The sequence below is a fragment of the Oncorhynchus clarkii genome, chromosome 19 (assembly GCF_045791955.1).
Source record: "Oncorhynchus clarkii lewisi isolate Uvic-CL-2024 chromosome 19, UVic_Ocla_1.0, whole genome shotgun sequence".
In the NCBI taxonomy this organism is placed as follows: Eukaryota; Metazoa; Chordata; class Actinopteri; order Salmoniformes; family Salmonidae; genus Oncorhynchus; species Oncorhynchus clarkii.
In genome coordinates this window covers 15,616,717-15,688,382 of record NC_092165.1, presented here as the reverse complement: position 1 = coordinate 15,688,382, position 71,666 = coordinate 15,616,717, and the positions used below count along the sequence as shown (strand labels likewise).

The 71,666-nt window shown below is 42.7% G+C and overlaps 4 protein-coding genes across 4 annotated transcripts; 1 reads left to right on the top strand and 3 right to left on the bottom strand.

The window, feature by feature from the left end:
* The first annotated feature begins 5,587 nt into the window (after nucleotides 1-5,587).
* Nucleotides 5,588-13,844, top strand: LOC139374825 (uncharacterized). The gene is made up of 6 exons (XM_071115968.1): nucleotides 5,588-6,094; nucleotides 6,487-6,617; nucleotides 6,820-6,993; nucleotides 11,446-11,637; nucleotides 12,012-12,123; nucleotides 12,486-13,844. Exons 1-6 carry the CDS (start codon nucleotides 5,806-5,808, stop codon nucleotides 13,436-13,438), a joined length of 1,851 nt encoding a protein of 616 aa, XP_070972069.1. The 5' UTR covers nucleotides 5,588-5,805; the 3' UTR covers nucleotides 13,439-13,844.
* Nucleotides 13,845-37,154: 23,310 nt separating this feature from the next.
* On the bottom strand, nucleotides 37,155-40,747 carry LOC139374803 (uncharacterized). The gene is made up of 3 exons (XM_071115947.1): nucleotides 40,252-40,747; nucleotides 39,748-39,878; nucleotides 37,155-39,541 (listed from the first exon to the last, which is right to left on the bottom strand). The coding sequence occupies exons 1-3, from the start codon at nucleotides 40,526-40,528 to the stop codon at nucleotides 38,414-38,416; spliced, it is 1,536 nt and encodes a 511-aa protein (XP_070972048.1). The 5' UTR covers nucleotides 40,529-40,747; the 3' UTR covers nucleotides 37,155-38,413.
* Nucleotides 40,748-43,692: 2,945 nt separating this feature from the next.
* LOC139374805 (uncharacterized) lies at nucleotides 43,693-47,854 on the bottom strand. The gene is made up of 3 exons (XM_071115948.1): nucleotides 47,365-47,854; nucleotides 46,225-46,355; nucleotides 43,693-46,051 (listed from the first exon to the last, which is right to left on the bottom strand). The coding sequence occupies exons 1-3, from the start codon at nucleotides 47,639-47,641 to the stop codon at nucleotides 44,927-44,929; spliced, it is 1,533 nt and encodes a 510-aa protein (XP_070972049.1). The 5' UTR covers nucleotides 47,642-47,854; the 3' UTR covers nucleotides 43,693-44,926.
* Nucleotides 47,855-52,798: 4,944 nt separating this feature from the next.
* On the bottom strand, nucleotides 52,799-68,862 carry LOC139374774 (uncharacterized). Its single transcript, XM_071115909.1, has 6 exons — nucleotides 68,354-68,862; nucleotides 67,824-67,954; nucleotides 62,064-62,237; nucleotides 59,712-59,873; nucleotides 59,278-59,389; nucleotides 52,799-54,143 (listed from the first exon to the last, which is right to left on the bottom strand). Exons 1-6 carry the CDS (start codon nucleotides 68,634-68,636, stop codon nucleotides 53,185-53,187), a joined length of 1,821 nt encoding a protein of 606 aa, XP_070972010.1. The 5' UTR covers nucleotides 68,637-68,862; the 3' UTR covers nucleotides 52,799-53,184.
* Between the last annotated feature and the right edge of the window lie 2,804 nt (nucleotides 68,863-71,666).

Below are 71,666 nucleotides of genomic sequence, written 5' to 3'. Positions count from 1 at the left end.
TGAGCGTGTTGTTGGTGTCCCTCAGGGGTCAATTCTGGGCCCCATCCTTTTTTCCCTGTATATGCTTCCCCTTGGTGACATCACCCGCAATCATAACATTCAGTTTCACTACTATGCGGATGACACGCAGCTCTATTTACCAATCAGACCCAGTGACCAAGCTAGCGTAGCTACCCTTCACAGGTCTCTTGCTGACATCAAATGTTGGATGTTTGACAATTTTTCTCCGGATTAATGATTTTTTTTTAAATCTGAGGTTGTTGTATTTGACCCCCACCTTGCTAGAACTCCGATTGTAGATATTGGTATTTTATCCACAAATGTAAAGCCTATGGCCTTAAACCTTGAGGTCTTCTTTGGCCCTGACCTAAACCTTGATCTGCATGTAAAAAAAACGTGTCAATTTCTGCTTTTATCATCTAAGAAATATAGCTAAAGTCAAGTCTTTTATCTCAGTCACTGATCTGGAGAAACTTATAAATGCCCTTATTTCCTCAAGACTAGATAATATACAGTACCAGTCAAAAGTTTGCACACAGCTACTCATTCAAGGGGTTTTCTTTATTTGTACTATTTTCTACATTGTAGAATAATAGTGAAGACATCAAAACTATGAAATAACACATTTGGAATCATGTAGTAACCAAAGAAGTGTTAAACAGATCAAAATATATTTTATATTTAAGATTGTTCAAAGTAGCCACTCTTTGCCTTGATGACAAGTGGAAAACGGTTAAAGACCTAGAGAATAAACCCTCCTCCTTAATGTTGATGATTGTTACTGACAAGAAGCACATGGCTGAGCTCTTTAATCACCACTTCATTAAGTCATGATTCCTATTTGACTCAGCCATGCCTCCCTCCCCATCCAACATTTCCCACCCCTTCTAATGCGACTATCCCCAATGCTTCTCCCTTTTTTTCCCCTGCCCCGCTACAAAGTTTCTCCCTGCAGGCAGTCACGGAGTCCGAGGTGCTAAAGGAGCTCCTTGAACTTGACCCCCAAAAAACCTCTGGGTCAGATGGTTTAGACCCTTTCTTCTTTAAGGTTGCTGCCCCTATCATTGCCAAGCCTGTCTCTCCTTTCAGGGGAGGTTCCCATTGCTTGGAATGCAGCCACAGTTCGTCCTTCATTTAAAGGGGGAGATCAAACTGTTATAGGCCTATTTTGATTTTGCCCTGTTTATCAAAAGAGTTGGAAAAACTTGTCAATAATCAACTGACTGGCTTTTTCGATGTATATAGTATTCTTCCGGGTATGCAATCTGGTTTCTGCTCAGGTTATGGATGTGTCACTGCAACCTTAAAAGGTCCTCAAAGATGTTACCATTGCCCTTGATTCTAAGCAATACTGCTATTTTTATTGACTTGGCCAAAGCTTTTGATACGGTAGACCATTCCATTCTTGTGGGCCGGCTAAGGAGTATTGGTGACTCTGAGGGGTCTTTGGCCTGGTTTGCTAACTACCTATCTCAAAGAGTGCAGTGTATAAAGTCAGAAAAACTGCTGTCTCAGCCACTGCCTGTCACGCTCTTCTCAATTTACAACAACATAGTTCAGGCAGTAGGAAGCTCTCTCATTCATTTATATGCAGATGATAGTCTTATACTCAGCTGGCCCCTCCCCAGATTTAGTGTTAAATGGTCTACAACAAAGCTTTCTTAGTGTCCAACACGCTTTCACTACCCTTAACCTTGTTCTGAACATCTCCCCCTTTAAATGTGGTTTGGTAAGAAGAATGTTCCTCTTCCCACAGGTGTTATTACTACCTCTGAGGGTTTAGAGCATGAGGTAGTCACCTCATACAAGTACTTGGGAGTATGGCTAGATGGTGCACTGTCCTTCTCTCAGCACATATCAAAGCTGGAGGCTAAAGTTAAATCTGGACTTGGTTTCCTATATCGTAATCGCTCCTCTTTCAACACAGCTGCCAAACTAACCCTGATTCAGATGACCATCCAACCCATGCTAGATTACGGAGACATAATTTATAGATCGGCAGGTAATCTTTCGGCCATCAGATTTGCCACCAATGCTCCTTATAGGACACATTACTGCACTCTATACTCTTCTGTAAACTGGTCATCTCTGTATATCTGTCGCAAGACTCACTGGTTGATGCTTATTTATAAACTCTCTTAGGCCTCACTCCACCCTATCTGAGATATCTACTGCAGCAAGTCACATTCTGTTAAAGGTCCCCAAAGCACATGCATCCCTGGGTCGGTCCTTCCTCTCTTCAGTTCGATGCAGCTCGCGACTGGAACGAGCTGCAACATACACTCAAACTGGACAGTTTTATCTCAATATCTTCAAAGACTCAATCCTGGACACTCTTACTGACAGTTGTGGCTGCTTTGTGTGATGTATTGTTGTCTCTACCTTCTTGCCCTTTGTGCTGTTGTCTGTGCCCAATAATGTTTGTACCATGTTTTGTGATGCTACCATGTTTTGTGATGCTACCATGTTTTTGTTATGTTGTGTTGCTGCCTTGCTATGTTGTTGTCTTATGTCTCTCTTTATGTAGTGTTGCGTTGTCTCTTGTTGTGATGTGTGTTTTGTCCTATATTTATATTGTATTTATTTAAATTTTTTAATCCCAGGCCCCGTCCCCGCAGGAGGCCTTTTGCCTTTTGGTAGGCCGCCATTGTAAATAAGAATTTGTTCTCAACTGACTTGCCTAGTTAAATAAAGTTTAAATAAAAAAATATTAGAGCCGAATTGTAGAGTGACAGTGAAATGAAGCAATCACCTTTTGACTTGCAATGGGTGGGACCATTTGAAATAAAAGTGACATGTCACTACTGACAGAGCCAATAGCAAGCAGAAGCCTAGTTTTACCATGCTTGAGCTAACTTTTGTTGCAGTGTGTAACAATGGTTGCGGCTGTAGCAGGTGTTATCAGGAGGATCTGGTGGATAATTTGTTAGCATCGCATTTTTCAAGACTAACTTTCAACTATAAGTTAAATATTGGTGCATCTCGTCACTTCCCGTTGAACGCGGAGAGCTCGGTTTGTTGTTTTGGAAAGTTTTCAAAGTCTATTGAAAAAGTTTGGTTGCTAACTACCTTTTGAGTTTGGACCCCGTGACGCGGTTGGCATCCCATGTATATGTACTGACATGTATGTGTAACTGATAGATGCACACACACTACATATGAATGTTTTTAAATGTATGTAAATTATAAAGTATTTAATGTATTTTTTGTTATGTCAGACCCCAGTAAGACTAGCTGTCGCCTTTGGCTAATGGGGATCCTAATAAATCAAATCAAAAACTAGTAAAGAGTTTTGAAAGGTATTTTCAAGTTAACAATTATGAGTGTTATCCGTGGATGACGATGTAAGAAAACCAATAAACTGTACTGCTGGGTTTGTACTCTTCAGTGCTAACAATATGTCAACCTGGGCCAGTACTGGTTTCAAAAGACCTAGACAGTTTTACAAGTCAGCTCTGCATCACCAAAACTCAACTTCACACCACACCTGTGAGCTATGGTGAGTTCAAAAACATTTGGGGACACGAGTAGACCTTCAAAGTATTGGCACAGTGTTACGATGTGGCCGCAGTCATGGCCTCTGGTCTAAACGGAGTACAAGCAAAAGTCAAAGAAACAATATCACAGGCTCAGTTCATGCATTATTATGCCCACACTTTTAACCTGGTTATGTCACAAGGTGCTGTAAAGTTGAAAGACAACGATTTTTTTCAACTCCATCTTTGCGTACTCTTACATTTTATCTTATACATTCAAGGACCACAAAAGGCTCATGTTCCTTGTCCTCCTTGTCCCACAACAGCTCCCCAGATGTAGTAAAACCTTACCCAGTGCTGTATCCTTAAGTCTTTAGGAAAGCTTTGGGCTCAACTATGATCTGTTGCGGCTCAACTGAACTCATAGTAATGTACTCCATGTCTGACTTCGAGGGTAGGATTCCGGCCAATCTTATCCATGTTCTCCGGCAGAAGAGGCTGAAAAAGAGTATGTACCAACTGTATCTGCTTACCTGTCTGGATTTTACCATTCCTGTGTCCACATTCTCCGCCCTGAAACGGATCAAGACCTACTCTAGGAATACCACCGGACCGGCCTGACTGTGAGCTTTGGCTTTGATCTCAATTGAGAAAGTACTTCTCTCAGATTTAAAATTTAAGGACAGCTCTAGACCTTTTCCACATTTTGTTGTTACAAATTGGAATTAAAACAGATTTAATTGTCTTTTTTTCCCAACAATCTGCACAAAATACTCTGTCAAAGTGGAAGAAAAATTCTAACATTTTTGAAAGATGAATGAAAAGTAAAATACGAATCTTGATTAGATACGTTTAATACATGTTAGAATCACCTTTGGCAGCGATTACAGCTGTGGGTCCTTTTGGGTAAGTCTCTAAGAGCTTTGCACACCTGGATTGCACAATATTTGCCCATTATTTAATTCTTCAAGCTCTGTCATGTTGGTTGTTGATCATTGCTAGACAGCCATTTTCAAGTCTTGCCATTGATGTTCAAGCTGATTTAAGTCAAAACTGTAACTAGGCCACTTAGGAACATTCAATGTTGTCTTGGTAAGTAATTCCAGTGTATATTTGGCCTTGTGTTTTAGGTTATTGTCCTGCTGAAAGGTTAATTTGTCTCCCACTGTCTGGTGGAAAGCAGACTGAACCATGTTTTCCTCTAGGATTTTGCCTGTGCTCTATTCTGTTTATTTTTATAAAAAGTCCTTGCCGATGACAAGCATACCCAGCATACCTGTTTTATTTGCTGTCCATGGTCCTGAATCAATAGTTAGGCGTATGTGTGGCTGAATTTATTCCACCTCTGTGCGAGTGTGTCTTATGGAACTGTTTCTGTGAAATGATGTATGGCTTTTAGGCCGTATATATCACATGGAGAATTAACGTAGCAGGTTAAGAGAACTAGGTTAAGTTTAGGACAAGGATTAGGGTTAGCTAAAATGCATTAAAAAATATATACTTTATGGGGCGCAGTAGATTTTAGGCGGGTATTCCCTGGAAAATATGCAATTTTTAAATGTATTTCTTGAAGTTCTACACAGTTTGACTTATATTGCCTCTATTGAGGGATGTTTTGCTGTATGCTGTTTTATATCTACTCTCATGCTATTCTTCACATTTTGCCATGATGATGAGAGATTTTTCCTGCTACCAAGACCAAAGTAGGCACATTTGCTATTTAATGTGGCAAAACTATGGTAGAGTTGAAAAATGCAATAGAAACACATTTAACATTAAATTTAGCTTTCTGTAAATGAAAAATTAAGGGAAAAAGTAATCATGCACTGATTTTTATCCACAAGTCAGTTTGGTGGAAACACAATGCTGGTGGGAAAAATGGGCATATTTTCTTTATGCAGATTTTTGAATTTTCGCATGAAAATCTGTCGCCAATTTTTTGGGAAATCTAGCTACAAAGTGTAATTAATTCACACTCCAGAACAGTAGGCGACAATTAGTTGGAAATCTAGCTACAAAGTGTAATGAATTCACGCTCCAGAACAGTGGGCGAACGCAGCAGGCGGTGGCATACCACCCCTAACGATTTTTTTGCGGACCGCCATAATACCATAGAAGAAGAAGTAAACGGAAGTGAACGGTGACCAAGAATCATTTCCACGTTAGGGTTTTGTTATTTCAAAGTTTTTTTTAACACCCTGGAACTCAATATGACAAATTTCACTACACAGCATCACATACCTACCCTAGGTAGTGTTTAGTTCGCGTTGGAGACCAGACTTGGTTGATAGATGTTATCTAGGTAACTCTAGCCAGCTAGTTGCTAACAATGGCTAACTCTAACGGTATGGTTTTTCACACTCAAATAGCCTCCATCATGGAGGTGCTAGCAAATGCAGCCGTGGCAGAGATCTGTAAAGTCGTAGACGACGACTATGCAGTGTTTCGTTTGGAAATTTCTCAAAGCCAGAAAGAAAATAGGGGATTGCGGAGGAAACTACAGCTACTAGAACTGAAGGTGGCACGGGAGCGCACAGAGAGGACAATGCGAGAGCGCGTTTTCGCCAGTCGTCCCAGTACTTTCAACATCCTAGACCGATACAGAGGAATGGCAAGAGGTACATTTTGCAAAGGCGTGGGTGCGCGGCCTGTCGCCGTTCTATAGCTATAGAACAGTGCCTGTCGCCTAGTTCCCCTCTGCACGTGTGACTTGTGTTAACGAGAATTGGGTGTTGGATAGTATTCTATAATTCCTCTGATTGCTGAGCTATCTTGCACAAAGATACAATATCGTATTCTAACCAGATTCTTGATTTACTGTATTTCCTATTTACTAATTGAAAACAATGATGCATGGAACATAATCAACCTATAAATAGTATATCAAGAAGTTGAGAAGTGTTACCTTACATCCTGGCCAATTCTAGACAGTATCAATAGTATACAATATACTGTTGAGCATTGACAGTTGCTAACCTAACCACTTTTTTTCCCCCAATCGCTCTCTCAGGTGAAGGACATCTGACTGGAGGCCACAGGAGCTTTGTGAAGCCAGCGGGACACAATAAATGGAGAGAAGACCAAACAATCATTGTTGATGAGAGGAGTGGAACCTCAACCCAGCATGTTGTTGTGATAGAGGTCAGTGCAATATTGTCACATTAAAATTACAGTACATCAAATGTGGCCAGTTCATTTCAGAAAGGCTCCCCTCAGCTATTCACTTGCTTACATGTACGTCCTCATTTATCTTCCATAGAGGAGCTTGTGAGACTTCACTACAACATTGTTATCCAATAAAACTCATGTACCGGTAATAACCTCCTCCCTTTTCTTGTGTCAGTCTGAGGGTGCAGAGGCTACAGGTCCTGGGTTGAAGCAGGAGATGACTGAAGTAGTGGAGGACCCACGGCACAGCGGAGACGTCCAGACTGGAGCGGCAGGGGAGCCCCCTGTAGCCACAGAGAACCCCACCACCACCCCAGCGCAGTCCAGGACCCAACGCAGCATCATGGAGGTTAGTGGAACACCGAACGCCGTCCTCAAGTTAGAGACCGACACCAAGACTTTAACTGTAACACACAGGCTCTTACATACAGGATCTGACCACAGATCAGACCCAGAGAGACTGGGGCTGGGGAAGCTAAGCTGTCATCCAGAGCCAAAGGACAATTCATCAATCAATGGCAATATATTTGGAGTCTATTTAGTGACAAAAAAAGGGGTTAAATACATGTAGAAAATTACAAATGTTTCCTAATCTTTTTTATATCTCTCAGATATAGGACAGACACTTCAGAACGAACTTACTTTAGATTTTCTTTGGAGGGTCTATCTGTTGTACATTGTAGTGAATCTCATATTCATTGCGTTTGTGTGGGCTAATAGCAGTAAGGTCCAACATTTTATTTTTTTCAAAAACATTTTTTTTTGGGGGGGGATACTTCAAGGGGTCTTAAAATTCAAAATCAAATAGTAAAATTATCCTTGGTATGGCCTTCTTAAAACAATTCCATATAGTTTAGTAGAATCCCTCCCACCCTGGCTTAGACTGTTATGGGTTAAACTGACAGGCTTTTCTTTAGAGGAATGGGGTGGAAACTACCACTTCTTAGAAGCCTGTTTCAAACTGTGGGCTTCCTGTATAGATCGGTGATGAGTGTGTCATTTTCTTTAGTGATCTGAATGCCAAGGAAGCTGACACTATTGTAATCAAAGTCCACTGTGAAATGAAATGATCATTTGATTTATTAAGAAACTCATTGAACATCAAGCTCAGTGAGAGTCCCATCAAATAATACCAATATATCATCTATATAACATTGATATAGTTTGATCATGGATTAAAAAAAGGGATTCTGATCAGGGTTGGGAATGTGATCATGCTCTAAGCCAGTAGTTCCCAACCTTTTTCGGTTGTTGTACCACCAACTGAATTTTGCTCTGCCCGGAGTACCCCTGAAGTGTCACCTCGTGTGCATTTTACCAGTAAGTCTATGGTCTCATGAGTCTTCTCAAGTACCCCCTGGGGTCCTAGTAACCCTGGTTGGGAACCACTGCTCTAATTGTCCCATATAAAGATTACCATAATCGGGTGCCATCGTACTCCCCATAGTGGTTCCATTTGTTTGTTAGAAAAAGTCACTTCTAAACGTGAAACAGTTAGTGTGGCAAAAAAGTATTTAGTCAGCCACCAATTGTGCAAGTTCTCCCACTTAAAAAGATGAGAGGCCTGTAATTTTCATCATAGGTACACTTCAACTATGACAGACAAAATGAGGGGAAAGAAATCCAGAAAATCACATTGTAGGATTTTTTATGAATTTATTTGCAAATTATGGTGGGAAATAAGTATTTGGTCATTAACAAAAGTTTACCTCAATACTTTGTTATATACCCTTTGTTGGCAATGACAGAGGTCAATTGTTTTCTGTAAGTCTTCACAAGGTTTGCACACACTGTTGCTGGTATTCTGGCCCATTCCTCAATGCAGATCTCCTCTAGAGCAGTGATGTTTTGCGGCTGTTGCTGGGCAACACAGACTTTCAACTCCCTCCAAAGATTTTCTATGGGGTTGAGATCTGGAGACTGGCTAGGCCACTCCAGGACCTTGAAATGCTTCTTATGAAGCCACTCCTTCGTTGCCCGGGCGGTGTGTTTGGAATCATTGTCATGCTGAAAGACCCAGCCACGTTTCATCTTCAATGCACATGCTGATGGAAGGAGGTTTTCACTCAAAATCTCACGATACATGGCCCCATTCATTCTTTCCTTTACACGGATCAGTCGTCCTGGTCCCTTTGCAGAAAAACAGCCCCAAAGCACGATGTTTCCACCCCCATGCTTCACAGTAGGTATGGTGTTCTTTGGATGCAACTCAGCATTCTTTGTCCTCCAAACACGACGAGTTGAGTTTTACCAAAAAGTTCTATTTTGGTTTCATCTGACCATATGACATTCTCCCAATCTTCTTCTGGATCATCCAAATGCTCTCTAGCAAACTTCAGACGGGCCTGGACATGTACTGGCTTAAGCAGGGGGACACGTCTGGCACTGCAGGATTTGAGTCCCTGGCGGCGTAGTGTGTTACTGATGGTAGGCTTTGTTACTTTGGTCCCAGCTCTCTGCAGGTCATTCACTAGGTCCCCCCGTGTGGTTTTGGGATTTTTGCTCACCGTTCTTGTGATCATTTTGACCCCACGGGGTGAGATCTTGCATGGAGCCCCAGATCGAGGGAGATTATCAGTGGTCTTGTATGTCTTCCATTTCCTAATAATTGCTCCCACAGTTGATTTCTACAAACCAAGCTGCTTACCTATTGCAGATTCAGTCTTCCCAGCTTGGTGCAGGTCTACAATTTTGTTTCTGGTGTCCATTGACAGCTCTTTGGTCTTGTTTGGAGTTTGGAGTGTGACTGTTTGAGGTTGTGGACAGGTGTCTTTTATACTGATAACAAGTTCAAACAGGTGCCATTAATACAGGTAACGAGTGGAGGACAGAGGAGCCTTTTATTATTATTTATTTTATTTTATTTTTAGCCCTTTTTCTCCCTTATTTCGTGGTATCCAATTGTTGTAGTAGCTACTATCTTGTCTCATCGCTACAACTCCCGTACGGGCTCGGGAGAGACGAAGGTTGAAAGTCATGCGTGATACACAACCCAACCAAGCCGCACTGCTTCTTAACACAGCGCGCATCCAACCCGGAAGCCAGCCGCACCAATGTGTCGGAGGAAACACCGTGCACCTGGCAACCTTGGTTAGTGCGCACTGCGCCCGGCCCGCCACAGGAGTCGCTGGTGCGCGATGAGACAAGGACATCCCTACCGACCAATCCCTCCCTAACCCGGACGACGCTAGGTCAATTGTGCGTCGCCCCACGGACTTCCCGGTCGCGGCCGGTTACGACAGAGCCTGGGCGCGAATCCAGGGACTCTGATGGCACAGCTGGCGCTGCAGTAGAGCGCCCTTAACCACTGCGCCACCCGGGAGGCCCAGAGGAGCCTCTTAAAGAAGAAGTTACAGGTCTGTGAGAGCCAGAAATCTTGCTTGTTTGTAGGTGACCAAATACTTATTTTCCACCATAATTTGCAAATAAATTCATAAAAAATTCTACAATGTGATTTTCTGGATTTCTTTTCTCATTTTGACTGTCATAGTTGAAGTGTACCTATGATGAAAATTACAGGCCTCATCTTTTTAAGTGGGAGAACTTGCACAATTGGTGGCTGACTAAATACTTTTTTGCCCCATTGTATTTGTGAGTAACAGCTCTGCTAGGTCTCTGGTACATGAGGAGCTAGGCCAAGATTCTATAGGGCGTTTTTCAAAAAAGAAGCTAGTGGCCTCTTGTCCAATTTAGTGGGGTATTTATGTGTATAGGCTTTCAAACATCAAAACGGGCCACTGATATTAGCATTTTTCATGCATCATGTCCAAATCATCCAAAAGTATCTCAAATTGATTGTGAAGCTCAACAAAGTCACATCTTTCCAATGTCTTGAACGGGATTTGTACCACAAATGCTAAAACGTTAGCATTTTGAGACTCGGAGGTTGTGACTTGGTTTTGACTCGAATAATAGTGACTTGGTCCCTCCCACCTCTGGTTTAGAGACACAGACTGATCTGTCTATAGGGGACTGGAACCAGTACAGTAGTAGTGTAAACTCAGAAGGGTGTCTAGATAAGAAAGGGGAGGGTCTGGTCGTAGATGAGGTGAAAGTGGAGGGTGACATTCCTCCCACATGGAATCCAGATAGTCACCTAGGAGACGGATACTCACAGGGCAGAGATTTCTTAGATTACAGTGAAAGTTTAGCGACAAATCTAAATGTTGCGACCCACTCCCCTTTACACACATTCAGCAATCGCGACCCAGTGTCCACATCGTTTCTTATTTTTAATCAGGTATTGAACTCAAACGACAGGGCTAGAGCTCAGGTTCAGGGGGGGGGGGCCACATCAGGCAACAGTAAAGAGAAACGGTTCCTCTGCATGTTCTGTAACAAAGGCTTCAGCTGCTCCCAGAAGGTGGAGATCCACCAGAGTGTCCACACAGGGGTGAAACCCTTCAGCTGTACCCAGTGTCACATGTGCTTTACAGAGGCTGGCAGCCTGAAGAGGCACTAGAGGAACCACACAAGGGAGAAATTGTACAGCCGCCCCCAATGTGAGAAGAAGTTCTCCCGCCAGCACCAGCTGAAGATCCTCACTGGAGAAATGCAGTTCGCCTGTACACACTGTGAGAAGAGGTTCTAAATAGCGGACTTATATTTACACACATCATCATATTTATGTCCACCATGATGAGTTTAACAATAATGAAGTCATTCTGTAACTACAGTATAGGACTCAAATGTAGTGGGGAAGCGTAAACACTCCATGTTGAACATGTTTATTATCTGTGTGTGTGTGTGTACGTACCTGAGGGAGTATGTCTGTTTAATCTGTATCACCTTTCTCTTCCAGGATGAGGGTCCAGAGGTGCTGCTGGTGAAGGATGAGGGTCCAGAGGTGCTGCTGGTGAAGGATGAGGGGTGTGAGGAGGGTCTACGGAACCCTGAGGGGACCATGATCATGGAGGACAACCAGACTACACCTCCTCCTGAATCCACAGAGGAACCAGCTGAGTTGCACAGGACCACACTCAGTCTCGCTGAGGTGAGCCCACTGCAAACTACTGTCTGAATGGTATTAGGTCAGGGTCTGTATCCACAAAGCCTCTCATTGCAGGAGTGATGATCTAGGATCAGTTTACCCTTTTAGATCATAATGAATAGGATTATATGGAAAGATCAGCACTTCTACTCTGAGACTCTTTGTGGATACGGGCCCAGTTCTTGATTAATTTTGTCTAAAGTGTGGGACCATGCCTCTGATCAAAGCATTAAATAAAGTGTAATGTAATCAAATCAACTAACATGTTTGCATAGTACTCATAGCAATCCCTTGTTGCCCAATCAGAATATGCTCCATAGCAGGTGCTCATATCAGATTTCTTGATCCAAAATCCTCTCACTCTGTATCTCTTACAGCCAGTAGACATGGAGGATGGGAAGCCTGATCTGCTGCTAGTCAAAGAGGAGACAATAGAAGACGAACCAGAGAGCATTGACCTGCTGAGTGGACTAAAGAAGGGGGAGCAAGGTAAAGGAGAAATACATATAGCCCATTGTCTTACGTCAGCTGACGTCACTCCAACACCACGCTCGTTCCTCCTCATAGTACCGGTTTCAATTCAAGTGCCAATGCCGTTTATCAAACTCCAGGTGGTGCTTTGGCCAGATGACTTGAAAATAGAGCTCTTTGGCGTCGAAAAAATGAAACATGGAAGCATATGCAAAAAAAAGTACCTCATACCTACGGTAAAATATGGTAGTAGAGCTTTGATGTTATGGGGCTATTTTGCTGTTCCTGTTTTTGCTTTATCTTTATCAGCGGTGCCAATAATTTGGGACCCGAGTTCTCTTCCATGTCTGTAAAGTCTATTTTGTAACCTCTTCCTGTAGATGGTTGGCTGGAGGCTAACAGTGGAGACTGGATGGCCATCTTGGATTCCCAAACCCAGACGAGTACAGCCAAGGGCTCCAGGGATAACATCAACAAGCCGGCCTGGACCAGAGGCGACATAGTGGCGGCCAGTGGATGGAACAGCGTCCTTACCTCTGGGCTAGGGAGCATTGTTCAACATAACCAGAAACTGACAGTTGAACACAAAACAACATCTAAACTTAATCTCCATGACAACATACTAGTTGAAACCAGGGCACGGTGTAGATTTAGTCCGCTGGGATGGGGAGGTATCCGTATGAGAACAGACACAGACTCGGCTAGCAATTCTCCGTCCTGCTCCTATAGTTGTGATTCAGAGAGACTGATGGCGCCTCAGGTTAATGCCCTAACAGGTTCTGCCTTCAGCCTGCCTTCTAAAGGATCTATCAACTTGAACATTGACCCTGCGACAACACAGACACTCTCTGGCCTTCGTCCTCCTCACACTCTTCTGTTAAACCAGACCTCAGACAATGCCAATGCCTCAACACTTAATGGCTACACAAGTCCATTGACAATTGACAGTAGTAGTAGTATCGCTATCAGCAGATCCAGTGGCAAAGAGAAGCGCTTCCCATGTTCGTTCTGTGGGAAAGCCTTCAGTTTCCCCAAACAGATGGAGATCCACCAGAGGATGCACACGGGGGAGAAACCATTTGGCTGCCAGCTGTGCCGTGCCAGTTTCTCTCAATCGTCCAACCTGAAGAGGCACCAGAGAGTCCACACAGGGGAGAAACCCTACAGCTGCCCCCAGTGTGAGAAGAGGTTCTCCCGCCAGCACCAGCTGAAGATGCACCTGAAGGTCCATACAGGAGAGCGGCCGTTTGCCTGTACACACTGTGGGAAGAGGTTCTCAGAGAGGAGCTACCTCAGGATACACCAGCAGAAAATGCACACGGCCCATGTATAGAGTATAGAGTGACATGTAATGTAATACTAGTTAGTTTGTAGTTAATTCTGTTGGTTTTGGATGTATCGGGAACTGGATGAGCTGAACTGAGGAAAGAATGAGTATGATGAGGCCGAGTAGATGATATGGTGATGGATGGTGTAAAAATGCTTCACTAATTAAGTGACAAACTTTGTCTTTAGGTGTTTTATAGTGAGATAATGATAGTGCCTTAATTCATGAAGTATTGAAGCTGTGTTTAATATTGAACCATTTCCAAAGTATTCTATAGTTACATCAAAGCGAAGGTACCAGATTTACAGAAAAGGTCAATTGTGAGAAGTTTTTCTACTTGTCATGTATCGTTTTGTGCAATACATGTTATTTGTAATGCTATTTGTTTAAATTAAATACTAAATTGACTCTGCTGACTGACCTGATTATTTTTGTATCATTGCAGAGACTGAGTTTGGACTTTAAAAAAACAACTAAAATTGCTCCATATTGTTATTGCTTGGCAGGAAACTAAGTGATACTGGCAATAAACTTTTCTTTCTCCCTTAACCTGACCTCAACCCCTTTCATCACTAATCCATGGTTCTCTCCCCTGATCAATGCTGCCACGTGATTGTTTTCCCTGCACTCAGTACATTCCAAGCTTGATTGCATTCACCATATACCTTCCTCCTACAGATAACCATTAACCTCTGGTGTAGCCCCTCAGCTATAGCACCCCTCGGGTCTCTATTATAACTAATTATTAACATTTAAAGCTCAGAAATTCATACCCATCATTAGGTACAGGCTTGACTGTGGTTAGCATTTTATAACATGTCATGTTTCTGTGTACAGCAAAGAATGTCTTATAAACCTTTATGCATTTCTGTATAATCTTTGTGGTTTCCAGTCCATGAAGATCTGCTGATATCCGGCGTTACTGGTTGGAGAGACTGGACCTCTGAGGTGGCCCCGGATCAGGAGCAGTTACTCTTCCTTCCTGAGTCAGGACCCAACCAAGAGGGACAGAGACTCAACCACACAGAACACAACCGGTGGACTGAACAACCTCAGTCCTGGTGGTCATCAGAGAGACAGGCTCCAGTCAGGGATCCAGTCTGCAGCCCAGACCCTTCTCTCCACAGTCTCAGTGCAGGGATGGAGCAGGGTCTGGGGCTGATAGAGATAGACCCTCCTGGTCCTGTGATACAAAAGCACAGTACTCCTGTTTAAAAGAGCAAGTCACCCTGGGCTTCAGCCTTCACAGATAGTGGTGGGAGAAACCCCTGGTGGTAGTCTATCAGCAGGTCTGTCTTCTCCTTCAGGGTTTCATCTAATGCCTGGTGACTTGGTTCATAGAAGGTCTGGACCTGGATCTAAGCTTCCTCTGTTACCCCACCAATACAGACAGGGTCAGAATTGGTGTTCATCACAAGAGGTGTCTAGCTTATAACACAGCACACAATTCCATCAACACCCAAACAATGGCTCAAGGATGGAGGTCAGAAAACGTCCTCTGCTGTCATTGGGTCACAAAGTGGGAGGCCGAGTATTAGGACGGATTCAGACAAGCCGGCTCATGCGAACTATGTGAAGAGGCACCAGACTGTTCACACCAAGGAGAGGCCTTTCAAGTGCAAACTATGTTACAAGAGCTTCTCCTTCCTGACTAGCCTTATCAGACATAGGAGTGTCCACCAAGGGGGGAAATCGTAGCAGTGTGGCTTGATATGTATGCAGAGGATGTTTGGGAACTATTCTTTAGCTGAAATATTATAGTTATTTGAAGTGTCTTGGTAAGAGGGTAATTAATACCCCGCATTAACCTTTAGTTAACTTGTCATTTGAAACAGGCTTGAGTAAATACTTGTTTTGAGAGACAGTAAACTTAGGCTAGAACAAGGACAGTTTAATATTGATGATGGAATAAAGTCATTATTTTCTACTCTATTCTTGCTAACAAAGAAGTATATTCAGCTTGAAATACCGTGATCATGAATAGGAGTTTGTAATATGCGGTTAATAATACGGTTTTCAATTAACATACGCTCTTTGAGCTGACGTCAGCCAATAAGATCCTTGCTCTTCAGTAAACGGAAGTAAACAGTGACCACGAACAAGTTCCCCGTTAACGTTTTTATTGTTATTTAGATGTTTCTTAAACAATGGTGCTCAAAATGATTAATTTAACTGCACAGTAGCTTACTTAGTGTTTAATTCGCTTTAGAGACGACTCGATAGGTGTTCTGGTAACGCTAGTTAGCTGCTAACAATGGCTAACTGTTTGGTTTTTCACACTCAAATAGCCTCCATCATGGAGGTGTTAGCGAATACAGCCGTGGCAGAGATCTGTAAACTCGTAGACGACGACTATGCAGTGTTTTGTTTGGAAATAACTCAAAGCCGGGAAGAGAACAGGACATTGCGCAGGAAACTACAGCTACTAGAACTGAAGGTGTCACGGGAGCGCGTCTTTGCCAGACGTCCCAGTAGTGTCAAGATCGTCGACCGATGCTGAGGAATGGAAAGAGGTACATTTGGCAAAAGGTTGAGTCTGAGCGGCTTTCAAATCAAATTGTATTGGTCACATACACATGGTTAGCGGATGTTAATGCGAGTGTAGCGAAATACTTGTGCTTCTAGTTTCATCAGTGCAGTAATACCTAACAAGTAATCTAACAATTCCCCAACAACTACCTAATACACACATCGACAGGGGTGAATGAGAATATGTACATAGAAAAATATGGATGAGCGATGGCTGAGTAGCATTGGCAATATATGGTATAAAATTCATATGAGTAATGTAAGATGTGTAAACATTTATTTAAAGTGGCATTATTTAAAGTGACTAGTGATCCATTTATTAAAGTGGTCAGTGATTGGGTCTCAATGTAGACAGCAGCCTTTTTGCGTTAGTGATTGCTGTTTAACAGTCTGATGGCCTTGAGATAGAAGCTGTTTTTCAGTCTCTCGGTCCCAGCGTTGATGCACCTGTACTGACTGACCTCCTCTTCTGGATGGTAGCGGTGTGAATAGGCAGTGGCTCAGGTGGTTGATGTCCTTGATGATCCTCTTGGCCTTCCTGTGACATCGGGTGCTGTAGGTGTCATGGAGGGCAGGTAGTTTGCCCCCGGTGATGCGTTGTGTGGACTGCACCAACCTCTGGAGAGCCTTGCAGTTGACCCGAGCCACTTCCTGTTCACACCGCTAGAGACACCGAGAGACGAAAAAACAGCTTCTATCTCAAGGCCATCAGACTGCTAAACAGCAATCACTTTCAGATACACTGAGTGTACAAAACATGAATGACCCCTCCCATCAGAACAGCTTCAATTCGTGGGTGCATGGACTTTACAAGGTGTCGAAAGGTTTCCATAGGGATGCTGGCCCATGTTGACTCCAATGCTCCCCAAACTTGTCTAGTTGGCTGGATGTCGTTTAGGTGGTGGACCATTATTGATACACATGGGAAACTGTTGAGCATGAAAAACCCTGCAGCGTTGCAGGCCTTGACACAAACCGGTGCACCTGGCACCTACTACCATACCCCATTCAAAGGCACTTAAATATTTTGTCTTGCCCAATCACCCTCTGAATGCCTCACATACACAATCCATGTCTGTAGGCTTAAAAATAATTATTTAACCTGTCTACTCCCATTCATATACACTAATTGAAGTTGATTCAACAAGTGACATCAATAAGGGATCATAGCTTTCACCTGGTCAGTCTGTCATGGAAAAAGCAAGGTGTTCTTAATGTGTTGTACACTCAGTGTAAATTTACATTAAAAACCAAAGTCTAATTGTTTTTACCCCAAAAAATGAAGGACTTATTAGCCTACTCTGTTTTTGTCATGGAGGGCTCATTGCTTCAAAACATGGTTAAAAAAATAAACGCTGCTCTCATTGAAAGGCATGCTTTGAGCTGTTATTACATTTTTTGTTGCCGATACCATAGAACTACTTTTTAATAGGATCTCTATGGGGGACACTTTATCTCGATAATTTGCAGCTTTTAAGCATGTGTCCATTAGGCCTGTTTTTTTTAAACAGCACAAATTAGATTGAGCAAAAAAAGCCCTGGTCATCTTAAATTAAACTGGTTTTTGACAGTATTAGTGGAGCACAATACCACAGAGGAGTTTACAAGGGAGGAACTCCCTCAAACTTTTATTCCATAGACTGGGATCCGGGTTATGCAGCTGTTACAAGAGCACATTTTTCACTGGCTGTCCATGGGTCTCATAAACAATGATTGATAGGTAGCTTAGCCTACACTTTTCAATTCAACCATTATTGGGGTAAAACACAACTATACATCTGTGAACAGCCATCCACAACCAGCACAGCGGCGGTGCGAATCACATAATGGCTATGTATGTGCTATCCAAATCTACTACTTATATGCATATTCTAGCTTCTGGGCACCTTATTCATCCAAGCTACTCAATACTGCCCCCAGCCATAAGAAGTTAAAGGTGTTACTCACATCGGCTACACAGAGCATGATCACACAGTCGTCCAGAACAACTGGTGCTTTCATGCATGGTTTGTTGGTTTTCCAAATGAAGGAAGAGCTTTGTGTGCATTTGTGTTGTGGAGTAAAGGTGATCTAGAGTTTTCTCCTCTAGTTGCTTAGGTGAAATGGATTTCACTTTCCCTGCCTTAAAATCACTGGCCACTAGAAGCGCCACCTCTGGATGAGCATGTTTGTTTATGGCCGAATACAGCTCATCTAAGTGGGTCTTAGCGTTCTTAGTACCAGTTTCGGTTTGTGGTGGTAAATAAACAGCTACGAATATAGAAACTCTTTTGGTAAATAGTTTGGTCTACAGCTTATCATGAGGTATTTTAACTTGGGCAAGCAGAACCTCAAGACTTCCTTAATATTAAAGATCACGCTCTAGCTGTTGTTAACAAAGACACACCCCTGCCCCTTAACCTTACCCAACGCTGCTGCACGGTCTTGACGATGCATAGAAAAACTATCCTTGTTCAGCCCCGAATCCGAGAAACGTAGGATATTAGTTCTTCAGGTCCCGTTGATAGGATAGTCTCGAACAGAGCGTGTCCAGTTTGTTCTCCAGTGATTGTACGTTCTCACAAGAACGGAGAGTGATGGCAGATTATTTATCTCTTAAGAAGTCTTTACAGAGTCTTAGGGATTAGGGCCTGTTCCGAGGTTAGCTGCATGTCCTGTGCCGGCGACTCGTTGTTCATCCAAATCAAGCTCTACATAAACCTATTCTTGCACTTTTCCTGTGATCCATCAAACAGATTTGGTGTGTCATCATAGTGGTCAGACTCGCTCAGTATTCCGTAAACATATTTTCAGAATTTAGAAGTAATCCTCTAGTTTTGCAAAAGTAACTGTAATCCGATGACAATATTTTTGCTGGTAAAGTTTTTCTTTTTCTTTATCAGTTACATGTAATCCGTTACTCCCCAACCCTGTGCCCCGATTACTTAGCTATCATGCGCAGATACACGATCATATTCTAACCAGATTCTTTATTTACTGCATTTCCTATTATTTACTTAATGAAAACAATGTGATGCATGGAACATAATACATCAATCAATAAATAGTATATCAAGAAGTTCAAGTGTTACCTTACATCCTTGCCAATTCTAAACCGTGTCAATAAATATACTGTTGAGCACTGACAGTAGCTAACCTGACCACCTCTTTTCCCCCAATCACTCTCTCAGGTGAAGGACATCTCACTGGAGGCCACGGGAGCTTTGTGAAGCCAGCGGGACAGAATGCTTGGAGAGATGACCAACCAATCACTGATGATGAGGGGGAGTGGAACCTCAACCCAGCACATTATCATGATAGAGGTTAGTGTAATAGTGTTGCATAAAAATTGTGTTACTTTGTAAATCAAATGTGGCCAGTTTATTTTCAGGAAGGCTCTCCTCAGCTATTCACTTGCTTACATGAAACCCAGTACAAAAAAGGCTAGGGAATTATGCATATTTTTGAGTAATTATGCATAATTTGGCATCATTTTTGGTGAAAAAAATGTCTAGATGTTATTGTATGTGCACTGTAGAGCCCATTATACTCAGTTGGTACTAAATATGAACAGAGGACATTTATTAACAAGCTCTTATTCAATTTGAAAAAATGATCAAACTGCCATAAACTCAAACTATTTCTGAGATATTTACCTATTAGAAACAATTTGAATATCAAACTCTCAAATTACACACACTTACCATAAAACGTGCTAATTGTGATGGTAGCCATTTTGAAAAACCATAAAGAAAAAATGATGGTGACACACCCACACGTGATATCACTGAAAAGCCCAGAATGTCCTCTCAAAGTTACAACAGGATCTAACACAGTGGCATGTATGGCTTTAGATAAAAAAACAAATGTTCATTAGAAAGGACAAAAATTCATTACTGGGTCTCTGGATATTTCAGGAAGACTCCCCTCAGCTATTCACTTGCTTACATGTACATCCTCATGTATCTGCCATAGGGGAGCTTGTGAGACTTCCCTATGACATTTTTATCCAATTCGACTCATGTACAGGTAATAACCTCCTCTCTTCTTGTCAGTCTGCAGAGGCTGCAGGTCCTGGAGGATCATCTCTGGTGAAGCAGGAGAGGTCTGAAGGAGAGGAAGACTGACGGCACAGCAGAGACATCCAGACTGGAGTAGCAGCTGGAACGCCCCCTGTAGCCACGGATGACCCCACCATTGCCCTAGCGCAGCCCTGGACCCGAAGCAGTGGAACGCTGAACGCCACCCTCAAGTCAGAGACAGACATCAAGACTTTAATTGTAACACAAAGGCTCTTGCACACAGGATCTGACCACAGATCAGACCCAGAGAGACTGGGGCCACTGGGTTGTCCTACTGCTCCCGGCTCAGAGTATTTACCGGTATTTCAACATAGCCAAAGGATGGTTCATTCCCATGGAGATGGTGACACGTTAGCCACTGGCCGTGATGATCTGTCTTGTTCTTACGCTACAGAGATGGCCCCTGGCAACATGCCCTTGGGTTTAGAGACACCGACTGATCTGTCTAGAGGGAAATGGAACCGGTACAGTAGTAGTGTATACTCTGAAGGGTGCCTAGATAAGAAAGGGGAGGGTCTGGTCATAGATGAAGTGACTGTGAAAGTGGAGGGAGATGTTTCTCCCACATGGAATTCAGATAATCACCTGGGAGATGGACACTCACAAGGCAGAGATTTCTTAAATTACAGGGAAAGGTTAGAGACCAATCCAGATGCCTCGACCCACTCCCCTTTACACGGGTTCAGGGATTGCTTCCGAGTGTCCACGTCAATGGGGCCTTCCGATTCACACGGCCGCTTCCTTTTCGACAGGGCTAGACCCCAGGCTCAGGGAGGGAGAGAAACATCAGGCAGTGGTAAGGGAAACCGGTTCCTCTGCATGTTCTGTAACAAAGGCTTCAGCTGCCCCCAGAAGGTGGAGATCCACCAGAGGTTCCACACGGGGGAGAAACCCTTTAGTTGTACTCAGTGTCACATGCACTTTGCCCAGGCTGGTGACCTGAAGAGGCACCAGAGGATCCACTCAGGGGAGAAACCCTACAGCTGTACCCAGTGTGAGAAGAGGTTCTCCCGCCAGGACCACCTGAAGATGCACCTGAAGGTCCACACAGGAGAGAGGCCATTCGCCTGTACGGACTGCGGGAAAAGGTTCTCAGAGAGGAGCTACCTCAGTATACACCAGCAGAAAAACCATTCCACTCTATAACATAGAAAGTAACCATTCCACTCGATGGCTTCTGACATTTTAAATCAAACCCTGCATTAAATAAATTAAAGATTAATTTTCATACTTGTCTGCAGAAAAGAGTGTACAAAACATTAGGAACACCTGCTCTTTCCATGACATAGACTGACCAGGTGAAAACTAGGATACCTTATTGATGTCACTTGCTAAATCCACTTCAATCAGTGTAGAAGGGTTTTTAAGTCTTGAGACAATTGAGACATGGATTGTGTTTGTGTGCCATTCAGAGAGGGAATGGGCAAAACAAATTATTTAAGTGCCTTTAAACGGAGTATGCTAGTAGGTGCCAGACTAACTTTTTTCACGCTCAACAGTTTCCCATGTGTATCTAGAGTGATCCACCACCCAAAGGACATCTAGCCAACTTAGGCCAGCATCCCTGTGGAACGATTTCGACACCTTGTAGAGTCCATGCCCCGATGAATTGAGGCTGTTCTGAGAGCAAAGGGGAGTGCAACTCAATAGTAGGAAGGTGTTCCTAATGTTTTTGGAACTCACTGTATGTTAATGTCATTATTTGTCAACAGTTACATCACACCTATCTGATTTAATTCAAATTAGTTTGTCAATGACATGTTTGTTCTACATTGTATACAGTGAGCTCCAAAAATATTGAGACAGTGACACATTTTGTGTTGTTCTGACTCTGTACTCCAGCACTTTGGATTTGAAATGATGTAATGTCTGAGGTTAAAGTGCAGACTATCAGCTTTAATTTGAGGGTATTTTCATCCATATCGGGTGAACCTTTTAGAAATTACAGCACTTTTTAAAATATTTTTTTTACATATTTTTTACCCCATTTTAGGGTACCAAAGTATTGGGCAAATTCACTTATGTGTATTAAAGTAGTCAAAGGTTTAGTATTTGTTCCCATATTCTTAGCGTTAAATGATTACATCAAGCTTGTGACTCTACAAACTTTTTGGATGTTTGGGTTGCCTTTCAGTTTATTTTCTGCCCAATAGAAATTATTGGTAAATTCATTTTAATTAGATCAGATAGGTATGTTGGAACTGTTGCCATAAAATTACATTAATATAGTTTGCTAAAAATATGAGCGAAGGGTGATTCCCCAAGCAAGTCTTGAACCCAGGCCACAAGCACCAATGACAAATGCCCTAACCACAGTCCCAACAAGGGATATCACTAGAACATGTGCTTATTGGGCCAGTATTGTTACGCACTGTCCTGTCCCGAAGAAACCCTACTCCCTCCTCTCTCAGCACTTGTGAAGAGCTGAAACAACTTGATAGGTGTAAGGGTGAATGCACTTTGAAGTAAATCTCAGCTCTGTTAAAGTACACTCAAGAAAAACTAATTGATCATGGCGATTCAGCAGTATCTTTAAATCGGGTTAACATGCCCCACCAACATTAGACAACTATACTGAAAGCCCTTATATTGCTGAAATAAATACATCTAGTCTGACTAAATGCTACATGACATGGACATTGTGGCGTTGCAGGAAGATCGACGTACCGTGAACCAAGAGATTGTGAGTTCAAATTCCACGTGAGGACTGTTTTTATTATTATTCATGTATAACGGAACATGCATAGTATAATCATGTACGTCAAAGTGTGTCTAAAATATGTAAGTTGAAAACATTGCGTGTAAGTATCCCTGAACAGTCATCGAGCTATGAATGGATAAAAAGGTTATAAGAAGGTTTTTGCTGACATAAATAGAATGTTCCCCTAACAGAAAACTGGACACTCAAACATTAGGGGCACATTGCAGGTAAGATTTTAAAAAATGTCTCTCTCTCCCTAGAATTGTTAGCTGGGTATGGCCTTGTAATCTGTATCACCTCTCTCTTCCAGGAGGGTGCTGCTGGTGAAGGAGGAGGGGTGTGAGAAGGGTCTGGGGAACCCTGAGGGGACCATGGTCATGGAGGACAACCAGACTGCACCTCCAGATGAACCAGCTGAGCAGCACAGGACTTCACACAGTCTCACGAGCCCATAGTAAACTACTGTCTGAATATTATTTGGTCAGGGCCCGTATCCACAAAGCCTCTCAGAGAAGGAGTGCTGATCTAGGATCAGTTTTGTATTTTAGATCATAGGACAGATGGGGACCTGATCCTAGATCAGCATTCTTTACTCTGAGACGCTTTGTGGATACAAGCCCAGGTCTTGATTAATTTAGTCTTAAAGGGCCCCGCCAGAGGAAAATGCTGCCCCTATTTCAATGTAATTCCTGTTCTAGAGTGGAAATGTTCATTTAGGTTCCACCTCTGAAGAATGACACAGTGGTGATTTCCAGACTGAGTGGAGAAACAACAACAGCTGTCAGTGTATAACAAAAAAAATACCTGACCAATTTATAAATGGTATAATTGTGTGATCTGTCATTTGTGACTGAGACTTGTAAACGTGTGCTTTATACAATGTACATTTTGTTGATTGCTAGGCATACAATTAAGAGTATTTATTGATCCATTTGAAACGATGTCTAGTTGTGGCCGCAACTGGACTAGATTGTGAACTACTCTTGGCAGAACGCATTGCTTGACTACCATGAGGGTGATAAGCACATTTGTTCGCAAACTGCAGCCACCCAAATAATTCATTCTCGAGTTTGAGTTTGTTGAGCATAGGCTGTGTATGTTTTGGTTCTACAAAGACGTGTCCATCATAATAATCAATTAATTGCAGTCATTCTTGAACCATGTGATCAGTTACCAGTTCTAAACATGTATTTTTCTTCTTTATGCTCAATCTATTTTCCTGTGTGCATATGACAGGTGGTCGGAGCACATCTCTGGAGCCGCTGAGCCGTAGAACTCATTGCGACCAGCACTAGCAGGCCAAACGAACGACTAAAATGAAAGAGTCACTCAGAAAAACAAACCATGACTCGAGTCAGTAAAAAGAGTTGTTAAAAAAATAACGCATTGTTTGATCTGCACATCACCAGTAGCCATCCTCCAATACTAATTGAAAGAATAAGTAAACAGAGGTGAAAAGTGGCTCTTTGGCATTTCCTTGTTTTTATGTCAGCTGACAAATGAAATCAACATGTGCAAAATAATCAAACTGAACAGCAAGTAACAAGTCCCAATTGGGAGAGGCCAGAGAAAGACAGACTAATAAATTAGGCTAAGGAACAGATATTGGGTATTGGAGAAAGCCCATCATTGCATGTTCTGCAAACAATACAGTGGGTGAAGGCGCAGCATGAGCGTGGTGAACAGAGAGATGTGGTTATAGACAGCCGAGGAAAAAGAAGAGAGGAGTGTAGTGGGACGATGTGTGTTGAGGAAGAATGGCGCGAAGTACAAACCGTACTCTGCCGTCTCTGAACTTGAACCTGACGAGAGTGAGGATGAATTACCTGGGGTGGCAGGTGTGGTGAAGGCCTCCGAGTCCAAGCCTCACCTGATGTTCATGCAAAGAATGATTTTGTCCCAGTTTTGGAGAAAGTGGATCTCTCCGCTTTTTGGCTGACCCATATGTAGTCTCAGGCTGGGTAAAAAAATAATTTGGGTACTGTTAAACCGGTGAAGGTAGCTCAAAGTGGACTTAATGATTTTCAGTGTTTCTTCCTTCCAGAGGAATAGGGTGCTTCGAGGAACACACCTCGGGACAAGACGCATGACTTGCTTTGCTCTCTGGAGCAGGGTGCCTTTGCAAGGAGTGAGTACTGGGTTGGCGTTAAGTGTTGAGGTGGAGCAACTGAAATGGAAGATTCCCTGTGTCTGTGATACCCGTTGTTTGGTGCGACGCAGACACGGCTGTCCCTTTTTGAGTTTTGAAGCAGTCTTTACCTAACAAATTCATGTTAGGATATGTCAGTTATCCCGTGAAAGCTTATGTGCCTAACCCACTAAGGTGTTTCAGATGCCAAGCTTATGGTCATGTTGCAGCAGCAGTGTGTAGGAGGTAGAATTCAAGATGTGAGAAGTGTGTAGGAGGGCATAGGCCGAAGGAATGTTAGTGTCAACTGTGGGGGTGCCCATGTTGCTGGGGATTAGAAGTGCCCAGTGCGAGAGAGGCTGCCAGAGTCAGAGTAGAACAGAAGGTGTCGTACACTGAGGCAGTGAAGAGAGTAGAGGATGATGGGTCAAGTGTGAGTAGTAGGCCTAGGCCAATACATAGTGATACAAATGTGTGCTTCAGTAAGGTTATCAACTGTGCCGCAGAAATGGAATGTAAATCACAGAAAATATATGTTGTGGTGGCAGCTGCAAAGAAGTACTTGGGTGTACAAGGTTTTACTGCAGGCGAGTTACAAGTTGTGTTGAACGAAAGAGTCTGCCTTGTGTAGGATCAGTTAGGGTCAATGTAGTGGACTAGGGTGGTGTCTTTTTTTAATGAAATAGTGGTATATACAGTACCAGTCAAAGGTTTGGACACCCCTACTCATTCCAGGGTTTTTCTTAATTTTTTACCATTTCCTACATTGTAGAATAATAGTGAAGACATCAAAACTATGAAATAACACAATTGGAATCATGTCGTAACCAAAAAAGTGTTAATCAAATCAAAATATATTTTAGATTATTTTTCCTTGATGACAGCTTTGCACACTCTTGGCATTCTCTCAACCAGCTTCATGATGTAGTCACCTGGAATGCATTTCAATTAACAGCTGTGGCCTTGTTAAAAATGAATTTGTGGAATTTCTTTCCTTCATAATGCCTTTGAGCCAATCAGTTGTGTTGTGACAAGGTAGGGGTGGTATACAGAAGATAGCCCTATTTGGTAAAATACCAAGTCCATATTATGGCAAGAACAGCTCAAATAAGCAAAGAGAAACGACAGTCCATCATTGCTTTAAGACATGAAGGTCAGTCAATTTGGAACATTTCAAGAACTTTGAAAGCTTAAGGAGACGGAACTTGGTTGATTCTCGGTAAAGCTAGCTAGCTGCTAACCTAACGATGGCAAACTATATGTTTTTTTACACTCAAATAGCCTCAAGGGTGGAGGTGTTAGCGAATGCAGCCGTGGCAGATATATCAGATATATCATAGTCGTAGACGACTATGCAGTGTTACGTTTGAAAATAACTCAAAGCCGGAAAGAAAACGGGATTGCGGAGGAAAATACAGCTACTGGAAATTAAGGTGGTACGGGAGCGCGTCCTCGCCAGTCGTCTCAAGATTCACGACCGACAGCGGAATGGCAAGAGGTAAATTTTGCAGAAGGCTGAGGCTGCGGGGCTGTCGCACGGTTCTCCTCTGCACACGTGTTCAGATGTGTAACTCAGAATTGTGTCTCAGTTTTTGAATAGTACGCAATACTTACCTATGTCAAAGGCTGATACCTATGGATCTTGGGTCCATGAAATGGGGTAAGGTTGTACATTACATTATGAATGTTCAAAAGGCTGAATAGTGAGATGATTTCCCAAGTTCCCTAATATGAGCTACGATGCGAATATTTGTGTGAACTCTACCTAATTGTAATCTGTTGGCATCACTGAGTAGGCTGATACGCCATTTCATGGACCCAGAATCCATAGGTAAGGCTGTACATTGCAATATGAATGTTAAATACATAGTGGGTTGACCGGTGAGCTTAAAGGGGCTCATTTCAGTGGTTTCAGAGTCCCGCAATAAGAGCTACGATGCTAATATTTGTGAAAACTCTAAACAGTTGTATTCTGTGGTTGTCACAGGGTAGACTGATACCGCATTTCATGTACCCAAGATCCATAGGTAAGGCTGTACATTGCAATATGAATCTTCAATATATTGAATACTGTGGTAATTTCCCACAGTTAAAGTTACCTAATATGAGTTATGATGCTAATATTTGTGTATTCTCTTCAGAATTGTAATCGGTGGGTGTCACCCCATTTCATGGACCCCAGATTCATAGGTAAGGCTGTACATTGCATATACGAATGCCCCCAATGCAATTATGAAGTCCAATAAAGTGCGATTTAAAACATTTGTCAAATTATTGTCTTTTGTTTATTTTTATATAACATTCCGACCATGTTTAGCAATAGCTAGGCCAAATATGGCATGCTTCTTATATATGTATCAGTTACACTTGTATCATCACTTCCAATGGGGGACTTTTATTTTGAAGGGAAACCGCAAATTCCACGATCGTGGCTAATTTTATTGTGGCTAGCTTCACATAGGTGCAATAATTCCCGTTATAACTTTGCTACATATATAAATATATACATTTAAAAAACAATTTTACCAGGCAGGTCAATTAAGAACAAATTCCTCTTGCAAAAAGCCACAGGCATATCACTGTGTTGAGGATCAGCGAAGTGGAGGTGTTGTTTCCTTCCTTCACCACCTGGGGGTGGCCCGCCAGGAAGTCCAGGACCCAGGTGCACAAGGCAGGCTTCAGACCCAGGGCCCGAGCTTAATGATGAGCTTGGAGGATACTATAGTGTTGAATGCTGAGCTATTGTCAATGAACAGCATTCTTACATAGGTATTCCACTTGTCCAGATGGGATAGGGCAGTGTGATGGTGATTGCATCGTATGTGGATCTATTGGGGCAGTAAGCAAATTGAAGTGGGTCTAGGGTCTCAGGTAAGGTAGTGGTGATATGATCCTTAACTAGCCTCTCAAAGCACTTAATGGTGCGAGAAGTGAGCGCTATGGGGCGATAGTCATGTAGTTCAGTTACCTTTGGGTACAGGAACAATGGTGGACATCTTGAAGTGGGGACAGCAGACTGGGATAAGGAGAGATTGAATATGTCCGTAAACACTCCAGCCAGCTGGTCTGCGCATTCTCAGAGGACGTGGCTAGTGATGCCGTCTGGGCCGGCAGCCTTGCAAGGGTTAACCCGCTTAAATATCTTACTCTCATCGGCCACGGAGAAGGAGAGCCCACAGTCCTTGGTAGCGGGCCGCGTTGGTAGCACTGTGTTATCCTCAAAGATGGCAAAGAAAGTGTTGATCTTATCTGGAAGCAAGACGTCGGTGTCCGCGACATGGCTGGTTTTCCCTTTGTAGTCCGTGATTGTCTGTAGACCCTGCCACATACGTCTCGTGTCTGAGCCGTTGAATTGCGACTCTTACTTTGTCTCGGTACTGACGTTTTGCCTGTTTGATTTACTTACGGAGGGAATAACTACACTGTTTATATTCGGCCATATTAACAGCCACCTTGCCATGGTTAAATGCGGTGGTTCGCGCTTTCACTTTTGCGCGAATGCTGCCATCTATCCACGGTTCCTGGTTTGGGTAGGTTTTAATAGTCACAGTGGGTACAACATCTCCTATACACTTCCTGATGAACTCAGTCACCGTATCCGTGTATTTGTCGATGTTATTCCTCAGAGTCTACCCAGAACATATCCCAGTCCGTGTGATCAAAACAATCTTGAAGCATGGATTCTGATTGGTCAGACCAGCATTGAATAGACCTTAGCACAGGTACTTCCTGTTTTGAGTTTCTGTTTATAGGAAGGGGGGAGCAAAATGGAGCCGTGATCAGATTTGCCGAAGGGAGGGCGGGGGAGGGCCTTGTAGGCAATTCGAAAGTTGAGTAGCAGTGGTCCAATGTTTTTCCAGAGAGAGTACTGCAGCCAATGTGTTGGTAGAACTACGGTAGTGTTTTCCTCAAATTTGCTTTGTTAAAATCCCCAGCTACCTATATGTGGTTTCCAGTTTGCATAAAGTCCAGTGTAGTTCTTTGAGGGCCGTTGTGGTATCGGCTTGAGGGGGAATATACACGTCTGTAACTATAACCGAAGAGATTTCTCTTGGGAGGTAATCCGGTCTGCATTTGATTGCGGTTTTCTAGATCAGATAAACAAAAGGACTTGAGTTTCTTTATGTTATCGCAATCATGAAATATACACCCCCGCCTTTCTTCCTTTCTTGAGAGTTATTTTTTCCTGTCTGCGCATTGTACTGAGAACCCAGCTGGCTGTACGGACCGGGGCAGTATATCCCGAGAGAGCCATGTTTCCGTGAAACAGAGTATGTTACAATCCCCGATGTCTCTCTGGAAGGAGATCCTCCCCCTGAGCTTGTCTACTTTATTATCCAGAGACTGAATATGAGTGAGTAATATACTCGGAAGCGGTGGATAGTGTGCACGCCTCCTGAGTCGGACTAGGATACTTCTCTGTATTTTGTTGCTTAGGAGCTAGAAGCAGAGCTACCATATCTGTCGGCGCCATCTGTATATGATGAAGTACAACATTAACCAAAACATGAGAAAAGTAGAGTTGTGAACTTTCTGTAGATAGCTAGACTGCCACATACTTTATCAAACTGTCGTGTTTGCCACTGAATTAAATGTATGGTATTGTCATCAGACCCAGCAACAGTTTGCAAACAAGTAGATAGCTAGAAACTAAGCTAATGTTAAATATGAACTTGTTGCTCAACAGCAAGCAGACAACCTTGTAGGTAATGTTACTGTTCTAACAGTTATAACTTCCAGTCCTATAAATTCAGGTAACTAGCTAAAGGCACGAGAAGGGAGCAACTGCGGCCTGCTATTCGGGTTGTTTCTGCATGTGGGCATTTCTACATCTGCAGGAACCCCTCGTTATACTTCTAGTGGTCCATTTCTAAGCTCCGATATACATGCGGGAGGTGGGGGTGCTCCTGTACAGTAAGTGGCGGTAATTCACCATAACGTTGGATGCCAAGCGCCGATAAACCCCACAGACGAAAAGGCAGGGGCAACAACAGTAACTAGCTAGTACACCGGTAGACAGTGTCCTTTGCTCCCGCCTGTCCAGCGTGGTTTTCTTGCAGTTCTGTTAACGATGGTGAGGGCAGGCGGGAGCGAAATACACTGCATGCTAGCTAGCTAGCTAGCTAGCAAAGAGGACTCCAGTACAAAGAATGTGGCAGGGGCGACACTGTGTGCTAGCTAGACACAGGTGAAACTAGCAAGGAGGACTCCGGTGCACAGGTGGGGGTGACACAGGTAGCTAGCTAGGACACTGGTAGACAGTGTGAAAAAACTCAGATATACCTTTATTTCCCTTTTGACCCACATTTTAATCACAAACAATCAGGGGAAATCCAAAATATCAATGGGATGCTCGATGTGGGGCCTTCATGCAGAAACCAATGGGATGCGCTAAGGGGGTGTTCCTGCAATGCCCACATGCAGGAACGCCCCGAATTGCGGGCCGCAGTCACACACTATTGAAAGGCACGGCAGATCTGTTTTCAAAGATGTAACATTATGAGGAAACATTAGTAATAATGTCAAGGAAAACAAAAACTACTTACATTTGAACACCACCGCAGAAGCTTCGCTATTCCCCCTCTTCCAATGCGTTGTGGCTGTAAAATTCCTGAAATGTGTGCGGCGAATTCTACAAGATGAAGAGCCGAAATGAGTATTACATCCTGACATTTTAAAGCATAGTCGTTTTTTGAAAATGCACATACTATCAAACGTAAAATTTTCACAACACTCAAACGGCCTACTATTTAGGACGCAAGTATGGGGTATTCGGACACGGCATCTGTCAAGAGTGTACAATATAGCGTTGAGCATTAACAGTACCTAACTTAACCACCCCTTTTCCCACCAATCACTCTCAGGTGAAGTACATCTCACTGGAGGCGACAGGAGCTTTGTGAAGCCAGCGGGACAAAACGCGTTGAGAGATCACCAAACCACAGCTATTGAGGCGAGTGGAACTTCAACCCAGCACGTTACCATGATAGAGGTTAGTATCATAGCGTGACATAAAAAATTACAGTACATCAAATGTGGCCAGTTTATTTCAGAAAGACACCGCTCAGCTATTCATTTACTTACATGTACATCCTTATTTATCTGCTATAGGGGAGTTTGTGAGACTTCCCTATGACATTGTTATCCAGGTCAACTCATGTACTGATAATTACCACCTCTCTTCTTGTCAGGCTACAGGTCTTGGAGGATCATCTCTGATCAAGCGGTAGAGGACTGAAGGAGAGGACCCACGACACAGCAGAGACATTCAGACTGGAGCAGCAGCTGGAGTGGCGCCCCCTGTAACCACGAAGGACCTTGCGACTGCTGCCATGCCCCAGCACCAGACCAAACGCAGCATCACGGAGGTCAGTGGTATGCCGAACGCCATCCTCAAGTCAGAGACAGACATTGAGACCTTAACTGTAACACAAAGGCACTTACACACAAGATCTGACCACAGATCAGACTCAGAGAGATTGGTGCAGGGGCCACTGGACTGTCCTGCTTCCAGCTCAGAGTATTTACTTTACGGTAACCCAAGCCCGAGGACTATTCATTCCCATCTGGACTTGGGTGACGCTTCAGACTGTCAATGATTCGTCTTGTTCTTACACTACAGAGATGGACCCTGGCAACATGCGCTTGGGTTTAGAGACACAGACTGATCTGTCTAGAGGGGACTGGAACCAGTACATTAGTAGTGTATACTCTGAAGGCTGCCAAGATAAGAAAGGGGAGGCTATAGTGGTAGAGGTGAAAGTGGAGGGTGACGCTCGTCCCACATGGAATTAAAATTGTCCGTCTCCTAGGTGACTCTCACAGGGCAGAGATTTCTTAGATTACAGGGGAAGCTTAGAGACAAATCTAAATGGCGCCAACCACTCCCCTTTACACGCATTCAGAGATCGCGACCCAGTGTGCACATCGATGTGCACACGGCCACTTCCTTTTCGATCAGAACTGAAATGACCAAAGGGCCAAGGCTCGGGGAGCAACATCGGGCAATAGTAAAGAGAAACGGTTCCTCTGCATGTTCTGTAACAAAGGCTTCAGCTGTACCCAGAAGGTGGAGATTCACCAGTGTCCACACAGGGGTGGAACCCTTCAGTTGTACCCAGTGTCACATGCGCTGTGCCCAGGCTGGTGACCTGAAGAGGCACCAGAAGGTTCACACAGGGGAGAAATTCTACAGTTGTACCCAGTGTCACATGCGCTTCGCCCTGACTGGCAACCTGAAGATGCACCTGATGGTCCACACAGGAGAGAGGCCATTCGCCTATAGGCATTGCGGGAAGAGGTTCTCAGAGAGGAGCTACCTAGGTTTCCATCCCAATTGGTGACAGATTTTCATTGTGAATATTGTAACCGTAAAAGCCTTGGTTTCATGCATGTTAACATCAAAAGCCTCCGTCCTAAGTTTGTTTTATTCACTGCTTTAGCACACTCTGCCAACCCTGATGTCCTAGTCGTGTCTGAATCCTGGCTGAGGAAGGCCAACAAAAATTCTGAAATGTCCATCCCCAACAACAACATTTTCCGTCAAGATAGAACTGCCAAAGGGGGAAGAGTTGCAATCTACTGCAGAGATAGCCTGCAGAGTTCTGTCATACTATCCAGGTCTGTGCCCAAACAGTTCGAGCTTCTACTTTTAAAAATCCACCTTTCCAGAAATGTCTCTCACTGTTGCCACTTGTTATATACCCCCCTCAGCTGTGCCCTGGACACCATATGTGAATTAATTGACCCCCATCACTCTTCAGAATTCGTACTGTTAGGTGACCTAAACTGGCATATGCTTAACTCCACGGCCGTCCCACAATCTAAGCTAGATGCCCTCAATCTCACACAAATTATCAAGGAATCTACCAGGTACAACCCTAAATCACTAAACATGGGCACCCTCATAGATATCATCCTGATCAACTTGCCCTCCAAATACACCTATGCTGTCTTCAACCAGTATCTCAGCGATCACTGCCTCATTGCCTGCGTCCGCGGTCAAACGACCACCCATCATCACTGTCAAACGCTCCCTAAAATACTTCAGAGAGCAGGCCTTTCTAATCGACCTGGCCGGGGTATCCTGGAAGGATATTAACCTCATCCCGTCAGTAGATGATGCCTGGTTGTTCTTTAAAAGTGCTTTCATCACCATCTTAAATAAGCATGCCCCATTCAAAAAATGTAGAACTAAGAACAGATATAGTCCCTGGTTCACTCCTGACTTGACTGCCCTTGACCAGCACAAAAACATCCTGTGGCGTACCGCATTAGCATCGAATAGCCCCTGCGATATACAGCTTTTCATTGAAGTCAGGAACCAATATACACAGCCAGTCAGGAAAACAAAGGCTAGCTTTTTCAAACAGAAATTTGCATCATGTAGCACTAATTTCAAAAAGTTCTGGGACACTATAAAGTCCATGGAGAATAAGAGCACCTCTTCCCAGCTGCCCACTGCACTGAGGCTAGGAAACACTGTCACCACCGATAAATCTACGATAATCAAGAATTTCAATAAGCATTTTTCTACGGCTGGCCATGCTTTCCACCTGGCTACCAACAGCTATGCTCCCCCCGCAGCAACTTGCCCCCCCCCCCCCAAGTACTTGCACTGACTAAGTACTGACTTGTACTGACTTGTACTCCCCGTATATATCCATGTTATTTTTACTCTGTATTGTTATTCACTGTGTATTTATTCCTTGTGTCACTTTCAATTTAAATAAAAAATCTTAACTCTGCATTGTTGGAAAAGAAACAGTAAGTAAGCATTTCACTGTTAGTCTACACCTGTTCTTTACAAAGCATGTGACAAAATTTGATTCCATTTTTTTTTCTCCTCTGTATATGGAAGAGATGCCTCCCCTTAGTGTCTCTATTCCACGGCTCCCGCCATCTCTGCACAAACACCGTCCATATCAGGCCTTTTGCCTCGCTCATTGGAACTGTAACGTCCACATCCCCACTCCTAAAACGCCTGTTTAGCCAGAACATCAGCTGCCTCGTTCCCCTCCACCCCCACATGGGCTGGGACCCAAGTAAATCTTGTCTGTATACCCATCTGTTTCACTCGGCCATGGGTTTGTAGTACCTCATACAGCGGATCTTGTCTGGTGCTGCGTGAGCTAAAGGACTGCAGACTTATCAATACTGATGACATGCGACAGAGCAAACTACTACTCTGTCCGGATTCATATTCTGAGTCCTTGTGCCTGTATGCTATCTAAACTTTCCAGTGATATCCTGGCTGCCGAACCATACGCTATACTGCCAAGGTCTATCGCAGATTGAATCAGTGGTACATACATTGTCCTCAGTGAGGAACGCCCAGCCCCCCACTCCAACCCTGTCAGACAGTGCATCACATTCAGAACCTTCAGAATTTTCCCACCACTCTCTCAATGTATTCTGCCCAGGTCAGCCTAGTGTCAAAGTACACCCCTAGGAACCTGAAGGCTCCCAGCCTCTCCAAGTTTCTCCCATACAACCTCAGGCATACCTCATCTCCAACCTTCCTCATGGTAAAGAACATCGTCTGACTTCTCTACAGATAATCTGAATCCCTACTTTAATGACCACCTCTCCACCTCATCTATATCTTAACTGTGTATGATACATTTCTTCCACTAAGCCCCATCTGCAAATAAAGACCTTCCAATAATCTGGCCTACCTGAGAGTAAACATCATTGATATTGATTGAGAACAAAAGAGGACTAAATCACGCTCCCCTGCGGTGTACCGTTATCCACCAAGTAGCTGCCTGATAGATATTTCCCCACCCTCACCTGGAGAGACCTTCCAAACAGTTGACCGTTCTACACCCATAAGGTCAAGCTTGATTAGCAACCCCTCCTTCAACATCATATCATACGCCTTCCACATCAAAAAAACACCGCCACAACCACCTCTTGTTGACCTGGGCCTTCCTGACCTCTGCTTCTAAGCAGAGCACTGGGTCCATAGTTCCCCTTCCTGAACCCACTCTGATGTGGCGATATTAACTCCCTGTTCTCCAGGAAGTAAGTTAGTCTCTCCGTAATCATACGTTCCATAATCTTACATACATGAGATGTTAGGGCTATTGGCCGATAGCTTGTTGGGTTTCTGGATTGCTACCACTACTGCCTCCTTCCAGCTGGCCGGTAATTTCCCTTCCTCCCATACTCAGCTGGCCGGTAGTTTCCCTTCCTCCCACACTCAGCTGGCCAGTAGTTTCCCTTCCTCCCACACTCAGCTAGCCAGTAGTTTCCCTTCCTCCCACACTCAGCTGGCCAGTAGTTTCCCTTCCTCCCACACTCAGTTGGACGGTAGTTTCCCTTCCTCCCACACTCAGCTAGCCAGTAGTTTCCCTTCCTCCCACACTCAGCTGGCCAGTAGTTTCCCTTTCTCCCACACTCAGCTGGCCGGTAATTTCCCTTCCTCCCACACTCTGTTGTACAGGCCCAATACATTATCCAGCGCCTCATCGCTGAGATGGGCCAATATGACATAGCAAACCTCATCTTTCCCAGGTGAAGTTAACCCAGCCTTGCCTATTGCTGTCTTCATATCTGCCATGGTAAATGGTGCATCATTTACATCCTGTCCATCACTCCAGGTTGCTCCTCTCCCGTTTTCTCTCCCCCTTCTTTGATAAATTAGCTGAGCTCACTTCCTTAAAATACAGTATTCACACCCCTGGATTTTTTCCACATTTTGTTGTGTTACAGCTTGAATTGAAAATGGACTACATTTAGATGTTTTATCACTGGCCTACACACAAAACCCCATAATGTCAAAGTGTTTTCCGAAATGTTTACAAATTCATGAAAAGCTGAAATGTCTTGAGTCAACCCTTTATGACAAGCCTAAATAAGTTCAGGAGTAAAACTGTGCATAGCAAGTCACATAAGTTGCATGGAGTCACTTTGTGTGCAATAATAGGGTTTAACATGTGTGAAGTTATTAATTACACTTTAGATGGTGTATCAATACACCCAGTTACTACGAAGATACAGGCGTCCTTTATAACTCAGTTGCCGGAGAGGGGGAAAAAACGCTCAGGGATTTCACCATGGTGAGTTTAAAACAGTTACATAGTTTTCTCTTATCACAGCCCTTAAACTGAGGATGGATCAACAACATTGTAGTTAGTCCACAATACTAACCTAATTGCAGAGTGAAAAGAAGGAAGCCTGTACAGGTTAGAATATTCCAAAACATGCATCCTGTTTGTAACAAGGCACTGAAGTAATACTGCAAAAAGTATGGCAAAGCAATTCACACACTGTTTTTGTCACATCCGTCGTAAGGAGGAGACCAAGGTGCAGCATGGTATACGTACATTCCTCTTTATTTTAGAATGAACACTGAACAAAATGACCAAACGAAACGCTATACAACTAGTGCAGACAGGCAACTATACATAGACAGAACCCACAAAATACCCAAGGGAATATGGCTACCTAAATATGGTCCCCAATCAGAGACAACGATAAACAGCTGCCTCTGATTGGGAACCAATTCAGGCCACCATAGACATACAAATACCTAGACTTACAAAAAAACCTAGATATACAAAAAAACCTAGACAATACAAAAACTAACATACCCACCCTAGTCACACCCTGACCTAACCAAAATAATAAAGAAAACTAAGATAACTAAGGTCAGGGCGTGACAGTTTTTTAAATTCAAAAGGTATGTTCCTACACTTAAGACAAAATGTATCAAGACCTGACCTAATACCATTCAGACAATAGTTCACAGTGGGCTCACCTCAGTGAGATTGTGTGTTGTCCTGTGCTGCTCAGCCAGTTCCTCTGTGGGTTCAGGAGGAGGTATAGTCTGGTTGTCCTCCATGACCATTGTCCCCTCAGGGTTCCCCAGACCCTCCTCACACCCACCTCCTTCACCCGCATCACCTCTGGACCCCCCTCCTTGAATAGAGAGGTGATACAGATTACGGACACACTCCCTCAGGTATGTACACACAGATAATAAACACACTTTCAACATGGAGTGTTTACCCATCCCCACCACATGAGTCCTGTACTGTAGTTATAGAATGACTTCCTTGTTGTTAAACCCATCATGGTGGACATAAATATGATGTTGTGGGTAAATGAGTCAGCTATGATAAGTCAAAAGTAATCATCAGACAAACCTGACTATACTATATTGACGTGTACAGTAGGTGTTTGCTAGTGTGCCGGTATGCATATAACGTGCAGTCGTGCTTATGCAGAATAGGGTGAGATCAGATGCGATGTATATTAAAGATCATCTCAATGATAATAAAAAAAAGTATTAGAATATTTTTTTGGTTTTTATTAAACAAACTCATTTGAAATACAACATATGAAAACCACCACATGTCTCCACTACAAATCTGCTTGATAAATTGCATTCATTTTATCAATACAAGTGTCTTGGGGGAAAAATTAAATAGTTGTATGGAAGTAATGAAATAGGCATTTAGCCTACAACGTTCAAGCACAATATAGCACCTTATAGAAATTAAGTAGTGCCTTCAGAAAGTATTCACACCACTTGACTTTTTCCACATTTTGCTGTGTTACAAAGTGGGATTAAAATTGATTTAATTGTGTTTTTCTGTGTCAATGATCAACACAAAATACTCAAAGTGGAAGAAAAATTCTAACACTTGACTTTTAAGATTGAAAAAAATAACAGAATATATCTTATCTTTAGATAAGTATTCAAACCCTGAGTCAATACATGTTAAAATCAAACACACTATGTAAGACTTTTTAGGCTTATATATGCCTCATACATTGAGTGTACAAAACAGACACCTTCCTAATATTGAGTTGCGTGCTCACCCCCCCTTTTGCCCTCAGAACAGCCTCAATTTGGGTATAGACTCTACAAGGTGTCGAAAGCATTCCACAGGGATGCTGGCCCATGTTGACTCCAATGCTTCTTATAGTTCTGTCAAGTTGGCTGGATGTCCTTTGGGTTGTGGACCAGTCTTCATACACATCGAAAACTGTTGAGTGTTAAAAATCCAGCAGTGTTGCAGTTCTTGACACAAGCCAGTGCGCCTGGAACCTACTTCCATACCCCTTTCAAAAGCACTTAAATATTTTGTCTTTCCCATTCACCCTCTGAATGGCACACATACACAATCCATTTCTCAATTGTCTTTAACGCTTAAAAATCCTTCTACCGGTCTCCCCCCTTCATCTCCACTGATTGAAGTGGATTTAAGTGATATCAATAAGGGATCATAGCTTTCATCTGATCAGTCTATGCCATGGAAAGAGCAGGTGTTAATGTTTTGTGCACTCAGTATATATCACACAATGTCTGGATGCAATAAACTACCCAGCAATATTCAACACTGAAATCTGTTACTCTCGTTGTGTCAAATGATATTTTCTGATAACAATAATGAAAATTAATTGTTGTCTTTAATGCAGTGTTTGAACTTAACATCAGAAGCTACTGAGATGAATTGTTGCTTTCTATGTTATAGAGCGGAATGTTTTTTCTGCTGGTGGTAGCTCCCGTCTGAGAACCTCTTCCAGGAGAATCTCTTCTCACAATGGGGTCAGCTGTAAGATTTCTCCCCTGTGTGGACCCTCTGGTGTCTCTTCAGGTGACCAGCCTGGGCGAAGCGCATGTGACACTGGGTACAGCCAAAGGGTTTCTCCCCTGTGTGGACCCTCTGGTGCCTCTTCAGGTTGCCAGCCTCAGCGAAGCGCATATGACACTGCGTACAGCTGTAGGGTTTCTCCCCTGTGTGGACCCTCTGGTGGATCTCCACCTTCTGGAGGCAGCTGAAGCCTTTGTTACAGAACATGCAGAGGAACCGTTTCTCTTTACTATTGCCTGATGTTGCTCCCCCTCCCCTCCCCTTGGCCCTTTGGCCCTTTGAGTTCAATACCTGATCGAAAAGGACGTGATCGTGTGAATCGGAAGGTCCCATCGACGTGGACACTGACTCGCGATCCCTGACCGTGTGTAAAGGAGAGTGGGTCGTGACATTTGGATTTGTCTCCAAACTTTCCCTGTAATCTAAGAAATCTCTGCCTTGTGAGTATCCTTCTCCTAAGTGAGTCTTGTCTACATTCCATGTCAGAGGAGCGTCGCCCTCCACTTTCACAGTCACCTCATCTACGACCAGACCCTCCCCTTTCTTATCTAGGCACCCTTCAGAGTATACACTACTACTGTACCGGTTCCAGTCCCCTCTAGACAGATCAGTATGTGTCTCTAAACCCAAGGATATGTTGCCAGGGTCCATCTCTGTAGTGTAAGAACAAGACGGATCATCACCAGCAGTGTCTAACATTTCACCATCTCCACGGGAATGAACCATCCTCTGGCTCTGGTGAAATACAGGTAAGTAATCTGTGCCGGGAGCAGGAGGATAGCGCAGTGGCCCCCTCCCCAGTCTCTCTGGGTCTGATCTGTGGTCAGATCCTGTGCGTAAGAGCCTGTGTGTTACAGTTAAAGTATCCGTGTCTGTCTCTGACTTGAGGACGGCGTTCTGCGTTCCACTGACCTCCGTGATTCTGTGTCGGGTCCTGGGCGGCGCTGGGGTGATGGTGGGGGGGTCCTTTGTGGCTACATGGGGCTCTACCACCGCTCGAGTCTGGGTGTCTCTGCTGTGCAATGGGTCCTCCTCTCTTTCAGACCTCTCCAGCTTGACCCCAGGACCTGCAGCCTCTGCAGACTGGCACAAGAAGAGGGGAGGTTATTACTGGTACATGAGTTGAATTGGATAACAATGTTGTAGGGAAGTCTGACAATCTCCCCTATGGCAGATACATGAGGATGTACATGTAAGACAGTGAATACCTGAGGGGAGCCTTACTGAAATAAACGGCCACATTTGATTTACAAAGTAACTAATATTTCATGCAACACTATTCCACTGACCTCTATCATGATAACGTGCTGGGTTGAGGTTCCAATCCCCTCATCAACAGTGATTGGTTGGTCATCTTTCCATGTTTTGTGTGCTGCTGGCTTCACACAGCTCCTGTGGCCTCCAGTGAGATTTCCTTCACCTGAGAGATTGATGGGGGGGGGAAGAGGTGCTTAGGTTAGCTACTGTCAATGCTTAATATACACTATTGACACAGATGTAGGTAAAACATTTAATAACTTCTTGACATACAATTGATTGATTATGTTCCATGCATCACTTTGTTTTCATTGAGTAAATAATGGGAAGTGCAGTAAATCAAGAATTTAGTTAGAATAAAATATTAGGTCGTTCCATTTAATTTCAATCATATTTTGACTGCACACCTTTTAATTTGGATCAAATATTGCATAGTATCCAAAAACGGACCAAGATCCAATTCTGGTTAACCACATCGAAAGAGACAGAGGGCACCGGGGCGACAGTCCCCGCACCCTCTGCCTTGCAAAATGTACCTCTTGCGGTTCCTCTGTATCGGTCGGAGATCTTGACACTACTGGGACGAATGGCGAGGACGCGCTCTCGCATTGTCCTCTCAGCGCGCTCCCGTGCCACCTTCAGTTCTAGTAGTTTCCTCCGCAATGACCTGTTTTCTTTCTGGCTTTGATTTATTTCCATACGAAACACTGCATAGTCGTCATCTACGAGTTTACAGATATTTGCCACGGCTGCATTCGCTAACACCTCCATGATGGAGGCTATTTGAGTGTGAAAAACCACACAGTCAGCCATTGTTAGCTAACGTTAACGTTTGCAGCTAGTTTACCTAGACAATATCAACCAAGTCCTGTCTCCAATGCAAATTTAAGACTACCTGGTGCAAGTATGTGATGCTATGCAGTTAAATTAGTAATATTTTGAGTTCCATGGCGTTAATAAATGTATAAATAACAACAACAAACCGCTAACGTGAAAATGTTAAATGGTCAATGCTTACTTCCGTTTACTACTACTTCGGTGAGGTTTTGTGGCGAATATTAAGCAAAAGATGCATTGCCGCCACCCACTGGACGGGGTGAAAACATGCACAAGGTAACATTTTATTCCGTTATGGGGAAGGGAAAATAACATTATTCAATCTACAAAAATGGTACTTTTGTATAATTTTGTTGCTAGTAGTTCTGAAACTAGCATGCACGGGCAACATTTTTTCCCCCGAAAATTGCGTACTGCGTCGCATGTCCAGATATGTGCACCACGTCATTTCTCTATCTCGCTATCTCTCTCGTGTCCACTGAGCCATTGGGCCAACCCTGCAACCTCATTGGAAAATGGTGCGAGGGGCTGAAGTACATTTGCTAGAATTTGGATTGCCAGGGGGCTGGCCAAGGTGGGGGGGGGGGGGGGGGGGGGGGGAGAGAATGGAACAACTTCAAGAAAACAGTCACTTCCGTGGCAAATTGAAGGAAGGCAGTAATTCTGCACATAAATTATGCATGTATGAACTACTCATTGACACATCCAGCCCAAAGCGGGAGGTTTAAACAATACACTACATGGCCAAAAGTATGGCCCTTCAAATTAGTGGATTCAGCTATTTCAGCCACAACAGTTGCTACAGGTGTATAAAATCGAGCACACACCCATGCAATCTCCACAGACAAACATTGGCAGTAGAAGGGCCCGTACTGAAGAGCTCAGTGACTTTCAACGTGGCAGCATCATAGGGTGCCATCTCTCTAACAAGTCAGTTTGTCAAATTGCTATGGAACATCATCTGATTAGGCAATGAGGGATTGCTATGTGCTGCTCAGCTGGTTCCTCTGTGGGTTCAGGAGGAGGCGTAGTCTGGTTGTCCTCTATGACCATGGTCCCCTCAGGGTTCCCCAGACCCTCCTCACACCCCTCCTCCTTCACCAGCAGCACCTATGGACCCTCCTCCCCCTGGAAGAGAGGTGATACAGATCACACAGACATACACTCCATCAGGTATGTACAGTGCCTTGCGAAAGTATTCGGCCCCCTTGAACTTTGCGACCTTTTGCCACATTTCAGGCTTCAAACATAAAGATATAAAACTGTATTTTTTTGTGAAGAATCAACAACAAGTGGGACACAATCATGAAGTGGAACGACATTTATTGGATATTTCAAACTTTTTTAACAAATCAAAAACTTAAAAATTGGGCGTGCAAAATTATTCAGCCCCTTTACTTTCAGTGCAGCAAACTCTCTCCAGAAGTTCAGTGAGGATCTCTGAATGATCCAATGTTGACCTAAATGACGATAAATACAATCCACCTGTGTGTAATCAAGTCTCCGTATAAATGCACCTGCACTGTGATAGTCTCAGAGGTCCGTTAAAAGCGCAGAGAGCATCATGAAGAACAAGGAACACACCAGGCAGGTCCGAGATACTGTTGTGAAGAAGTTTAAAGCCGGATTTGGAAACAAAAAGATTTCCCAAGCTTTAAACATCCCAAGGAGCACTGTGCAAGCGATAATATTGAAATGGGATGAGTATCAGACCACTGCAAATCTACCAAGACCTGGCCGTCCCTCTAAACTTTCAGCTCATACAAGGAGAAGACTGATCAGAGATGCAGCCAAGAGGCCCATGATCACTCTGGATGAACTGCAGAGATCTACAGCTGAGGTGGGAGACTCTGTCCATAGGACAACAATCAGTCGTATATTGCACAAATCTGACCTTTATGGAAGAGTGGCAAGAAGAAAGACATTTCTTAAAGATATCCATAAAAAGTGTTGTTTAAAGTTTGCCACAAGCCACCTGGGAGACACACCAAACATGTGGAAGAAGGTGCTCTGGTCAGATGAAACCAAAATTGAACTTTTTGGCAACAAAGCAAAACGTTATGTTTGGCGTAAAAGCAACACAGCTCATCACCCTGAACATACCATCCCCACTGTCAAACATGGTGGTGGCAGCATCATGGTTTGGGCCTGCTTTTCTTCAGCAGGGACAGGGAATATGGTTAAAATTGATGGGAAGATGGATGGAGCCAAATACAGGACCATTCTGGAAGAAAACCTGATGGAGTCTGCAAAAGACCTGAGACTGGGACGGAGATTTGTCTTCCAACAAGACAATGATCCAAAACATAAAGGAAAATCTACAATGGAATGGTTCAAAAATAAACATATCCAGGTGTTAGAATGGCCAAGTAAAAGTCCAGACCTGAATCCAATCGAGAATCTGTGGAAAGAACTGAAAACTGCTGTTCACAAATGCTCTCCATCCAACCTCACTCGAGCTCGAGCTGTTTTGCAAGAAGGAATGGGAAAAAATTTCAGTCTCTCGATGTGCAAAACTGATAGAGACATACCCCAAGCGACTTACAGCTGTTATCGCAGCAAAAGGTGGCGCTACAAAGTATTAACTTAAGGGGGCTGAATAATTTTGCACGCCCAATTTTTCAGTTTTTGATTTGTTAAAAAAGTTTGAAATATCCAATAAATGTCGTTCCACTTCATGATTGTGTCCCACTTGTTGTTGATTCTTCACAAAAAAATACAGTTTTATATCTTTATGTTTGAAGCCTGAAATGTGGCAAAAGTTCACAAAGTTCAAGGGGGCCGAATACTTTTGCAAGGCACTGTACACACAGATAATAAACACACTTTCAACGTGGAGTGTTTACCCATCCCCACTACTTTTGAGTCCTATACTGTAGTTACAAAATGACCTCATTGTTGTTAAACCCATCATGGTGGACATAAATATGTTGTGGGTAAATATGAGTCAGCTATGATAGGTCAAAAGTCATCAGACAAACCTGACTAAACTATTTTGACATGTACAGTAGGTGTTTGTTAGTGTCTGGGTTTGTGTTGGTATATTTAGTAAGTGTATATTAGTTATAAAGTGTTCTTCGGTGTATGTAGAATAGGGTGAGATCAGATGTGATGTATATTAAAGAGTCTCAATGCAAGTCTTAGAAAAGTCCCATTGTTTTTATTATGTTTATTAATAATTTTAAACACACCATATTAAAACCACACATGCACATGTCTCCACTACAAATCTGCTTGACACACTGCATTCATTTTTTCATTAAAAGGTTATTCGGGGGGAAAAAATGCAGTTGTTGAATGGAAGTAATGAAATAGGCATTTGTGAACATCATTTAGCCTATACAGTACTAACAATATATCACCTTTACTTATTCCACATTTTGTTGTTACAAAGTGGGATTAAAATGGATTTGTCTTTTGTTTTAACGAAACAAAATACTCTAAATGTCAAAGTGGAAGAAAAATGTAACATTTGTAAAAGAAAGTGAAAAATAAAACTAATCTTCATCAGATAAGTATTCAACCCCTGAGTCAATACATGTTAGAATCAAACACATTACGTAACACTTTTTAGGCTGTACAAAGTGTGTACAAAACATTGACACCTTCCTAATATTGAGTTGCCCTCAGAACAGCCTCAATTTGTTGGGGTATGGACTCTATAAGGTATCGAAAGCATTCCACAGGGATTCTGGCCTATGTTGACTCCAACTCTTCCTACAAGTTGGCTGAATGTCCTTTGGGTAGTGGACCATTCTTGATAGACACAGAAAACTTTTGAGCGTGAAACATCCAGCAGCGTTGCAGTTCTTGACACAAACCGGTGCACCTGTCATCTACTACCATACCCCTTTCAAAGGCACTTAAATATTTTGTCTTGCCCATTCACCCTCTGAATGGCAGACATACACAATCCTTATTTAACCTGTCTGCTCCCCTTCCTCTACACTGATTGAAGTGGATTTAAAAAGTGACATCAATAAGGGATCAAAGCTTTCACCTGGTCAGTCTATGTCATGGAAAGTGCAGGTGTCCTTAATGTTTTGTACACTCAGTGTATATCACACATGTCTGGATGCAATATTCTACCCCAAAATATTCAACACTGAAATCTGTTACTATGGTTATTCCAAATGATATTTTCTGCTGAAAATAATGAAAATGAATCGTTGTCTTTAATGCAGTGTTTGATCCAAACATCAGAAGCTATGAAGTGGAATGGTTTTTCTGCTGGTGTATTCTGAGGTAGCTCCTCTCTGACAACCTCTTCCCACAGTGAGTACAGGCGAACCGCATTTCGCCCGTTTGGCCCTTCAGGTGCATCTTCAGATGGTGCTGGCTGGAGAATCTGTTCTCACACTGGGGTCAGCTGTATTATTTCTCCCCTTTGTGGACCCTCTGGTGTCTCTTCAGGTGACCAGCCTGGGCAAAGCGCATGTGACACTGGGTACAGCTGAAGGGTTTCTCCCCTGTGTGGACCCTCTGGTGCTTCTTCAGGTTGCCAGCCTCAGAGAAGCGCATATGACACTGGGTACAGCCGAAGGGTTTCTCCCCTGTGTGGACCCTCTGGTGGATCTCCACCTTCTGGGGGCAGCTGAAGCCTTTGTTACAGAATATGCATAGGAACCGTTTCTCTTTACTTTTGCCTGATGTTGCTCCTCTACTCTGTGCCTTGGCCTTTTGGCCCTTTGAGTTCAATACCTGATCGAAAAGGATGTGGTCCTGTGAATTGGAAGGTCCCATCGACGTGGACACTGACTCGCGATCCCTGACGGTGTGTAAAGGAGATTGGGTCGTGACATTTGGATTTGTCTCTAAGCTTTCCCTGTAATTTAAGAAATCTCTGCCTTGTGAGTGTCCTTCTCCTAAGTCAGTCTTGTCTACATTCCATGTCAGAGGAGCGTCGCCCTCCACTTTCACAGTGACTTCATCTACGACTACAACCTCCCCTTTCTTATCTAGGCACCCTTCAGAGTATACACTACTACTGTACCGGTTCCAGTCCCCTCTGGACAGATCAGTGAGTGTCTCTAAGCCCAAGGGCATGATGCCAGGGTCCATCTCTGTAGTGTAAGAACAAGACAGATCATTGCCAGTCTCTAATGCGTCACCTGAGTCCCGAAGGGAATGAACAATCCTCGGGCTTGGGTTACTGTGAAGTAAATACTCTGAGCCGGAAGCAGGAGGACAGCCCAGTCTCCCCAGCCCCAGTCTTTCTGGGTCTGATCTGTGGTCAGATCCTGTGCGTAAGAGCCTGTGTGTTACAGTTAAAGTATCCGTGTCTGTCTCTGACTTGAGGACGGCGTTCTGCGTTCCACTGACCTCTGTGTTTCTGTGTCGGGTCCTGGGCGGCGCTGGGGCGATGGTGGGGGGGTCCTTTGTGGCTACATGGGGCTCTATAGCTGCCCGAGTCTGGGTGTCTCTACTGTGCCATGGGTCCTCCTCTCTTTCAGACCTCTCCAGCTTGACCCCAGAACCTGCAGCCTCTGTTTCTGCAGACTGACACAAGAAGAGAGGAGGTTATTACTGGTACACGAGTTGAATTGGATTACAATGTTGTTGAGGATGTACATGTAAGACAGTGAATACCTGAGGGGAGCCTTACTGAAATAAACGGCCACATTTGATTTACAAAGTAACTGTAATATTTCATGCCACATAATTACACTAACCTCTATTATGATAACTTGCTGGGTTGAGGTTCCACTCCCCTCATCAACAGTGATTGGTTGGTCATCTCTCCATGTATTGTGTCCTGCTGGCTTCACAAAGCTCCCGTGGCCTTCAGTGAGATGTCCTTCACCTGAGAGAGTGATTTCGGGAAAAGAGGTTAGGTTAGCTACTGTCAATGCTTAGTGGTATGTTTTACACTATTGACATGTTCTAGAATTGGCAAGGATATAACTTCTTGATATACTATTGATTGATTATGTTCCATGCATCCCAGTTTTCAATGAGTAAATAATAGAAAATGCAGTAAATCAAATTAGAATATGATATTGTGTCATCCCATTTAATTTCAATCATATTTTGACCGCAGAACTTTTCATTTGGACTAAACTTGTATACATATTTGCCCATGATAGAAGTAGTCGGATATTAACTGTTCTGAGAAAGTAGCTGATTTTACCAAATTTTAGACAATTGACGTTAAATGGTAAAAAAAAAAATAATAATAATAATTGTTATTTAAAAAAAAAAATGTAATAAACAAATTATAAAATACTTTAACAACCCTGTTTGTAAGCTTTTAAATTATATAAAACTCAACAATTTATCTTTTCCAGTGATGAAGACATAGATGTCTCATGGTAAGGTGGGGTATGCAAAACGGGACGGGTCGACTTTGAGCACATCGATCTCCTAAATGTTTTGGTATTCAGGTCCAAAAAGTTACTTTCTGACCACTTCTACCATGAGCAAACATGTAGAGAAAGTTTTGTTCAACTCAAATGGGGTGTGGTTAAAAAAGTGATTGAAATCAAATGGAAAGACCCAATATCATATTCTAAACAGATTCTTGATGCACGACATTATCTATTATTAACTCACTTAAAACAATGTGATGTATGGAACAAAATCAATCGAGCTATAAACAGAATGGTTTTGGTTAAGCTCATTTGGGGGGAGATGTGGAACGACCCTATTGTGTCTTTGGGCAAAATAACTAAGTAATCAGGTGAATTATTGCATTCTAACTATCCAAAAACTGACCAAGATCCATTTCTGATTAACACACATGCACAAAGGGGAACGGGGCGACAGGCACTGAGCTATATGAACCGAGACAGCCTGGGCCTTGCAAAATGTACCTCTTGCCATTCCTCTGTATTGGTCGAGGATCTTGACACTACTGGGACGACTGGCGAGGACGCGCTCTTGCGTTGTCCTCTCTGCGCGCTCACGTGCCACCTTCAGTTCTAGTAGTTTCCTCCGCAATGTCCTGTTTTCTTTCCGGCTTTGAGTTATTTCCAAACGAAACACTGCATAGTCGTCATCTACGAGTTTACAGATCTCTGCTACGGCTGCATTCGCTAGCACCTCCATGATGGAGGCTATTTGAGTGTGAAAAACCAAACAGTCAGCCATTGTTAGCAGCTAACTTTACCAAGACAACATCAGCCAAGTCCTGTCTCCAACGCGAATCAAATACTACCTGGGGCAAGTATGTAATGCCGTGTAGTTAAATTAGTAATATTTTGAGTTCTATTGATTTAATAAATGTCTAAATAACAACAATATAACCGCTAACGTGAAAATTGTAACTGGTCAATGCTTACTTCCGTTTACTACTTCTTAGATGAGGTTTTGTTGCGATTTTCACGCAAAATGTGTTTTGCCGCCACCAACTGGATAGGGGTGAAAAAATGCACTAAATTATATTATGGGGAACGGAAAATAACATTATTCCACACAAACTACCAACATTTTACAAAAACTAAAAAAATCCCACCAGTCATTCAAAAACTCAAATACCTTGCTAAGGCTCTGGGAACTGAGAGGGTGAGACAGTACTACATTCCAACTGGCACATTATGTCATTATGATGATATATAATTGTCAGTTTAAGATGTCTTTTTTTGAGAGAAAATGTGTACTACATCACATATGTCCAGATATGTGCACCACGTCATTTCTCTCTCTCTGCTGTGTCCACTGAGCCGTTAGGCCGCACTGCAACCTCATTGGATAATGCTGTGGGGGGCTGAAGTACATTGGTTAGAACTTGAATTGCCTAGGGGCTGGCCCAGATGGGGAAGGGAAATGTAGAGAAAATGGCTTAGCACAACTTCAAGAATACAAATCAAATGTTATTTGTCACATGCGTTGAATACAGTGAAACGCTTACTTACAAGCCCTTAAACAACAATGCAGTTTTAAGAAAATACTCCCCAAAAAGTAAGAGATTAGAATAACAAATAATTAAAGAGCAGCAGTAAATAACAATAGCAGGGCTATATACAGGGGTTACCAGTTCAGTCTCCTGCGGTGGAAAAGGTTTTGTCGTGCCCTCTTCACAACTGTCTTGGTGTGCTTGGACCATGTTAGTTTGTTGGCGATGTGGACGCTAAGGAACTTGAAGCTCTTAACCTGCTCCACTTCAGCCCCGTCGATGAGAATAGGGGATGTGCTCTGTCCTCCTCTTCCTGTAGTCCACAATCATATCCTTTTGTCTTGATCACGTTGAGGAAGAGGTTGTTGCCCTGCACCACACTGTCAGGTCCCTCACCTCCCTGTAGGCTGTCTCATAGTTGTCGGTGATCAGGCCTACCACTGTTGTGTCATCAGTAAACTTAATGATGGTGTTGGTGTGAACAGGGAGTACAGGAAGGGACTGAGCACGCACCCCTGAGGGGCCCCCGTGTTGAGGATCAGCGTGGCGGATGTGTTGTTACCTACCCTTACCACTTGGGGTAGCCCGTCAGGAAGTCCAGGATCCAGTTGCAGAGGGAGGTGTTTAGTCCCAGGGTCCTTAGCTTAGTGATGAGCTTTGAGGGCTCTATGGTGTTGAACGCTGAACTGTAGTCAATGAATAGCATTCTCACTTAGGTGTTCCTTTTGTCCAGGTGGGAAATGGCAGTGTGGAGTGCAATAGAGTGTATCATCTGTGTACCTGTTGGTGTCTTATGCAAATTGGAGTAGGTCCAGGGTTTCTGGGATAATAGTGTTGATGTGAGCAATGACAAGCCTTTCAAAGCATTTCATGGCTACAGACATGAGTGCTACGGGTCGGTAGTCATTTAGGCAGGTTACCTTAGTGTTCTTGGGCACAGGGACTATGGTGGTCTGCTTTTAACATATTGGTATTACAGACTCAGACAGGGAGAGGTTGAAAATGTCAGTGAAGACACTTGCCAGTTGGTCAGCGCATGCTCGGAGTGTACGTCCTGGTAATCCGTCTGGCCCAGCGGCCTTGTGAATGTTGACTTGTTTAAAGGTCTTACTCTCATCGGCTGCGGAGAGCGTGATCACAGAGTTGTTCGGAGCAGCTGATGCTCTCATGCATGTTTCAGTGTTACTTGCCTCAAAGCGAGCATAGAAGTTATTTAGCTTGTCTGGTAGGCTTGTGTCAGTGGGCAGCTCTCAGCTGTGCTTCCCTTTGTAGTTTGTAATAGTTTGCAAGCCTTGTCACATCCGACGAGCGTCGGAGCCAGTGTAGTACGATTCGATCTTAGTCCTGTGTTGACGCTTTGCCTGTTTGATGGTTCGTCGGAGGGCATAGCAGGATTTCTTATAAGCTTCCGGGTTAGAATACCGCTCCTTGAAAGTGGCAGCTCTACCCTTTAGCTCAGTGCGAATGTTGCCTGTAATCCATGGCTTCTGGTTGGGGTATGTACATACAGTCACTGTGGGGACGATGTCCTCGATGCACTTATTGATAAAGCCAGTGACTTATGTGGTGTACTCCTCAATGCCATTGGAAGAATCCCGGAACATATTCCAGTCTGTGCTAGCAAAACAGTCCTGAAGCATCTGCTTCATCTGACCACTTTTTTTATAGACCGAGTCACTGGTGCTTCCTGCTTTAATATTTGCTTGTAAAGAAGGAATCAGGAGGATAAGAGTTATGGTCAGATTTGCAAAATGGAGCAATCAACAGTTGCTTCAAAACTGGGGATTTCGTGGCTAATTGAGGTAAAACAGTAATTCTGCCCATAGATTATGCATGTATGAACTACACATTGACACATGGACAAAAGTAGGTCCCTTCAAATTTGTGGATTCGGCTATTTCAGCCACATCCGTTGCTAACAGGTGTATAAAATCGATAGACAAACATTGACAGTGGAATGGCCTGTACTGAAGATCTCAGTGACTTTCAACGTGGCACTGTCATTGTGGTACCGGAGCGCCAAGTCTAGGTCCAAAAGACTTCTTAACTGCTTCTACCCCCAAGCCATAAGACTCCTGAACAGCTAATCAAATGGCTACCCAGACAATTTGCATTGTCCCCACCTCTTTTACGCTGCTGCTACTCTCTGTTTATTATCTATGCATAGTCACGTTAACTCTACCTACATGTACATATTACCTCAAATACCTCTACTAACTGGTGCCAGCGCACATTTCACTGTAAGGTGAATTCGGCGCATGTGACAAATTTGATTTGATTTGACACCACCTTTCTAACAATTCAGTTTGTCAAATTTCTGCCCTGCTACAGGTGCCCTGGTCAACTGTAAGTGCTGTTATTGTGAAATGGAAACATCTAGGAGCAACAATGGCTCAACCACAAAGTGGTAGGTCACACAAGTACACAGAATGGGAACGCCGAGTGCTGTTGCGCGCAGCACTGCCTCTGGAAGCAACGTCAGCACAAGAATCTTGGTCGGAAGCTTCATGAAAATGGTTTCCATGGCCGAGTAGCCACACACAAGTCTAAGATCACCATGCTCAATGCAAAGCGTTGGCTGGAGTGGTGTAATGCTTGCTGCCATTGGACTCTGGAGCAGTGAAAACGCATTCTCGAGTGATGAATCACGCTTCACCATCTGGCAGTTCGATGGACAAATCTGGGTTTGGCGGACGCCAGGAGAACGCTATCTGCCCGACTGCATAGTGCCAACTGTAAAGTTTGGTGGAGGAGGAATAATGGACTGCCACTGCGAGGACAATCAACTGTCCGTCCTGTCTCCCTGTAGCGCTATCTTAGGCGTCCCGTAGTACGGACATTGCAATTTATTGCCCTGAAAAACATCTGCAGTCCTCATGCCTCCTTGCAGCATGCCTAAGGCACTTTCACGCAGATGAGCAGGGACACTGTGCATCTTTCTTTTGGTGTTTTTCAGTCAGTAGAAAGGTCTCTTTAGTGTCCTAAGTTTTCACAACTGTGACCTTAATTGCCTACCGTCTGTAAGCTGTTAGTGTCTCAATGACTGTTCCGCAGGTGCATGTTCATTCATTGTTTATGGTTCATTGAACAAGCATGGGAAACAGTGTTTAAACCCTTTACAATGAAGATCTGTGAAGTTATTTGGATTTTTACAAATTATCTTTGAAAAACAGCTAATTTTCTTATTGTGTCATTAATCTACACAAAATACTCCATAATGTCAAAATGAAAATAACATTTTACCAATGCTTACAAATTCATAAGTATTCACCCCTTTTGTTAAGGCAAGTTAGTTAGTTTAGGAGTAAAATTAGGAGTAAAATTTGGCTTTACAAATCACATAAGTTACATGGATTTACTGTGTGAAATAGGGGTTGACATGATTTCTGAATGACTACCCCTTGGCTCCTGATTCTATCCCCTCCGGTGTCATTTTGTCACAACGTAGGAGGCTGAGCGTTAGGACGGACGCTGACAAACTCATTCAAGGGTTTTTCTTTATTTTTACTATTTTTCTACATTGTAGAATAATAGTGAAGACATCAACACTATGAAATAAGACATATGGAATTGTGTAGTAACCAAAAAAGTATTAAACAAATCAAAATATATTTTATATTTGAGATTCTTCAAAGTAGCCACCCTTTGCCTTGATGACAGCTTTGCACACTTGGCATCCTCTCAACAAGCTTCATGATGTAGCCACCTGGAATTAATTTCAATTAACAGGTGTACCTTGTTAAAAGTTCATTTGTGGAATTTCTTTCCTTCTTAATGCATTTGAGCCAATCATTTGTGGGGGGGGGTTGTACAGAAGACAAAGAAAAACCCTTGAATGAGTAGGTGGTACTGTACCTTGATTAGAGATGTATTTGCTCCCCTGAGTCAATGCATGTTATGAACACCTTTGGCAGCAATTACAGCTGAGTCTTCTTGGTTAAGTCTGTAAGACTTTACAAGCATCCCCACCCAGTGAGCACCAAGCGAAACCGGACGTCCATGGATGTGGAAAACTAGTTGAAATTTGGTCAGTTCTCCCTTCTGAAATTGTGTTACCAAACAGTTGTGTTTCTGTAAAATATTCTGTGGAAATTGTTCAAATGAGTCCTTATGCATAGAGTTGTGTGTTTGTTCAACTTTGAAATCAAGATGTTACAAAACAAAAAACATTGAAGTGGAATTGCCCAAATTGAACAGAAATACATAAAGGTTTATATAAGAAACATGGCATTATAAAATGTTAACCACAGTCAAGCCCATCTCTTACACTGATTCAAGTACCCAACAATATTGGAGTTCATTATAAAAAATGTCCATATGTGTTGATTCAAGAACTAAGTATAATGTTTAGGTTTGACTGAGATGAGGGAAACTCAGTCCCTGCAATGATACAAAAATAACCAAGTCAGCACAGAGTCAATTTTGTATTTAATTTCAACAACACTCACAACTTTGAAGTACATTACTTTTATTGCACAAAACGATACGTGACAAGTAGAATAACTGTTCTCACTATGCTAACACTTTACCCTCGCTTTGATGAAATTAATTTTAGAATACTTTGGATAAAATTCAACATTACACACATCTTTACTACTTTATATCAAGTAAACATGAATTAAGGCACTATCCTCATGTCACTATAAACACCAGCATCAACTTAAAAAGGGACATACTTATCACTCTTAATCAGTGAAGCATTTTATCATACTAATTCTTTCCCCAGTTCACTTCATCCAGTTGAAGTTCCCTATACATCCAAAATCAACTAAATTGACGACAAACAAACTAACTAGTTCTACATTACATGGGCCGTGTGCATTTTCTGCTGGTGTATCCTCAGGTAGCTTCTCTCTGAGAACCTCTTCCCACAATGTGTACAGGCGAACGGCCTCTCTCCCGTGTGGATCTTCAGGTGCATCTTCAGCTGGTGCTGGTGGGAGAACCTCTTCTCACACTGGGGACAATTGTAGGGTTTCTCCCCTGTGTGGACCCTCTGGTGCCTCTTCAGGCTGGACGAGTGAGAGAAATTGGCCCGGCATAGGTGGCAGCCGAATGGTTTCTCCCCCGTGTGCATCCTCTGGTGGATCTCCACCTGTTTAGGGAAACTGAACGCTTTCCCACAGAACGAACACGGGAATCGCTTCTCTTTGGCGCTGCCACCTTTACTGATTCCATCTCTACTACTCTCATTTGTCAATGGGCTAGTGTAGCCATTTAGTGTTGAGGCACTGGCATTTTCTGAGGTCTGGTTTAACATTAGGAGAGTGTGAGGAGCATGAAGGCCTGGGAGTGTCTGTGTTGTCGCAGGGTCCATGTTCCAGTTTATAGATCCTATAGAAGGCAGGCTGAAGGCAGCACCTGTTAGGGGGTTAACCTGAGGTGCCACCAATGTCTCTGAATCATGACTATAGGAGCAGGATGGAGCATCGCTAGAGTCTGTGTCTGTTCTCTCCCGCCGCATACGGACACCTCCCTGTCCCCGCAGACCAAGTCTACGCCTCACCCTTGTCTCAATCAGTCTGTTGTCATGGAGACTAGGTTCAGTTGTTTTGTGTTCAACTCTCTGTTTCTGGTTAACAGTGTTGTTCCCCAGGCCAGAGTTGAGGATGCTGTCCCATCCACTGACCTCTACTATGTCATCTCTAGTCCTGGCCTGCTCAGTGATGTCATCCCCCGGGCCCTTGGCTGCACCCGTTTGGGCCTGGGAATCCAAGATGGCCGCCCAGTCTCCTCTGTTATCCTCCAGCCAATCACCTGCAGGAAGGGGTTACAAAATAGACTTCTAAACATGGCAGAGAAAACTCTACATATGGAGAAGAAAAATAAGTAAATTACCTGGTCTAGTTCATACATTGTAATGTGTGTTTTTTTAAACTATTTTCTACATTGTAGAAAAATAGTGAAGACATCTAAACTATGAAATAACACATATGGAATCAAGTAGTAAACAAAAAAGTGTTTAACAAATCAAAATATATTTTATATTTGAGATTCTTCAAATAGCCACCCTTTGCCTTAATGACAGCATTGCACACTCTTGGCAGTCCCTCAACCAGCTTCACCTGGAATGCTTTTCCAACAGTCTTGAAGGAGTTCCCACATATGCTGAGCACTTGTTGGCTGCTTTTCCTTCACTCTACGGTACAACTCATCCCAAACCATCTCAATTGGGTTGAGGTGGGTGATTGCGGAGGTCAGGTCATCTGATGCAGCACTCAATAACTTTCCATCTTTGTCAAATAACCCTTATACAGCCTGGAGGTGTGTTTTGGGTCATTGTCCTGTTGAAAAACAAATGATAGTCCCACTAAGCGCAAACCAGATGGGATGGCGTATTGCTGCAGAATGCTTTGGTACCCATGCTGGTTAAGTGTGCCTTGAATTCTAAATAAATCAGTGTCACCAGCAAAGCACCATCACACCTCCTCCTCCATGCTGAGAACCACACATGCTGAGATCATGCGTTCACCTACTCTGCGTTTCACAGAAAGATACAGCGGTTGGAACTAAAAATCAAACATTTTGACTTATCAGACCAAAGCAAAGATTTCCACCGGTCTAATGTCCATTGCTCGTGTTCCTTGGCCCAGGCAAGTCTTTTCTTCTTATTGGTGTCCTTTAGTAGAGGTTTCTATACAGCAATTCAACAATGAAGGCCTGATTCACGCAGTCTCCTCTGAACAGTTGAGGTTGAGATGTGTCTGTTACTTGAACTCTGAAGCATTTATTTGGGCTGCAATTTCTGAGGCTGTTAACTCTAATGAACTTATCCTCTGCTGCAGAGGAGACTCTGGGTCTTCTATTCCTGTGGCGGTCCTCATGAAAGCCAGTTTCATCATAGCTCAATGGTTTTTGCAACTGCACTTGAAGAAACGTTTTTACTAAAAGTTCTTGAAATTTTTCGCATTGACTGACCTTTGTCTTAAAGTAATGATGGACTGTCGTTTCTCTTTGCTTATTTGAGCTGTTCGTGCCATAATATGGACTTGGTCTTTAACCAAATAGGGCTATCTGCTGTATACCCCCCTACCTTGTCACAACACAAATGATTGGCTCAAACGCATTAAGGAAAGAAATTCCACAAATTAACTTTTAACAAGGCACACCTGTTAATTTAAATGAAGCTGGTTGAGAGAATTCCAAGAGTGTGCAAAGCGGTCATCAAGGAAAAGGGTAGCTATTTGAATAATCTCAAATATAAAATATATTTAGATTTTGTGGTTGCTACATGATTCCATATGTGTTATTTCATAGTTTTGATGTCTTCACTATTATTCTACAATGTAGAAAATAGTAAAAATAAAGAAACACCCTGGAATTTTTATTTTTAATTTACCTTTACCCTGCCGCCGAATGAGTAAGTGTTCAAAAACTTTTCACCGGTAGTGTAAATTTTATTAATTTCATCTTATGGAATGAATTTTTTTTAAAAGAAAGAATAAGGGTCATCACACAGTAATTTAAAAAAAAATGCATCTCATTGATCTTTTAGATAGAAATTATTCACTAATATTAAAGTGCCCTTTAATATAGAGCACAAAAAAAATCAGATTTGCTTATATGAATAAATACATTTATAGCCTGTGTCAAAATTCAGCATTTTGACATTTCCCTTTGTACATTTTAACCCACATTTCTATAAGTTTTCACCCTCATTAAGCCCTCGTTATTGTTTTGCTTTGACAAAGTAATTACTGAAGATTATTTGTTTCATGTGATTTTTACCTTAATTTTAATGTAAATAAATATTATTTTCAAAAGACATTGAACATCTCGTCGTGAAATCATAGTGTAAAATCAGTTGAGCTGGTTATTCTCTTTATACTCTGAGCGGGTCGAGCATAACATGTAAACCCTGTTACCTATTGTTATGGGATTTTTATGAATAATGACTAAATGATGTATACATTTAACGTAGAACTGTAACTAATTGAATTCTATCCTGTCTGATGAAGAATCTTTGTACATAGCCAAAGAAGAAGTGTTAACAGACAACTTGTGGACAGACAACTTGTGACCACAGGGAAACTAACAACAGGAAAGATGTCTCGTCCCCATCCAGGGAGGGGAGAAACCGTTGGGCTTGCAGTAGATTGTGTAACATGTGGTAGCATATGATAAGCAATATGTATGTGTTGGAATGGAATTGAAAAGCAGCTTTGTCATTGTCAGAGAGGAGGAGGGACATTTAGGACGCTATGTGTGATATATAAACGAATGTACATGGGATTATGACCAGAGCTCTCAAGAATAAACGTAACTGACTATTGTGGACTAGTCTCTATCTGTTTCATTTCAACCAGAACCTTACAACTTCTGGATCACAGACCGAGAATTCTAATTGAAGTTCAGCTTATGAACCATGAGAATGTATATTTCTCCTAACACCTATAGATAGACAGAACATTTCTAGACTGTTTTTTTTTTTTTAAAGCTTGCATTTAATTTCCCCTTCCTGCTGTACACAACAAGCGTCCATTCCCCTAGGTTGAAGAACCACGTCGGGCAGAAATGAGCATTTGGATCAGGAAAGTTTCCTCTCAAGACCTCTACAAGCCATAAAGCTGAATAAAATTATACTTTACCGGTTGTCTGTGTGGTTGGTCCTTTCGCAGGTAGGAATGTATATTGTTTGTATTTCCGTTTTTTATTTTCAATACTGATGCAATTTGCAGGTGACAAACACTTGCACAACGTGCCCGAGCCTAACCTAACGGCAAACACTACCAGCTGATTGCGATAAAACATGCTTCGGTCGACTACATTCGGTTACATTCGGCTATTGTCTACATATTGTGCATCACGTGCAATGTGTTAACTGATTGAAAATACAAGCGAGAGAACCTACCAGCACCACAAAAAGTTGGGTAAACAACACATCCTTTTGGATACCTTATCTCCACCTCCTACTCCCAAAAGGACCAGCAGCATGAACAACCGGTAAAGTAAGTGTAAATATAATTTGATTCAACATTCTGCCTTGTAGAGACTATTTCTTTAAGACATATATCCATGGAGTAACCATGGTAACCGTCTGATTTTAGGCAACCATTCCCTGTCGCAAGAGGATTCATGGCTGTTTTAAGATGAATTTATCAACCCTGTTACTTTATTTGGCACTTAATATCCTTTTTTATTTTATTTAACCCTTGTCTTAGATGCAGAGAAAACCAACTTGAAATTGTATTACTTTTCCTAGAGTGACCCCAACATTAGAAAAAGTGAAACATCGCCTTTGTTCATATTTCCATGAAAGCTGTACACCACTAGGGTACAAAGATTGTCTTAGGATCATTTTTGACCTGGCAAGTTATAAAACCATTTACACACCAGAAAAATCACAGACACACACAATGAGAAATTGAGATTATGTGTGCTACTGATTGAACTCAGCCAGCAGCTCCTGAAGAGGAAGATCACCATGGTTGGCACAGTTAGAAAGAACAAGCCTGAGCTCCACCCCTGCAATCCTCACAACAAGGGGGAGAGAGGCCTTCTCGTCAAAGTTTGCCTTCACCCCCATCACCACTCTAGTTTCTTATCTCCCAAAGAGGAACAAGAATGTGGCACTCCTGAGCACACTGCACAAAACAGCTGAGATCAGTAATCGTGAGGACAGGAACCAGCCATCATCCTGGACTACAACCCCCACAAAGGAGGCGTGGACAACCTGGACAAGGTGATTAGAACTTAAAGCTGCAGGAGTATGACTGCCCGCTGACTCCTGGTCATCTTCCATAATATCATTGATGTGTCCTCATACAATGCCTTCGTGATATGGAGCAAGATCAACCCTATCTGGATGCCTAATAAGCAGAACAAGAGGAGGGAGCAGCTGGAAAAGGCACTTGTAACTCCACACATTCAAAGAAGGGAGCGCCTCCCCCCACACCAGGCTCTGCAGCGCTTGTGAAAGCTGTTCAGGGGGCTGAATGAGGCTGAGCCTGAGGCTGCAGCTGGGGCAGGCAAGAGGAGGAGATGCCAATTCTGCCCCAAAGAAGGACTGTAAAACAAATACTATGTGCTGCACATGTGAGAAATACATCTGCAAAGTCCATGCACACACACTTGCATACTGTGATAATTAGAGTTGATTGATTTATGTTCTTCACGTTTTTGTATCTATTCTCTTATTTTATTCTTATTTATTGTTGTTGTTTATACACCTTGTGGGTGGGGGCAATAGTAAAAAAATGGGAGAAGGCTAGTATTTTGTAGCTGAATTCCTCATTGTACAGTAAATAAGAATATATCACTATGTTGCCAAAAAGGTTCAAGACGTGTTGTTTCCCTTCAATAAAATGCATTCAAAACTACTTTCTGCACATTTCTGCTACTTTCTTAGGCTATACAAGTGCTATCTCTTGCTGAAAAATGTATGTTTACACTTATGCAGTACCTTTAGCAATAATAATAATAAACCTATACTTTAGTAAAGAAAACAAGTATGACAGGTGTGTTGTAATAAAAACGAGTGGTGTCCACTGATTAAATGCAGTCTTTCTGCATTGTCAACAGGGATAACCCAGATATTCACAAAGTTTGTGATGAATGACAGGTTGTTTCTTCATGCAAAATAGATTTGGGGTTTAAAATTCAATTAAGATGCTTTATTTTAGGGGTTTAGTGTTTTTTATTTAATTGAATATGTGCTCATTATTTTTTACACCAAGTTACACTACTCAAAAGCCACCTAATTGGTGGAACGACCTAATAGCCAGAAGCATCACTATTCCCATTGAAGAGCTATTACCGTATGCCCCTGAACAGGCAGTTAACCCACTGTTCCTAGGCCGTCATTGAAAATAAGAATTTGTTCTTAACTGACTTGCCCAGTTAAATAAAGGTAAAATAAAAAATTTGAATAAAATATGTATTTCTCCCTTACCTTGCTCCCCCATCTTTAGTCCACTCAGCAGGTCAGTGCTCTCTGGTCCATCTTCTGTTGTCTCCTCTTTGACCAGCATCAGATCAGGCTTCCCATCCTCCATGTCTACTGACTGTAAGAGGTACAGAAAAACATTGTGTTGGATCAAGAAATCTGATATGAGCATCTTCTGATTGGGAAATGAGGGATTGCTATGAGTACTATGCAAAAATGTTAGTTGATTTGATTACTTGACAGTCTTTAATGATTTGATAATTCAAAAGACATGGTCCCACACTTAAGACAAAAAGTGCTGATCTAGGATCTGTACATATAATCTTATTCATTATAATCCAAAAGGCAAAACTGATGCAGATTAGCACTCACACTGAGAAGCTTTGTGGATTCAGGCCCTGACCTAATACCATTCAGACTCTAGTTTACATTGGGCTCACCTCAGTGAGACTGTAAGTGGTCCTGTGCTGCTCAGCTGATTCCTCCGTGGGTTCAGGAGAGGGTGTAGTCTGGTTGTCCTCCATGACCATGGTTCCCTCAGGGTTCCCCAGACTCTCCTCACACCCCTCCTCCTTCACCAGCACCATCTCTGGACCCTCCTCCTGGAAGAGACAGGTGATACCCTCAGGTTACATACACACAGGACATTTCTGGAAGCATTTTCATTTATGTGACATTTGAGAAATGTACCAGACCCATATGCATTGGGTGCGTAACCTGATTAGGCCGTCCACCCACAGTGCTCAGAATGACAGAAATCACATTTAGACTATGGTAATTCATCTCAATAGAACGTCCTTCTTACCGAATTCCGATGCGCACTTTGAAGATGTTAGAATAACTGTCCACATGTACTTTTCTTTCAGCCAACAAGATGAGTAACCAACAGCAGAATCACTAGCCTATGTCAAGACTACACCCCACAGTAGAAAAGTGTACCTGTTCTATTGGTCAGCTTGTCGTTCTATGCGAGAAAGAAATAGCCTATTCCAAACAGACTCTGGGACAGTTGTAGGACGAAAGATCCCAAATTCATACAACCAGTAGGCCTAGGCTACATAAGAAAAACATTCAATCGCAATGAGGCCGATACAACAGATCAGAACGTTTACCTTAAAATGTTGATAAACTATTATTTCTTCACATTATAAGCACAGCAATGTACACAAGGCAGTGTGCAAATTGTCGTTCCATAATGCAATTAGCGGGACAACACAAGTCATCAAAAGTGCACCGCACATGAGCGCGTTAAAACAGTTTTGAAGTCACTATTAAAAAGAGCTACTGTTTTAAATTCTCAACTGGTAATTGAAGCGAGCTTCCCATTCGCCCCTCAGCGCATCACACACCACTTGCAATGTGAGCTGGAGGCATTATGCTGTTTGAAACATTAACATTTTACTTCATATTATGAGGCAAGCTTTAGGTGTATTTAGTAAGAGTATATTAGTTATAAAGTGCTGTTGGGTTTATGCAGAATAGGGTGAGATCAGATGTGATGTATACTGAAGAGAGTCTCAATGGAAGTGTTAGAATGAAAAGTCCCATTTTGTGTTTATTAAACAAACAAGTGTTAAATACACCATATGAAAACCACACATACACGTCTCAACAAAAAATCTGCATGAACTTGACGAATTGCATTCATTTTCTTTTGAATGGAAGTAATGAAATAGGCATTCGTGACCATCATATAGCTTACAAAGTACAAACACAATATGGTAACAGATTTTTAGGCTAAAATATCACACAATGTCTGGATGCAATATTCTACCCAGGAATATTCAACACTGAAATCTGTTACTCTCGGTATTCCAAATGCTTCTGTGGATCTTTTATGCTGACAACAATGACAATTAACCTTTGTCTTTAATGCAGGATTTGATCTACATGTCAGAAGACCTTTCTCCTGTGTGGACCTTCAGGTGCATCTTCAGGTTACCAGCCTGGGCGAAGCGCATGTGACACTGGGTACAGCTGTAGGGTTTTTCCCCCGTGTGGACCCTTTGGTGCCTCTTCAGGGTGCAAGCCTGGGCGAAGCGCATGTGACACTGGGTACAGCTGAAGGGTTTCTCCCCCGTGTGGACCCTCTGGTGAATCTCCACCTTCTGGGGGCAGCTGAAGCCTTTGTTACAGAACATGCAGAGGAACCGTTTCTCTTTACTATTGCCCGATGTGGTGCCCCCTCCCTGAGCCTGAGCTCTAGCCCTTTTGTTTGAGTTCAATGCCTGATCAAAAAGGACGCGACCGTGTGAATCGGAAGGTGCCATCGACGTGGACACTGGGTCGCAATCCCTGAAAGTGAGTAAAGGGGAGTGGGTCACAACATTTAGATTTTTTTCTATGCTTTCACTATAGTCTAAGAAGTCACTGGTGTTGCCTTGCGAGTGTCCTTCTCTTAAATGAGTCTCGTCTGCATTCCATGTCAGAGGTGCACCACCCTCCACTTTTACAGTCACCTCATCTATGACTATAACCTCCCCTTTCTTATCGAGGGACCCTTCAGAGTAGACACTACCACTGTACCGGTCCATTTCCCCTCTCATTGGATTAGTCTGTGTATCTAAGCCCACAGGCATGTCACCAGGTATCATCTCTGTCGCATATGAACAGGACGGATCATTGCCAGCCTGTAACGCATCACCTGTGTCCTGATGGGATAGAACCGTCCTTGGGCTACCATAAAGTAAATACTCTGAGCGGGGAGCAGGAGGACAGCCCAGTTGCCCGAGCCCCATTAAAGTCTCGGTGTCTGTCTCTGACTTGAGGCCGGCGTTCAGCGTTCCACTGACCTCCGTGATGCTGCATCGGGTCCTGGGCTGCGCTGGGGCAGTGGTGGTGTCCTCCATGGCTACAGGGGGCGCCACTCCAGCCGCTGCTCCAGTCTGGATGTCTCTGCTGTGCCGCGGGTCCTCCTCTCCTTCAGACCTCTCCAGCTTGACCCCAGGACCTGCAGCATCTGCATCCTGACACAAGAAGTATGTGTTTTTTAATGGGCTTCACGCTTATATAATCAAATTCATGAGAACATGGTCAAATAAGATAGTGTGGGGCAAAAAAGTATTTAGCCAGCCAAAAATGTTGCAAGTTCTCCCACTTAAAAAGATGAGAGGCCTGTGATTTTCATCATAGGTACACTTCAACTATGATAGACAAAATGAGAAGAAAAAAATCCAGAAAATCACATTGTAGGATTTTTAATGAATTTATTTGCAAATTATGGTGGAAAATATGTATGTGGTCACCTACAAACAAGCAAGATTTCTGGCTCTCACAGAACTGTAACTTCTTCTTTAAGAGGCTCCTCTGTCCTCCACTCGTTACCTGTATTAATGGCACCTGTTTGAACTTGTTATCAGTATAAAAGACACCTGTCCACAACCTCAAACAGTCACACTCCAAACTCCACTATGACCAAGACCAAAGAGCTGTCAAAGGACACCAGAAACAACATTGTAGACCTGCACCAGGCTGGGAAGACAATCTGCAATAGGTAAGCAGCTTGATTTGAAGAAATCAACCGTGGGAGCAATTATTAGGAAATGGAAGACATACAGTGCCTTGCGAAAGTATTCGGCCCCCTTGAACTTTGCGACCTTTTGCCACATTTCAGACTTCAAACATAAAGATATAAAACTGTATTTTTTTGTGAAGAATCAACAACAAGTGGGACACAATCATGAAGTGGAACAACATTTATTGGAAATTTCTAACTTTTTTAACAAATCAAAAACTGAAAAATTGGGCGTGCAAAATTATTCAGCCCCCTTAATTTAATACTTTGTAGCGCCACCTTTTGCTGCGATTACAGCTGTAAGTCGCTTGGGGTATGTCTCTATCAGTTTTGCACATCGAGAGACTGACATTTTTTCCCATTCCTCCTTGCAAAACAGCTCGAGCTCAGTGAGGTTGGATGGAGAGCATTTGTGAACAGCAGTTTTCAGTTCTTTCCACAGATTCTCGATTGGATTCAGGTCTGGACTTTGACTTGGCCATTCTAACACCTGGATATGTTTATTTTTGAACCATTCCATTGTAGATTTTGCTTTATGTTTTGGATCATTGTCTTGTTGGAAGACAAATCTCCGTCCCAGGCTCAGGTCTTTTGCAGACTCCATCAGGTTTTCTTCCAGAATGGTCCTGTATTTGGCTCCATCCATTTTCCCATCAATTTTAACCATCTTCCCTGTCCCTGCTGAAGAAAAGCAGGCCCAAACCATGATGCTGCCACCACCATGTTTGACAGTGGGGATGGTGTGTTCAGGGTGATGAGCTGTGTTGCTTTTACGCCAAACATAACGTTTTGCATTGTTGCCAAAAAGTTCAATTTTGGTTTCATCTGACCAGAACACCTTCTTCCACATGTTTGGTGTGTCTCCCAGGTGGCTTGTGGCAAACTTTAAACGACACTTTTTATGGATATCTTTAAGAAATGGCTTTCTTCTTGCCACTCTTCATAAAGGCCAGATTTGTGCAATATACGACTGATTGTTGTCCTATGGACAGAGTCTCCCACCTCAGCTGTAGATCTCTGCAGTTCATCCAGAGTGATCATGGGCCTCTTGGCTGCATCTCGGATCAGTCTTCTCCTTGTATGAGCTGAAAGTTTAGAGGGACGTCCAGGTCTTGGTAGATTTGCAGTGGTCTGATACTCCTTCCATTTCAATATTATCGCTTGCACAGTGCTCCTTGGGATGTTTAAAGCTTGGGAAATCTTTTTGTATCCAAATCCGGCTTTAAACTTCTTCACAACAGTATCTTGGACCTGCCTGGTGTGTTCCTTGTTCTTCATGATGCTCTCTGCGCTTTTAACGGACCTCTGAGACTATCACAGTGCAGGTGCATTTATACGGAGACTTGATTACACACAGGTGGATTGTATTTATCATCATTAGTCATTTAGGTCAACATTGGATCATTCAGAGATCCTCACTGAACTTCTGGAGAGAGTTTGCTGCACTGAAAGTAAAGGGGCTGAATAATTTTGCACGCCCAATTTTTCAGTTTTTGATTTGTTAAAAAAGTTTGAAATATCCAATAAATGTCGTTCCACTTCATAATTGTGTCCCACTTGTTGTTGATTCCTCACAAAAAAATACAGTTTTATATATTTATGTTTGAAGCCTGAAATGTGGCAAAAGGTCGCAAAGTTCAAGGGGGCCGAATACTTTCGCAAGGCACTGTACAAGACCACTGATAATCTCCCTCGACCTGGGGCTCCATGCAAGATCTCAACCCGTGGGGTCAAAATCATCACAAGAACGGTGAGCAAAAATCCCAGAACCACACGGGGGGACCTAGTGAATGACCTGCAGAGAGCTGGGAACAAAGTAACAAAACCTACCATCAGTAACACACTACGCCGCCAGGGACTCAAATCCTGCAGTGCCAGACGTGTCCCCCTGCCAGTACATGTCCAGGCCCGTCTGAAGTTTGCTAGAGAGCATTTGGATGATCCAGAAGAAGATTGGAAGAATGTCATATGGTCAGATGAAACCAAAAATATTACTTTTTGGTGTTAAACTCAACTCGTCGTGTTTGGAGGACAAAGAATGCTGAGTTGCATCCAAAGAACACCATACCTACTGTGAAGCATGGGGGTGGAAAAATCATGCTTTGGGGCTGTTTTTCTGCAAAGGGACCAGGACGACTGATCCGTGTAAAGGAAAGAATGAATGGGGCCATGTATCGTGAGATTTTGAGTGAAAACCTCCTTCAATCAGCAAGGGCATTGAAGATGAAACATGGCTGGGTCTTTCAGTATGACAATGATCCCAAACACACCGCCCGGGCAACGAAGGAGTGGCTTCGTAAGAAGCATTTCAAGGTCCTGGAGCGGCCTAGCCAGTCTCCAGATCTCAATCCCATAGAAAACCTTTGGAGGGAGTTGAAAGTCTGTGTTGCCCAGCAACAGCCCCAAAACATCACTGCTCTAGAGGAGATCTGCATGGAGGAATGGGCCAAAATACCAGCAACAGTGTGTGAAAACCTTGTGAAGACTTACAGAAAACATTTGACCTCTGTCATTGCCAACAAAGGGTATATAACAAAGTATTGAGATAAACTTTTGTTATTGACCAAATACTTATTTTCCACCATAATTTGCAAATAAATTCATTAAAAACCCTACAATGGAATTTTCTGGATTTTCTTTCTCATTTTGTCTGTCATAGTTGAAGTGTACCTAAGATTAGAATTACAGGCCTCTCTCATCTTTTTAAGTGGGAGAACTTGCACAATTGGTGGCTGACTAAATACTTTTTTGCCCCACTGTATGTATACCTCTTCATTTATTCCACGTTGTTGTTACAGCCTGAATTCAAATGTAATAAATTGATTGTTTTTCCTCACCCATCTATACACAATACAACATGATGACAAAGTGAAAACACATTTTTAGAAATGTTAGCAAATTTATTGAAAATGAAATACAGAAATATCTCATTTGCATAGGTATTCACACCCATGAGTCAAAACATGTTAGAATCCCCTTTGGCAGAGGTTACAGCTGTGAGTCTTTCTAGGTAAGTATAAGAGCCTTGCACAGCTCGATTGTACTGTATAATATTTGCACATTATTCTTTTTTAAATTCTTCAAGCTGTCAAGTTGGTTGTTGATCATTGTTAGACAGCCATTTTCAAGTCTTGCCATAGATTTTCAAGATGATTTAAGTCAAAACTGTAACTAGGCCACTCAGGAACATTCAATGTAATCTTGCAAAGCAACTCCAATGTATATTTGGCCTTGTGTTTTAAGTTATTGTCCTGCTGAAAGCTGAATTTGTCTCCCATTGTCTATTGGAAAGCAGACTGAACCAGGTTTTCCACTAGGATTTTGCCTGTGCTTAGCTCTATACCGCTACTTTTTATCCTAAAAAAACTCCCTAGTCCTTGCCGATGACTAGCATACCCATATCATGATGCAGCCAACACCATGCTTGGAAATATGAAGAACGACACTCAGTGATGTGTAGTGTTTGCCCCAAACATAACGCTTTGTATTCAGGACATAAAGTTAATTTCTTTGCAGATATACAGTGCCTTCGGAAAGTATATAGACACCTCGACATTTTCCACTACAGCTTGTAGCGTCATAGCCAAGAAGACTCAAGGCTGTAATCACTGCCAAAGGTGCTTCAAAGTACTGAGTAAAGGGTCTCAATTCTTAAGTAAATGTGATCAGTTTATAAAATATACATAAATTAGCAAAAATGGCTAAAATCCTGTTTCTGCTTTGTAATTATGGGGTATTGTGTGTAGATTGATGGGGGGGACAATTTAATCAATTTTTGAATAAAGCTGTAACCTAACAGTATGTGGAAAAAGTCAAGAGGTCTGAATACTTTCCGAAGGCACTGTGCGGTAGTGCCTTACTGCAAACAGGATGCATGTTTTGTTATATTTGTATTCTGTACAGGCTTCCTTCTTTTAACTCTGTCATTTACGTTAGTATTGTGGAGTAACTACAATGTTGTTGATTCATCCCCAGATTTCTCCTTTCACACCCATTAAACTATTAACTGTTTTAAAAATCACAATTGGCCTGATGGTGAAATCCCTGACCAGTTTCCTTCCTCTCAGGCAATGGAGTTAGGAAGGTTGGCTGTATCTTTGCAGTGACTGGGTGTATTGATACACCATCTAAAGCCTAATTAATTACTTCACCATGCTCAAAGGTGCACTTCTTTGCGAGGCATGGAAAAACCTCCCTGGTCTTTGTGGTTGAATATGTGGTTGATAATCACTGCTCGATTGAGGGACCTTAAAGATAATTTTATGTGTGGGAAACAGAAATGGGCTAGTTATTCAAAAACCATGTTAACCTCTATTATTGAACACGGAATATGTCCACACAACTTGTTAAGCACATTTGTACTCCTGAACTTATTTAGGCTTGCCATAACAAAAACTTTACTCAATACATTTCAGCTTTTAATTTTGTATTAATTACTAAAATGTTCTACAAACAAAATTCCACGTTGACATTATGGGGTATTGTGTAGAGATCAAAATCTAAATGTAATACATTGTCAATTCAGGCTGTAAGTAGTAAGACACATCGCAAAAGTTATTAAAGTCTCATTTGAACTACAACTCAGCAGCCTTGTTAGCGTGCCTGCTCAAGTTGAGGACTTACAGGACGATAAAACCTTTCAATTACAGTCCATTTGATGTGCTTTATATTAGATTACGCTGGAGCAATTTTACTGAACATTGCCAGCCAGTACATTAAGAAAATGATAAACATTCAATTTTTCGGCTTTGTGCTTTTTCTTGGTCGTCAAATACGTTGAAAACCGGCATAGGGTAAGTAAATTACCTCAGATACACATACATTTGATATATATATATATATATATCAATGTAAATTGTAAGCAAATTATTAACCTACAAAACGAGGGACCATGGATAACAATGTTGAAGGGAAGTCTTTCAAGCTCCCCTAAGACAGATATCTGAAGTGAAGGCTGAGGGGAGCCTTTCTGAAACAAACGGGCCACATTTGATTTACAAAACGACTGTAATTTTTAATGCAACACTATTACACTAACCTCTATCATGATAACGTGCTGGGTTGAGGTTCCACTCCCCTCATCAACCGTGATTGGTTGGTCATCTCGCCATGCATTGGGTCCCACTGGCTTCACAACATTTATTTGGCCTCCAGTGAGATGCCCGCCACCTGAAAGAGTGATTGAGGAGATGAGGTGGTTTGATTAGCGACCATCTATGCTCAACAGTATATTCCCACTATTGACAGTTGACACTGTCTAGAATTGGCAAGAATATAAGGTATCACTTCTCATAACTGCTTGATATTCTATTTATTGATTGATGTATTATATTCCATGCATCACATTGTTTTCATTGAGTGAATAGGAAATACAGTAAATCAAGACCTGGTTAGAATATGAAATTGTGTCTTTGCGCAAGATAGCTAAGTTTACTATTGCATACTATCCTACACATGACCAAGACCTAATTCTGGGTAACACATCTGGACACAGAGGGGAACGGGCACTGAGCTACTGTATATATGACGACAACAGGCCGCGCAGCCTCCGCCTTCTGCAAAAAGTACCTCTTGCCATTCCTCTGTATTGGTCGAGGATCTTGCCACTACTGGGACGACTAGCGAGGACGCGCTCTCGCATTGTCCTGTCGGCGCGCTCCCGTGCCACCTTCAGTTCCTGTAGCTGTAATTTCCTGCGCAATGCCCTGTTCTGTTTCTGGCTTTCAGAAATTTCCAAACGAAACACTGCATAGTCGTCATCTACGAGTTTACAGATCTCTGCCACGGCTGCATTCGCTAGCACCTCCATGATGGAGGCTATTTGCGTGTGAAAAACCATACAGTTAGCCATTGTTAGCAGCTAGCGTTACCTATAACGTCTATCAACCAAGTCTTGTCTCCAACGCGAATTAAAGACTACATGGCGTAAGTATGTGATGCTGTGTAGTTAAAATAATAATATTTTGTGCTCCATGGCGTTAATAAACGTCTAAATAACAACAATAAAAACGCTAACGTGGAAATTGTTCTTGGTCACTGTTCACTTCCGTTTACAGTGAAGAGAAATGTTATTGGTTGTTATTGGAGTGTGCCTAAATGAAAAGCGTATGCGCGCTGTTCTTATTCGATGAGGTTTAACGGCGTTTGGCATCCAAATATGTTGCATTACCGCCACCTACTAGACTGGAGTACAAATCACTTATACTTTGCTTGAAAAAAATGTATAAATACCCTTTCACTCACCAAAAAAAATAATAAATATAACACCACCCTACTCCCCTATTTAAATATATTTAGTCCTACCTCATGCCAACAACCGGAAATGATGGGACTTCACTTAACACACCCTGTAACTCTTCTGATGTCAAGTCTCGCACACCCAAATACCTCTCTGCAGCTGCCACCAAAACCTCAATTTTCTGCGGCTTACGTTCCATCCCTGCAGTACAGTTGATAACCATTGTTATACATGCTAAAAAATCCAATCTTACTGAAACATATATCCCTAATTGGCCTAACCCTCTGTACTGGTACAGTTCTACTACTCACGCCACTCCTCTCAGGATCCCTCCCCCTTGACCCATCTTCCTCTACTTTCTTCATTGCCTCAGCATAAGACAACTTTTGCACTACTCTAACCCTGGAAACCTCAACCTGAGTCTCTTGCACGGGAGATTTCTGATCTCCAGCCCCAAAGGCATCCCTACAATTCACACATACCACTACTTTTCCCAATGCTACACATTCCTTTGTCTCATGCCCTTCTGCACACTTCTCACACCTAGGAACCTATCTCCTACACACTGCTGCCACATGCCCATAAGCTTGACACCTGTAACATCTTAATGTAACATCACTTTGTCTGGCAAAGACTCAACATAAAAATTTAAAAGAACAGACAATGACTCTTCTGTTTCACCACTCTCGCCACCCTGTCTGTGTCGCACCAAACGACAAGCATCACAAACACGGGAATCTTCCCCTTAAGTTGGTCAACTTTTACATTTACTGCTACCCCGGTGATCACTCCTTTCAATGGTGCCCTTTTCTTGGGTAGCGAAACAATTCACATTTCTTGCCCCCATTCGTTTAACGGCGAGCGCCTTCTCCCTTTGACCAGCAGTAACACAAACAATTATCACAAGACCACTTCTGGTTACCCTCACTGATTCCACAGCACCCAACTCTGTTTTCACCCACCCTGAAACCACAAATGGATCAGCCAAAAGGCAAGGGTCCACTTTTTTAAAAACTTCACTCCTACTGGCACAGACCCATCTTTATTCGGACCCTCGGTGCAAGCCTCTGGGTCCGAGAACTTCACCACACCTACCACCTCTGATACTTTGACCTCATTCACTTCCATTTCTACTCCTGTCTTCAGCTCTCTGCTTACACTTTCTACAATTCTTTTTTAACAAACCACCATTTTTTCGCCATTTTTAACCGACTCAAGCTTACCGACTTCTTCCCTCTCTCTCTTAGACCTCCTCTGCCACTATTTTCCCCTCCATTCCTCCTCCGTATTCCAAGTATACGTCTCCTTCTGATAATACTGCACTTCTCCTGACATATATCTTGTTCTTGCTTTCTCTCAAGGGATGCCATTTAACCGGTTGTCACAATCTCCGTACAATCAGCACGAACCCCTCGGGATCCCACTTATAAAGCAGCTGCTTCGTCTTGATGTTATTTATCAAAAGCTACCGCAACGCTTTTCTATTTCAAAAAAGCGCGCTCTTCCAACCACCATCCCCTTGTCGATAGCTCACTCTGGACGCGTACTCTCGGCTACGTCACTTCCTTGGTTCCCCGCGCTGTTCTTTGAAATATGGTAGTGCTTATTACATTACACATCAAGGCCCTCACTGGCCAATCAGAACCTGTTCCATGGCTAAATATGTGGTTGCTTCAAGTTGTTTAAGGTCTTTCATATATTGATTTTTTGTTATCAGGGAGAGGCTATATATCTAGCTTATAAAAAATATATATACTTACATATGTTTGGCTGGAATTATGTTGTTTGTAATCCCTTTAGCTTTGCTAACTAGCTTGCTGGCTAGTTACAAAGGTTAGCTGGCTAGTTAACTACAGTAGTTGGCTACTACCATCAAGTTGTGTTATATTAAGCCTGTTTCACTGTTTGCAGAATGGCATTTGAATTTAGCACAGGAAAAGGGAATCTGGACACAATGTGGACACAATGTGGACACCGTAGACACATTTTAACGTTTGTGTGGATGCATGACTTTGTCGGAATTCCATGATAACTCCATGATCAGAATACAAAAGCTGCATGAACTGTCAAGTCTAGACATGGCCTCAGAACTGACTGAAACGAATCCGTTCGTCCCCACTCAACTCTTGCTGTGCGACATAGTCCCAGTCGGTATTAGATAGAACAGATGGGCAAGTCCTCCGGGGCCGGAGTGGTGTCATACTTTTACCCCATCCCTAGCAAACATCCCTAAACTAATTGCATTCTAAACTGATTTTTAAACTTTTACTATGAAAAGTACACAAACAGAAATGTTTTTTTAAAAACAACATGTTTTGAGCAAAATAGTGTTTTTTTAGACAACTGCAAATCTGTGATGTCATCGGCCTCCACCCTTGCTTGAGGAACATTTAGCAGACGCACTTACCCAGAGCGATTTTTCACCTAGTCATCTCGGGGATTTGAACCAACAACCCGGTCCAAAGCTCCTAACCGCTAGGCTACCTGCCGCACCTGACAGCCATATGTAGCTGGCAGCATGTATCTGAGACAAATAATTTGGCCAACAACCACTCATGGCACCACATGTTCCATGACCGTAACATTCTTATTTACATTTTCAGTAATTGCCTCAGAACTTGCCCATGATACCCATTAAAATTC

Bases quoted from the DNA above. Each gene is read 5' to 3' on its own strand.
- LOC139374805 (XM_071115948.1), bottom strand. From the start codon at position 47,641: ATGGCTGACTGTTTGGTTTTTCACACTCAAATAGCCTCCATCATGGAG. The intron at 46,356-47,364 runs GTACATTTTGCA...TCACTCTCTCAG, and splicing joins ATACAGAGGAATGGCAAGAG to GTGAAGGACATCTCACTGAA. The intron at 46,052-46,224 runs GTTAGTGTAATT...TTCTTGTGTCAG, and splicing joins AGCAAGTTATCATAATAGAG to TCTGCAGAAACAGAGGCTGC.
- LOC139374803 (XM_071115947.1), bottom strand. From the start codon at position 40,528: ATGGCTGACTGTGTGGTTTTTCACACTCAAATAGCCTCCATCATGGAG. The intron at 39,879-40,251 runs GTACATTTTGCA...TCAATCTCTCAG, and splicing joins ATACAGAGGAACCGCAAGAG to GTGAAGGAAATCTCACTGGA. The intron at 39,542-39,747 runs GTCAGTGGAATA...TTCTTGTGCCAG, and splicing joins AGCACGTTATCATGATAGAG to TCTGCAGAGGCTGCAGGTCC.
- LOC139374825 (XM_071115968.1), top strand. From the start codon at position 5,806: ATGGCTAACTCTAACGGTATGGTTTTTCACACTCAAATAGCCTCCATC. The intron at 6,095-6,486 runs GTACATTTTGCA...TCGCTCTCTCAG, and splicing joins ATACAGAGGAATGGCAAGAG to GTGAAGGACATCTGACTGGA. The intron at 11,638-12,011 runs GTGAGCCCACTG...TATCTCTTACAG, and splicing joins CCACACTCAGTCTCGCTGAG to CCAGTAGACATGGAGGATGG.
- LOC139374774 (XM_071115909.1), bottom strand. From the start codon at position 68,636: ATGGCTAACTGTATGGTTTTTCACACGCAAATAGCCTCCATCATGGAG. The intron at 59,874-62,063 runs GTCAGTGGAACG...TGTCTCTTCCAG, and splicing joins CCCGATGCAGCATCACGGAG to GAGGAGGGTCCAGAGATGGT. The intron at 54,144-59,277 runs GTAAGGGAGAAA...CCCTTCCTGCAG, and splicing joins ACTAAAGATGGGGGAGCAAG to GTGATTGGCTGGAGGATAAC.